The sequence below is a fragment of the Camellia sinensis genome, chromosome 1 (genome assembly GCF_055761805.1).
Source record: "Camellia sinensis isolate YWXY chromosome 1, ASM5576180v1, whole genome shotgun sequence".
NCBI classification, from domain to species: domain Eukaryota; kingdom Viridiplantae; phylum Streptophyta; class Magnoliopsida; order Ericales; family Theaceae; genus Camellia; species Camellia sinensis.
Window position 1 is genome coordinate 243,268,952 of NC_138961.1, and position 71,515 is coordinate 243,340,466.

The 71,515-nt window shown below is 39.2% G+C and overlaps 6 protein-coding genes across 8 annotated transcripts in view; 1 reads left to right on the forward strand and 5 right to left on the reverse strand.

Moving 5' to 3' along the window:
* LOC114261659 (uncharacterized) overlaps positions 1-757 on the reverse strand; it is a 1,955-nt gene extending 1,198 nt beyond the window's left edge. The window contains exon 1 of the mRNA XM_028201945.2: positions 455-757. Coding sequence (XP_028057746.2) covers positions 455-511 — 57 coding nt within the window. The 5' untranslated portion in view covers positions 512-757. The remainder of the gene's footprint in view (positions 1-454) is intronic.
* A 627-nt stretch (positions 758-1,384) lies between these two features.
* On the forward strand, positions 1,385-2,865 carry LOC145790735 (threonine synthase, chloroplastic-like). The gene has a single exon (XM_082869290.1). The coding sequence runs from the start codon at positions 1,641-1,643 to the stop codon at positions 2,565-2,567; it is 927 nt and encodes a 308-aa protein (XP_082725416.1). The 5' UTR covers positions 1,385-1,640; the 3' UTR covers positions 2,568-2,865.
* A 4,203-nt stretch (positions 2,866-7,068) lies between these two features.
* Positions 7,069-11,522, reverse strand: LOC114261660 (uncharacterized). The gene is made up of 3 exons (XM_028201947.2): positions 11,379-11,522; positions 9,752-9,974; positions 7,069-7,517 (listed from the first exon to the last, which is right to left on the reverse strand). Exons 1-3 carry the CDS (start codon positions 11,433-11,435, stop codon positions 7,333-7,335), a joined length of 465 nt encoding a protein of 154 aa, XP_028057748.2. The 5' UTR covers positions 11,436-11,522; the 3' UTR covers positions 7,069-7,332.
* A 19,564-nt stretch (positions 11,523-31,086) lies between these two features.
* Positions 31,087-32,890, reverse strand: LOC114261613 (uncharacterized). Its single transcript, XM_028201894.2, has 4 exons — positions 32,623-32,890; positions 32,173-32,205; positions 31,640-32,042; positions 31,087-31,536 (listed from the first exon to the last, which is right to left on the reverse strand). The coding sequence occupies exons 1-4, from the start codon at positions 32,677-32,679 to the stop codon at positions 31,373-31,375; spliced, it is 657 nt and encodes a 218-aa protein (XP_028057695.2). The 5' UTR covers positions 32,680-32,890; the 3' UTR covers positions 31,087-31,372.
* Positions 32,891-36,254: 3,364 nt separating this feature from the next.
* On the reverse strand, positions 36,255-41,607 carry LOC114261614 (Heavy metal transport/detoxification superfamily protein). 3 transcript variants are annotated; one of them, XM_028201897.2, is made up of 4 exons: positions 41,162-41,607; positions 40,262-40,315; positions 39,882-39,941; positions 36,255-36,609 (listed from the first exon to the last, which is right to left on the reverse strand). In XM_028201897.2, the coding sequence occupies exons 1-4, from the start codon at positions 41,540-41,542 to the stop codon at positions 36,595-36,597; spliced, it is 510 nt and encodes a 169-aa protein (XP_028057698.2). In that variant the 5' UTR covers positions 41,543-41,607; the 3' UTR covers positions 36,255-36,594. The 3 variants fall into 3 exon arrangements, with proteins under 3 accessions (XP_028057698.2, XP_082756212.1, XP_028057696.1); XM_082900086.1 differs by having other exon boundaries at positions 36,255-36,662; XM_028201895.2 differs by lacking the exon at positions 36,255-36,609 and adding an exon at positions 36,734-37,073 and having other exon boundaries at positions 41,162-41,604.
* A 1,796-nt stretch (positions 41,608-43,403) lies between these two features.
* Positions 43,404-45,062, reverse strand: LOC145823006 (uncharacterized). Its single transcript, XM_082921764.1, has 3 exons — positions 44,577-45,062; positions 44,122-44,304; positions 43,404-43,814 (listed from the first exon to the last, which is right to left on the reverse strand). Exons 1-3 carry the CDS (start codon positions 45,060-45,062, stop codon positions 43,404-43,406), a joined length of 1,080 nt encoding a protein of 359 aa, XP_082777890.1.
* Positions 45,063-71,515: the final 26,453 nt, after the last annotated feature.

Sequence of the window (71,515 nt, forward strand, 5' to 3'; positions counted from 1 at the left end):
AAAAAAAGTTATGGTATTCGAGTCACGGAAATAATCTCTTTAGAAATATAATAAGGTTTGCGTGTATCTTACCCTCCTCAGATCCCACTTTAACAGGAGTCTCGTGCATTGAGTTGCTTGATAAGGAAAAAGGAAAGAATAATTTATCTAACTTAATGTTTTATGCTTAAATTAGAGCATGATTGAAGAACCCAATGAAGAAATATGTCTACTTATCCTACTCTGTATGCGAGGAAAAAAAAAAGTTCTAGTATTCGATTCACTAAAATAATCTCTTTAGAAATGTAATAAGGTTGCGTGTATCTTATCCTCAGATCCCACTTTAACAGGAGTCTTGTGCATTGAGTTGCTCATATTTTTTACTCTGTATTACTCAAGAAAAATGATATACAATGAAGCTCGACAAACCACAATGCATACACCCTTTTAGAGGGTATGAGAGAGAGAGACATACCCTTGTAGTAAGTACAAGAAAAGAGGCTAGCAGAAAGAGCATAGTTTTCGAACCCATTGTAAAGTAGTATAACAAAAGAAGCCAAAGAGTACTCAAAAGCTACTTGGTGAAGTGATGATTCAAGCAGAGCATGAAGCTGTTGTTTATATAGAGAGAGCAAGAGTGATGAAGACAAAAGTACTCCCAAGCTGGTGTGGGTCATATGATCAAATTCCACTAAGATCAGAGAGACAGTAGTGAATGGTCCTGGATGGATAGATGTGGTAGCTAAATCTGACTGAAGGCTCTCAACCCACATGCCACAAGCTTTGTGTCTGGCTGCTAAATTTTAATATATCCATTCTCATCGGAGTGTGTGTATGTGCTGTTTGTTACAATAATTTATTAACCGGCACACGAGGTCTTTCTTAGGAACTTGGAGCTGGTTCAGTTGGTCGACTTCATCATTTAAGAAATTAAAAAAAAAATGACGTTATATATGGACTCTGGTTCATCTTGGTTCTTTCATACTTGAAAACGTGTCTACCCCCAGTACCTAGGGGAGCCATGACCAACACCATTGCCTCGTGGGGCATAGAGGTATCTTTGTAATTTTTCAATTTAGCACTTTCTTCTACTCCAAAAAATGTTACTGAAAAGTTATTTTTTTATATGTGCCAAAGGGTTTAATCTTCATTAAAATGGTGGGCAGGCTTCTGTTGTACAGGCTAATTATAACAATTGCTACCCCATCAAGGGCCAGCAGTGCAAAATGGTTGGCCTAAGCTAGAAATTTACCCTAAAATTGTAACTTGCCTAGAGTTTTCCAACACCTTATAATAATATATAGTTGTTAATGTAAATTGTGTAAATGTAAATTACCACTACCACCCACTCCACCTACCATCTCCACTACCACCCACTCCACCTACCACCTTCACTACACTACACTACACTACACCTACTACCACCTTTTCTTCTATATATAGGAGTTGTAATACATAACAACATACAATACAATCAATAATAATACATCAATTAACATGGTATCAGAGCAAGGTTGAGAATCTAATAATTCCGCTTCACTGGCGGGCGGCAGCCTCGCCTTGGCCGCCCGCCGGACCTCTACTGAATTCTACTCTCTTTCTCTGACTATCCGTCTCTACTCAACTCCCTCTCTCTCTCTCTCTCTCTCTAAAAGAGACTCATGGCTTCATTATTCCATCCCTCTCCACCCTCTCCCCTTCCCAAGCCCACCCCACACCACCACAGAACCACCACCAAAATCAACCACCGCCGAACACCCATCATCAAATGCACCACCTCTTCATCACCCCCTTTCGATTCCTCTTCCCTCACCAACAACGCCACCACCCCCACCAAACCAGTACCCAAATCACCCTCGCCGGAGTCTCCTGCGGCGGCGAAACACCGGCGTCCGGCCGAGGAAACCATCCGCGAGGAAGCCCGGCGCCACAGCTCCGCCCACAACTTCTCCGCCAAGAGCAACGAATCCTATTCTCTCGACGAGATCGTCTACCGGAGCCGCTCCGGTGGCCTCCTCGACGTCCAGCACGACATGGCTGCTCTGAAGCAATTCGACGGCAATTACTGGCGCTCACTCTTCGGCTCCCGCGTCGGCAAAACCACCTGGCCCTACGGCTCCGGCGTCTGGTCCAAGAAAGAATGGGTATTGCCTGAGATCGACAGCGATGACATCGTCAGCGCTTTCGAAGGCAATTCCAACCTTTTCTGGGCTGCGCGTTTCGGCAAACAGTTTCTAGGCATGGACGATTTGTGGGTCAAACACTGCGGGATTAGCCACACTGGTAGTTTCAAAGATCTCGGCATGACGGTTTTGGTCAGCCAAGTCAATCGCCTCCGCAAGATGAAACGTCCGGTGGTCGGAGTCGGTTGCGCTTCCACCGGCGACACCTCCGCCGCCCTCTCCGCCTACTGCGCCGCCGCCGGTATTCCCTCCATCGTTTTCTTACCCGCAAATCGACTCTCAATCGCCCATATGGGTCCCCACACTCAGCTCCACCCTGGACACCATGTGGTCCAGCATAGAGTCCAGCCTCGCCAAGTCCGGCTCAGCCAGCTACCTCGTCCCGATACAACCGTTCATCTTTAGCTTCTTCACTCGCACTCTCATCGGCGCTGACACGGCGGCTTCGCCTGAAATCGCCAGTTCCGGCTACGCCATGCTGGACATCTGGCTCGCTCTCCAGCTCCTACCCACCGTCAAGGACCGCCCAATCCTACCCACTGAGTTAAGACTTGGTCTACCAGGATCCCAATCCCCCGAACAAGATTCAGATCTTAGCCAGCTGAGCTCGGGAACTTTGAGGAGAAGCCCTTGTTTCCTTGGGTCCCTTCAAAAGATGGAATCTATTCATCATCACAAAAGACTGTTGTTTCAGGCAGTCTCTCTCCATGGACCCAACTTCTTAATATAATATCACCCCACTCAATTTTATTTTTCTTTTTTATTATTTTACTCCATCATTTGAACAGCACCCGAAACACAAATTGATTTGCCCGTGTCTCTCTTTTCTCTCTCTCTCCCTTTACACCCTCTCTTTCCTTTCTTTTTCTTTTAATATTTACCTCCACTACCTTTTGTCTTTCCAATGCAGCCACCATCTTAATCTATTCTTATTACCCCACTTTCTCTCTCTCATTTTTTTTTTCACTTTCCAATGCCCTTAATCTATTCTTATTATAATTTAAAAAAAAAAAAAAAAACACAAAACCATATACAAAACCAAATACCAACCCCATTGCAGGTTTTCACAAAACCGTGGGCCACGAAACTTTTTTTTTTTATTATTATTTCTTTGCAAAAAAAAAAAAAAAAAAAAAACAGCTGACGATGAAGACGAATTGCACACCAAACCTTATTTTATTCATCTCCGGGATCTACCCCGATCACAATTTTACACACAAACACCAAAAAAAAAAAAAAAAAAAAAAACCAACCCACATCCACAGGTGGGCTTTTTCTTCTCTACTCTGCCGCCGGTCTCTTCTTCTTGCCTCCATCCTGGGCGGCTCTTGACGGTGCTACCTCAGTACTTCCTTGGCCGCCGAGCACGTTCACTCCTCCCTGCTCCTCTCCTGCAGCATATGGCGGACCTCCAAATCGGAACATCACGGTGGCCTTCCGCTTCAGCTCCTTGTTTTCCGCCTTTAGCACACTTATCTCTGCTCGCGCATCCTTATACATGCGTTGGAGCAGAGCCAGTTGGGCGTTTAATTGCTGCACCTCATTTGTCCTACTCTGCAGCCGGTGCGACAAGTTTGTGACCGCCGTCATGGACTCCACACATGCCTTCAACGTATACTGATTCGCCTCCACATCCGTTTGCACTGCCATTTTTTGCTCCACCGACTGCATCGGAAAGTTCAACGGAGCTAACCCAGTGGTGTTTGGTTGAGGTTCACGGGACACCGCACCCGTTATCTCTCTTGTTGACTCGTTGAGGTCGGGAAAGAGAGTCAGCAGACCACGGGACGATGAAGCCATCTCTCGCAACAGAGTGTTACAGACTATCTCTCTCAGCACAACGAAGCGTTTTTCAGAAGTTTTTCTTCGCAAGTTGTTTGTCTTCTGCCTCGGCTTCAGGCTCCGTCTTGGTTAAATAGCCGAGGCAGCCACGCGCATCGCGCGCCTCTTGACGCTAGACAAACGGGCACGCCAGCCAAGGCACTCACGTGCCTCGCCATCATATCTGGCACGCCTTTTGATGCATCGGGCACGCCTTTTGTTGGCACGCCTTTTGACAAATTGGGCACACCTTTTGAGGGCACGACTTTTGAGGGCTCGATATCTACATCCATGTATATTTTTTGGGCAGCCTATATACACACTCATACAGTGTCTTCTACACCGGTCAGCTTTATCAATCCCTTTGTTTCAACCTCAAATAGGTTTCTATCTTCACACCTATTTGAGTTTGAGGGGGGGTTATACACAGTATCATGTATAAGTCGCTCATGGCGCACTCCCTAAGTCGCCCCCTTGGTGCACCACCACAACCTCTGCTACAACGGTCCGACATGACCCCATAAACTGTCTTCTACATCGGTCCGACATGACCCCGTAAACTGTCCTTCTACATCGGTCCGACATGACCCCGTAAACTGTCCTGACATTGATTCCGGTCAGCTTCTACATCGGTCCGACATGACCCCATAAACTGTCCCGACATTGATTCCGGTCAGCTTCTACATCGGTCCGACATGACCCCGTAAACTGTCCCGACATTGATTCCGGTCAGCTTCTACATCGGTCCGACATGACCCCATAAACTGTCCCGACATTGATTCCGGTCAGCTGCTACATCGGTCCGACATGACCCCGTAAACTGTGTTCTACAACGGTCCGACATGACCCCGTAAACTGTCCTGCTACACCGGTCCGACATGACCCCATAAACTGTCTTCTACAACGGTCTGACACGACCACACAGTGTCTGCTACAACGGTCCGACATGACTCCGTAAACTGTCTGCTACAACGGTCCGACATGACCATACCGTGTCTTCTACAACGGTCTGACACAACCATACAGTGTCTCCTATCCCATTTTTAATTTTATTTGTCAGCTTATTTTTCTGTTTTGTTACTCTCTCCAAACTCAAGTTGGCTAGTGCCTATCCTCCTTGAGTTTGAGGGGGGCTGTTAATGTAAATTGTGTAAATGTAAATTACCACTACCACCCACTCCACCTACCATCTCCACTACCACCCACTCCACCTACCACCTCCACTACACTACACCTACTACCACCTTTTCTTCTATATATAGGAGTTGTAATACATAATAATACATCAATTAACAATAGTCATATTTAAATACTCCAACTCTCTTCACATGTGGTGTTTCAGTAGTCGCATGGTGGGTGTCTATATCAAATACTACAAATCTTTGAATAAAACATGTTCCTAAAACTAATTTATGAAAGAAAGCATCAAAAAACTAGTACTCACTTGGATAAACTCATTATTAATTGATGTGAGATCAGAACAAATTGATGCAATTGCTGAAGTTCTTTTGGATGTGAGATTTAAATTAGAGAACCAAACCCAAAAAAAAAAATTTGAAATGAAAAAATGAAAGGTTTATTACTTTAACAAGCATGGTACTTCGGTTTTGTTGGGTTAGGGCACCAATCACTTAGTAGAGGCATTCATACACACTGAAGATAAGCCAACTACAGGCTGGCATTTGTGGTGCTAGATTGGTGATTACCAAGGTTTGACCAGTGGCACTATCTGTGGATTTGCTGCTAAATTAATCTCATCTTAATTTAATTAAAGAGTGTATTACTGCTAATAGTTTATGGGCCCTCGGACACAGTTTATTGGGCTTGAATTGAACAAACGTTTTCCAATGCAAGATTTCATGGATTTTCCTCATTACTTACATATTTTAGTTGTCAATTTGCTTATAAACAATTTTGTTAGTTTACTAGCAACCAGCTAGGATAGGACTATTGATCACTTGTTCTCAAGTTTCTCTGTCCTAATCTATTTGCAAGTTCTAAGTATTAGATCATGTAAAATATCAAAACACGTAAATTTGAGGCAGGGTCCAAGTAATTGGGATGCATTTAGAGAATCTCATGCCTACAGATTATTTGTCCTAAATCTATTTGTCCTCTTATTTCAAAACATTAATTCGAAATGAGTTGGTCGTGTTTTAGATTTTAAAGTTCATTTATTACATAACACATCAATTAGTAAGAAAATTTGCAAAATTTGTTAGTTTGTGTAACAAATTTTCCAATAAAAATAAAACTAAACAAGAAGTCAACAGTATAGGGTTTCCTCTCTCCCATGCTTTGCTTCTGAGATATCACAGGTCATCTTAATTAATCATGAACAGTGTTGTTAGCTAGGTTCATTGAGTTGAACCAGAAACAGAGTAATGGTTTATACCTAGTAAGCTGCACTGAACAAAAAATATCTACACTTCATCAGAATTGAACATTGTAGAACAACTTTTATACCATGTTTAGTAAGATAAGAACATGATTCTCAATGGACTAAGATCCTCTCCATTTCATGGTTGTAATGGAAGATGTCCATTGCATCATCTAAGGGTTGTGAAATAATCATGAGAATTTGTAACACCCCGTCCCACATTGAAAGTTTGCATTAGTGATTTTGGACATATAAAGCATCACTACCTTGTTACTAAATAACTTAGGCCTAAACTTTTAGAACATGTTGGTCAGGTTACTTGGGCCAACAAGCAGTAGTTGGGGCATACGAAATATGATATTAGATCAGAACCATGTGGGCTATTTATTTTGGGCTCTATCTCACCTAGGAAGGTAGTTACAACTTTAGAATGGAGAGGATCCAATGATTACAAATGGAGAGGATCCAAACTCTTGTAATCGTTGTGGTTGGCTTATAATTCTATATTCTTGTATTTCAAAATTTTCACATAATTCAATGATTACAAATGTTTTGAGACAAAATAACAAAGACATTTGTGAGTATGTGTGAGTGAGAGTTTAACCATTTAATTAGTAAACAAAAGTAGAATCACTGGTCATCCTAATACACACAAAAAAATAATAAAGATCCAACAAATAAAAATTGGGTGAGGAATCAATAATGTAAATAAATAAAGAAGTTAATAAAACAACCAATATTTCAACTAATAAGTTACATATATGAGGAGGTTCAGAAGAACCATGTTTATTGTCTTCCCATCATAGGGTTTATTAAATGATGATTAAACTAACAGAAACCAACTGAATCAACAAAACATGAAAAACATCATCATGATGATAAATTGCAACACAGAATTAATATTAATTAACATTTAACATTAGAGATTAGGGATGATTGATGATTTAATTGGGTAGGTGGGAATATTTTCTAAGGACACTTAATTGGAGTTCCATGGTAAACGATTTCATCCCAGCCAGTGCAAGTCTTTCCATCTGAAGGGAAACATTTGCATTTTTTGCAGCAGGCAGCACATATTCTCTGGCAGTACCTCTTCTTATGTTCTCCCATGGTATGATGTTTATCACAGTAGTGCCAACACCCATCTGAGCAACCTGCATTACCAAAGTCCCATGCAACATTGTTTTGTCAAAAACAAAACCTAAACAAACAAACAATCAGATTACTAAAGGGATAGCATAGTCTTATTTACACACAAAGATTGTATTTGGATCATGAATTTAAAAAATGAAAAAGAAAATGTGAATGAAATATAACTATATTTCATTTACATTTCACCTACTTTTTTCTTCTATTTTCAAATCCTTACCTAAATCCATAATACAAACACAACCTAGATGAGATCATAAACTGTTTCATTTTTAAAAAAATATCATGTGTTGTTAAATTCATAAACACTATATTTGCATCTTCAGTTTTTTTTTTTTTTTTGAAAAATCATATGCAAGTCTACTTTTTAGACCCACTTTATAAATCTAGTAATGTATCAAGAAGATGATTGGTTGATAATTATCAACCAATTATCAGCCAATTATCTTCTTGACATATTATTAAATCTTGAAAGTGAGTCAAATTTTTGAATTTAAATAACAATATTTTAATGATGTGGCCTGAAAATTTGTGGAGTTTGCATTTTTTGTAGTCCTAGTTATACTTTTGATCTCTTAAACTGTGTATTTTGTGTCATTTTAATCCCACTATTTCAATTGTGACAAGAAAAACTGACTTTTTATCAAGTTTTTTCAAAAAAGTCATCAAAAAAGTCAGTTTTTTTTTGCCAAAAAAGTCACTAAAAAAGTCAAAAAATTAATTTTTTACCAACTTTCCAAAACACCTTAATGCCCAAATAATTGATGTGTAAAGCAGGCTACATAAATGACTCAATCTATGTTCATCGAGAATATTTGGAAAATTCTAGAGGCTTCAAAATTTTCACTAAATATTTTATCAAATGTCTCGTATGTATACATGTAAACCTATATTTATATGGGATCCATTTCATATAAGATATTTGATAAAATATTTGATAGAAATTTTGATATATTGACACAATCAAAATACTGACACAAAACACATACTTATCACAAGTACAATTAACCCAACCCCCCCCCCCTCTTTTTTTTTGGGTAGAGGTGTAATTTTTTTATAAGAGATTTGGTCAAAATTTTCTCATAATAAAATTTTAATGCATCAAGAATAAGTATAAAAAAATCTTCTTTAAAAAGTCCAGCATATACTACTATTATTAAAATATTAAATTTTAAAATAATATAACTTTTGATATAGATGTCAGTTATTAATAATATTAGTATTTTTAGCATTATCTCATCAAGATATATCAAATAATATCTATGTTGACTATGAAATTCTTAAATAAAAAAAATTATTTCGAAATTAATATAAACAGTAACATATTATTCTAGTTCACAATATTATCCAAGAAAAAAATGAGATATTTTACTTTATTTTTACTCAATTACGTGTTTCTTCCTTAGGGGGTTTATAAAGCCAAATAAATTGGATTATTATTTTCACCAAATACAGATCGCTATATTTCCTTTTTTTTTATTTATTTAAAAAATGTCCTTTTTTACTTGTATGATGTCAGCTGGGAATGAAATTGATACAATTTAAATGATTAGAAATAAAATAACACAAAGTGCATAATATTTACATTTTTGGTTTATATTTACAAAAAAATTATAAATTGATTTTTGTTTATTTTTAAAAAAATATAAATTACAAACGCGTTTGGTTTGAACAAAATGTATGAAATTTTTTAAAAACATAAACTAAGGGGTTGTTTGGGAAGCGTTAGATTAGTATACTTTTTAATTTTTTACGAAAAAAAAGTGAAATATGAATTGAGTTTGAAGTGATATAGTAGAGAGATGATGTAAGCCAAATAAGATGATTGTGACCCAAATTGAATAATGTGCTAAAATAGCACATGCAAAACAAGCACTAAAAAATATGTTTGTTCAGACTTAAAATATTTATATTTATCTTTTATTATTTATGACAATGGGATCTCACACATTATAATTGGGGAAAAAAATTAATTAAAAAAATTAATTGAAAAAAATTTGTTAGTTAAATTTCTGTTTAAAAACGAACGTAAACTCATTTTTTGAGTTTATATTTTTTTCTCAAATTTACAAATTGAGACCACCATTTATAAATAAAAAAAATTATCAAATAAATTTTTATGATAATTTTTAAAATTTTTATAAATATAAATCACGAAACATGTTCTTAATAACCAAATATATAATTTTTTTATTTAATATTGTTTTAGGGCATTTTGATGTTTTAGGAGTAGCATTACCGTGAAACTTTGGTGGCTCGGGAGATTCGGATTTGACAGGAGGATAGACATGAGGCATGGGTGCATATGCTGGAGCCTTCTTTGGGGTTAAGACCGGTGGCTCGGGAGATTCGGATTTGACAGGAGGATACACAAGAGGCATGGGTGCATATGCTGGAGACTTCTTTGGGGTTAAGACCGGCGGGGTCTTAGCCGGTGCATAAGCTGGGGCGTGGGCCATTGCCTAAAAACAAAAACAAAAACAAAAACAAAAACAAATTGATTTCTTAAAGTGAAAGTAATGATTATTGATATAAAGGGTTTGAAATGAGAGTTGGGTTAAAATAATTTATTAAAAAATAAAATGAATTAAAATAATAAAATATTACATTTAATTCATAATTATTTTACTTTTTCCTTCACAACAATTAAATCAATTATAAAAAAAATTAATTATCTTTCCAAACATAATTATTTTAATCAGGTTAAAATAGTCACAAAAAAAATAAATATCAAATAGCTAACTAAAATAATCAAATTCCCAAACAAGGCCAAACTATAAAATACTTAATTGTTAAAAATATCTAGACATGATCCAACTATTGTAAATATTTTGAAATAAACGGGTAATAAGATTTAGAAATATAAAATCTTTAACATATGTAGCAGCAATTTAAGCAAAAAGCCAAATATTAAATCTTATAAAAACTCATTCAGCTAAATACATGCATCTATATATATATATCATCTTCAAAGGATCGAGCACAGGGCCGGCCCTGAGGGCAGGCAAGAGAGGCTTGCGCCTTGGACCTCCAAATTTAGACTGAAAATAGAGACCCCCAAATATAATTTTGTGTTTTAGATATAAAAAAAAGGCTCAAATACTATACACTCAATTGAACATAGGGTCCAAAAAAAGCAACAATACTAATTTTTTATTTTTTTTTAAGTATTTGTAATGATTGCTTCTTATCTTAATATATGAAAGTAAATTTTTGTTTTTAATTTTAATGATTATATATGCAAGTAAATTTTTTTGTAACTACAAACAAATAAAAAAGTTGTAACTTATCGTTTTATTCATGATTTTTTTTTTTGTAATTACAAACAAATAAAAAAGTTATAACCTATCGTTTTATTCATGAATTTTATTTATTTTTTTTAATATAAGAGGGTCTCATTTTCAAAGTTCATCTTGAGCCCCTTTAATCCCAGGGCCGGGCCGAGCACAGAATACACTCAGCTCAATTAGATTATTTGCAAAAAGATATAATTGGTGAGTTCAACAACATGAAAAATCAAGAGAAAGAAAAAAAAGAGAGAGAGCAAGAAATAGTTGAAAGCATGCACGTGACCCTTTACGTGGACGTGTGACTTCCCAATTCACGTAAAAATGTGAAAAAAATAATAAAAAAATCTCTGTGGTGATATATAGGTGTTGTTTGGTATATTTTATTGTAAATTAAAAGTTAATAATTCAAAAGAAGAAGTTCAAAACACTTCTCACTCAATTTTTAGAAATTAATTTTTTTTCAATTTATTTAAATTGTTTTAACTTAATAAACTATAAACAAAAATTATATCAAATAGTTTGACACAAATTTTTTAAATAAAAAAAATTATAAACAGCTTAAATATGGCACAGTACCTTTGTAGTGAGTACAAGCATGTAGGCCAAAACAAAAAGCATAGCTTTCATGGCCATTGCGGAAAGGAAAGAAGCCAAATAAGTTTTGGCAAACAAGAAGTGTGTGTGTGTTCAAGTGATGAAGTTGGAAGAGTAAGAAACTAAGGTATATATAGATATAAAAAGCAATGAGTAAGAAGGAGAGAAGGGAGGTGAGTTGCAGGCTGGCAAATGCGTAATAATAAGGGCAGTGGCATATTCCCCAGATAAAGACGATATCAGATAGAAGCAACTCTAGTTTAAATCTGATTTTTAGGATACAAAATTTACTAGGTTCTATGCTCTTGTCTGCCTTATGGGATAATTAATAATAGTTTATGGACCAGAGTACGAGGTTTACGTTCTATTTATTAACAACTTCAATCAATGCAAAGAGTCTACGATTCTCTCGCTCGTCTCGTTGACTTTCTCGATCCATACTACTCAACTTCTCCACTTGTTCATAAAGTCATACTGGTTAATCTTCCAACTAGCATATTATAGGTTTATTTGCAAAATAAAAATGTTTGATAACTCTAAAATAAGAGTTTTAAATGAGTTATAATTATGTGACATTAGTTCTTGTGTAATTATTATTACTTTTTATTGATATTTTTTATTTTTTTTTTAATTTGCCAACACACTATAACTCTATTTAAAATTTTTAAATTAAAATTATGTATCATACCTCTTTGCAAAAATATTAAATGTATCACCGGATTAGTTCATCCTTCGTGCATGTGCACACAATAAAGTCATGGGTATGCGTACAAATTATCATATTTAAAAATAAAATAAAATTATAAACTGAAAATTATACCCCCCAAAAAATCCAAAATCATTAGAAAAAAAAAGGGAAGTAAATGCCACATGAAAATAATGTATAGTAGCCCTCTTCCAAAAAATGAATTTACTCTCGCAAAATATGTAAGGACTTTTAATGAAATTGGCAAGGAAATTGGTTAATGAAATATTAAACAATTAAAAATTTCCCACCTAACACTACAAAAAATGAAGGTTTTATAAACTAAAATTTAGGGATAAAATTAGTTTTTAAGAATCAAATATTTTTGTGGCAAAAAATGTTATTGTGAGATATTTACTAATAAACCTCATCTCATAAACAAGTACTTCAATTAGTCTCAAGTTTTTTTTATTGATCTGTTATGCCCTATTAGTGAATAGTTTCTTTTCGTGTGTTCATATATATATATATATATTTTTATTTTGGTAGTGTTTTGCTGGACAGTTATACTTTTTTGTTAATATGACAAGTATGATGTGATATTCCAATGTAGCAGGTATAATGTAACATTTCAAAAAAGTTTAAAACTCCTTAGTGTACTTTTTCTCAATGTGACAATGTGGTGAGTATGATGTGACACTACAAAACTTTTACTCCCAAAAAAATAAAAATTCCTTAGTGTACTTTTCCCAAATGTAACCACGTGGTGAGTATGATGTGACACTTCAAAAAAAATAAAAACTCCTTAGTATACTTTTTTCAAACGTGACAATGCGATGAGTATAATGTAATACTCTAAAAAAATAAAAACTCCTTAATGTACTTTTTTCATATGTGACGTGTGACATTCCAACATAACAGGTATGATATGACATTCTAAAAAAATTAAAAATTATTTAGTATATTTTTTTCAAATGTGACACTAACGTGACGGGTATGATGTGACACTAAAAAACTCTTTAGTGTACTTTTTTCAAATGTGACACTATAATATGGCGGGCAAATGAGTCATGTTGTAGTGTAATAATTAATCACATTTGTGCAAAACCATGATCTAATTTAAAGAAAATTATTTAATATTTTTGGAGTAAATCCATGCCGTGCTTCAATTTGATAATTAAATATCTAAAAATTGTTATTTAAGGATTTTAGATTCTTTAACAAGAACACCCATAGCAATATGACAACTGTACGGGGAGGAAATAATTCTCCTCGTATAATCCTGTTGACCAAGTCCACGCTCCTCCGTACGACGTCGCTTTCTCACCTGAAAATACAAACGTGAGCTAGCCGGCGGGTGTGTGCCGGAAACCTCTCCGATGCCTAAGTCAGAAAACTTGACAATTAGACAAAGCCCTATGTTCTCAGAAAAAATTGTGTTCAATTACCTCCTCCAAGGTGGTGCTTGTGAGCTTTTATAGGTTTCGAGTGGCATAATCCTAGTAGGACTTTTATTTCTCCATGCAGAGTCCTCCTAGGATTCATACTCCTAAGGATAATGCTTATCCTTTTACACCCTCCCCCACTGCTTAAACCAAGTGGGATGGTTTCTACTTTGGCCGAACTACTATATGACCGAAATAAGCTTGGCTATGCAGAGCCACAGAGAAGGCCGAACTGTCCTTAGCTCGGTCTTCTCCTCCAACTCCTTATCTCGGCTTTCCTCTGTTCAACCATGGTGGGTTTAGATCAAACTTCCAAGTAGCAAGTTCTGATCGACCTAACCAAATTATGACACGACCGGACTAAATGCAAGGCCGGACTTACTTCAAATTGCCACTGGACCGGAGTTGCTTTACACATTCTTGAACCGGAGTAACCACACCTCTCCTGGGCCGGAATAACTATACTTCTCCTGGACCGGAGTATCTATGCCTCTACTGGGCCGAAACAACATTACGGCTTCTTACTGATTCCTTCACACTTTGGGCCGCAGGGCCCAACTCACAGCTCGGCCCAATTCTTTCCAAAAAATTACCCTCTCAATTGCCCCTTAATTTCATCTGCACAGCATGACTGAGATTACAAATCCTTCAACCGAGCTGAGGTTCTACAAGTCTTTCCAGCCGAGATAAAAGCCCTTCGGCGTATCCAGCCGAGCTAGTTCTACTCCGAGCGCTGCTTTATCCGGTCAAAACGTCTCTTCAATTACGACTGTACCGCTTCCCATTCCCTTGCCACGTGGCGGGCTCTGATAGGTTGTGAGCTGTTATCACGCCGCCTTCGTACTTCGAACTTTTTGAACAGTCCCGCCCATTTTTGCCGCTTTTTTCTCTCTCCTCTTTCACAAAATAGCCTTTCTTTTTCTTGAATCATTCACCTTCCATTCTTCATCTTCTCTCTTTGTGTTTTTACTGTTCTTCCGTTGCTTCTGAAGACTGCTTTTGTTTCCATTCTTCCATCTCCAGTCTCCTTTTCTTCAATCTGGTAAGTAAATCCATTCTTCTCTCTCTGTTTTGCTTTTCGCATCTTGCTTTCCATGTTTTTGCAAAACATACTTATATATTTTTGTTCTTGCTTCTGCACTTTTAATGAAAAAACCAGTAGAACTTCAAGTGTGTATGAACTATTATGTAGAAAACCAGTCTTAGATCCAAAATCACATAGCAACCGAACTAGGATCCTGTTTGCTTTAAACAGGTAGATCACTGCAGTCAATAACCGAACTAGAACTTGAAAGTCTCAAAGAGTCACCAACGCCTGACTCACTGTAGCCGAAATAAGATCACCGAGTTTTAAACATATCAAACTAGGAACCTCGGTTTTCAACCGAACTAAGCTTTTGGGGCCAAGCCAGCTTTCTTAGTTTCTAAACCGAACTCAGAAAGCTGCCCCTAGAGGCTTAACCGAAGTAACTTTATTCACACTATAACCGATTTAGGCCTTGGGGCTAAACCAGCTTTCTTAGTTTTTTTTAGACCGAACTCAGAAAGCTGCCCCTAGACGATAAACCGGTCTAACGAGCAAACTGCTCAAACCGAGCTACCAAACCTTCTGATGAACCGAGATAGAACCAGTATTTTGAGGCCGAAGTAGGGCTCTTATACCTTGCTTTTAAATTGTAGCACGGTCCAATGATCAGTGCTTTAACCCCCTCTGTTTTCTACTTTGCAGACTTAGGTTGCCCAGGCCCTCCTTCTTGTGCTTAACCGAGCTGAGCACGATTTTTGCACCGATATAAATTATAAGTAAATTATACATCAGATGGGTAAGTATAGGTATCTAGTTGAGACCCCTGGTGGCATGGCCGAATTTAGGAAAGACTACCAAATTCCTGATGACGTCCATCTGATGTTGGCCGAAAAAGATGTTATTCCCTGGGAAAAAGAAGGCTTCGTCCCTTTTACCCTTCAATCCATAATAGAAACCGGACTACGGTTTCCTGTCCAACCATTGATCTGTGAATTTCTTAGGCAGACTAGATTATGCCCCACCCAACTGTCCACCAATACATACCGCATTATTATGGGAATAGCCGCACTGAACCACCAAACCGGACTAAACCTTGGCCTGGCCGAAATTTTCCACCAATACTCCATCGGCTCAAAAGATGCTGGGTGGGTCTATTACCTTAGGATTCGCCGCCGCCGAGAGAAGATAGTTAAACACACACCGGACAAAGACCTTAATGACGATGATTTTTTCTGGGTCTCTGGGAACTTTGAGGATTTTCAAGCCCAAATTCCTGGCCGGCCCATAAATTGGAAAAAGGGAGAGCCTGGTAATTTGACTTCGGTCCTCTTCCATGTATTTTATTTCGGTTTTTTTTAGTCTATTAACCGAACTAACAGTTCTCTTTTTTGTAGATTTCGCCCACCTCCGTTCCCTATATAGCTATCCCAACCTTGCGATTTTGCGAGCCGCACTACGGTGTAAAGAAAGGAGTTGAGCTAAGCTTCTAAACTTTGAGCCGACCTACCGGTATAGCGGTCGCCGAAAAGCAAGGGTAACCGACTTTTTTCTCGAAGACGCTCCAGAGCCGGACCCAAACTTGCCACAAATAAGATTAATTTCTTTAACTGCTGAAGAGGAAATGGCCAAAAAGAACAGACTAAGGGCACTTCTGACCGAGACAAGCAGGCCCGAAGTACTGTCTCCCAGCCAAGCACAGCCTGCCGTTGTGGCCCTCCCCTCTCAACAGCCGTCTTCATCGCGCCGAACCAAGCGCGCACGAACCATCGAGTCTGAACCAAGTTTGGTTGACGAAGATGAGACTGTTGTTTCACCGGTCCTGCCGCCGAGCCCCCAACCGGAGCCCAACGACCGAACTACCACCAGTTGGGCACCAAGACTTACATTCAACAACCGAGATGTCTCAGATGCTGATTCGGTTGTCGCCGAAAAAGATCACCTGTTGGCCTTTAGTCTGGCCAAGAGTGTGTGCCTCCCCAAGGATATGGAGCACCACAAAAAGCAGCTAAACACCGAATTAAAGTCCATTCGGTCTGCAACGAAGTCCATGATCCTGGTAAGTATCTCCGTCCGTTTTTCTGTCTAGTTTTTTAAACTTTTACTTCGGCTCATTATAAGTCCTTGTTTTGTCAGGCGATTCAAAAAAACTACAACACTCACAAGAAAGTGCTGGAACTTAGACAAACTACGAGGGACGCAGTGGCCGAAGCCGAACTGAAGTCGGCCAAGGTAGAAGACATTAAGAAGCAAATGGCCGAGCTGCAGGCTGAGAATAGCAGGCTGACCGGACTAGTTAGCTCGGCAGAGGCAGAAAGGCAGAAGACTGCCATAGCTTTGAAGGACAAATACCTGCGCGAGCTGGTGAAGCTTGAAAGGAAGAAAGATGCCGAAATAAAGGAGAGGGCAAAGGAAGCTGACAAACAAGGCTTTAAGAGGGCAGAGGATGCTTATGCCCAACAATGCAATGCTGCCAAGGAGCTGTTCTTTAAGTGCGGCTGGAGGGGAGCCGTTGAGAAGCTCGGTCATGATCCTCAGACCGAGGTTTTCAACCCTCCAGCCTACTTTATACCGAACTCCCTGATAGAATACGCCAAGGCCATGCAGCAGCAATTCCTTGAGGACTCAGACTCAGAAGAAGACTCTGCCCCTGAGGATACTCCGGTTGTGAATGTAGATCAGGTAGTTCGGTCGGAGCCCATGGTGGAAGATCTAACTATTGATCAACCAAGTGAAATCGTGGTTTCGGCCGAAACCACTCTTCCAACTGAAAACGTCCTTGCGCCTGAAACCGGTCTTCCTGCTGATGCTGATGTCGCATTTGATGCCGAAATTGAAGATCTTTTCTCTTGACTTTGTACTTTTTTTTTATTTTTTTATTTTTTTATTTGTTGCATTTTTTCTTTGTAACCGAACTATGCCCCTTTGTAATGACTTTTCATTGAATGAAAATTTTACGCAATTCTTACTCCGGTTTTGATGTGTATGCTTGTATTTTGTAATGCCTTCAGTTACTCCAACTGTTATTTCGGTTTTGGCTGGTTAAACTATGCTTACTAGCCAACCACTCCTTAGCCGATATAATCACTTCGGCTGAGGAGTACAAAGTGTTTAATCTAGCCAATCCAGTTTCAGCCATACCCTTACTTAGGCTGAAGAGTAACAAGAGTTGGTTTATTCCAGCCAACCACTCTTCAGCCATGCACTTACTTCGGCTGAAGAGTAACAAGTGTTGGTTTATTCCAGCCAACCACTCTTCAGCCTTGCACTTACTTCGGCTGAAGAGTAACAAGTGTTGGTTTATTCCAGCCAACCACTCTTCAGCCATGCACTTACTTCGGCTGAAGAGTAACAAGTGTTGGTTTATTCCAGCCAACCACTCTTCAGCCTTGCACTTACTTCGGCTGAAGAGTAACAAGTGTTGGTTTATTCCAGCCAACCACTCTTCAGCCTTGCACTTACTTCGGCTGAAGAGTAACAAGTGTTGGTTTATTCCAGCCAACCACTCTTCAGCCTTGCACTTACTTCGGCTGAAGAGTAACAAGTGTTGGTTTATTCCAGCCAACCACTCTTCAGCCTTGCACTTACTTCGGCTGAAGAGTAACAAGTGTTGGTTTATTCCAACCAACCACTCTTCAGCCATGCACTTACTTCGGCTGAAGAGTAACAAGTGTTGGTTTATTCCAGCCAACCACTCTTCAGCCTTGCACTTACTTCGGCTGAAGAGTAACAAGAGTTGGTTTATTCCAGCCAACCACTCTTCAGCCTTGCACTTACTTCGGCTGAAGAGTAACAAGAGTTGGTTTATTCTAGCCAACCACTCTTCAGCCTTGCACTTACTTCGGCTGAAGAGTAACAAGTGTTGGTTTATTCCAGCCAACCACTCTTCAGCCATGCACTTACTTCGGCTGAAGAGTAACAAGTGTTGGTTTATTCCAGCCAACCACTCTTCAGCCATGCACTTACTTCGGCTGAAGAGTAACAAGAGTTGGTTTATTCCAGCCAACCTCTAAGTTAGTTTTTTCCAGCTAACTTAGAACAATGCGTGCAATATACCTGATCTTTACTAAGGCTAACTTTTATAAAGAACATCTTGTGCTGAAAAGAATTGCTTGTTTTATTGAAGGAAGAAAAAATTACACATGTTTGAAAAAAGAAAAGCTAAAAGTAAAATAACTTGAGATTGGTCATGTTCCATGGCCTAGGGATTGCTTTGCCATCCTTGTCTTCTAGGTGGTATGCCCCTTTGCCTGCTAACCCAACCACCTTATAAGGACCTTCCCAGTTTGGGCCTAACTTGCCATCTCCTGGGTTTGAGGTGTTTCCCATTACTTTGCGCAGTACCCAATCGCCTATCTTGAATTGTCTTGGATGCACCTTTTTGTTGTATTTTCTGATTAACTCTCGTTGGTATGTGGCAATGTGAACTAGTGCTCTTTCCCTTCTTTCTTCTGTAAGGTCAAGTTCCAATGTTATGGCTTCTCCATTCAAGTCAGGATCAAAATTCTCGCTTCGAATTGTGGGGAGGCCAACTTCTAGTGGGATTACTGCTTCCATTCCGTAGGCTAAGGAGAATGGTATTTCTCCTGTTGATCGCCGAGGTGTGGTGCGGTAAGCCCATAAAACATGAGGAAGTTCCTCCGCCCACTTGCCTTTTGCTTTCTCTAGCCTTTTCTTTAGTCCATCCAAGACGACTTTATTTGATGCTTCTGCTTGCCCATTTGCTTGAGGATATGCCGGTGTAGAATTGTAGAACTCTATCTTGTATTCTTCACAAAAGCTTCTGAAGATTCTGCCGTCGAACTGAGTACCATTGTCTGAGATCAATGCTTTTGGTATGCCAAACCGAGTGATGATACTCTACCAAACGAACTTCTTCACGTCTTTTTCTTTGATTGATGCCAATGCTTCTGCTTCCACCCACTTTGTGAAGTAGTCTGTTACTGCGAGAAAGAACTTCCTGCCGCCGGGCGTTGTTGGAAGTGGTCCTACTATGTCCAAGCCCCACATTGCGAAAGGCCATGGGCTTGTCAGTGGTAGGAGTTCTCTTGCTGGTTGATGTATTTGGTGCGCGAATTTTTGGCATTTCTCACACTTCTTCACATATTTCTCTGAGTCTGCTTGCATATATGGCCACCAATATCCTTGCGAAATAGCCCTGTAAGCGAGCGACCTTCCCCCTTGATGACTTCCACACACCCCTTCGTGTATTTCAAACAAGAATGCTTCTACTTTGCTGGGATGAACGCACTTGAGGTAAGGCCCAGAGAATGACTTCTTGTATAATGCCAAATATGGAGATAGCCAAAATCGCTGTGACTTTGCCCTTATTCTGTTGGCTTCTTTTTTCTCTTCCGGTAGGATGCCGTCTTTTAGGAACAGGATGATGGGATCCATCCAAGAAGGGCCTAATTCTGTGCAACATACTTCTTCTGCTTCGGGGTCTTCTATGCTTGGTCTTGGTAAGAAGTCGATGAGTAATGGATGAGGGATTGATGTATCTGCCATTGAGGCAAGGCCTGCTAGTTCGTCCGCTCGGCTGTTTTCCTCCCTGCCAATTTGTTCTATCCTTACTACATCAAATTTCTTGATCTCTGTTCTGACTAACTCTTGGTACTTGGCCATTCTGTCGTCCTTTGCTTCGTATTCGCCAGAAATTTGGTTTACCACCAGCAGAGAGTCACTGTATACCATTAGTTCGGTGGCCTTCATGTAGTATGCCGACTTGAGTCCTGCGAGAAGCGCCTCATACTCCGCTTCATTGTTGGATGCTGGGAAGCCAAGGTTGATTGCTTGCTCTACAACCAGGACGTCTGGAGAGATGAGGACTATGCCAAGCCCTGCACCATGTCGGTTGGATGCTCCATCGACAAAGAGCTTCCACATCTCTCCCACGAATAACTTCCAGCAAGTGGAAGGATCAGATGATGTCGTGGGGTCTAGAATGGTGTTTTCTTCAAGGTCCATGTTGGCTGTCTGTCCTTTATCCTCTGTTTGAACTGCTGGTGAGCCTTTGTTTGTCTCTTCCTTGTTGTCCCTAGTATGGTCTGCCCTGGTGCTTGATTGACTACCTTCTACTAGGGGTTGCGCTATTCCGGCGTCAACTTCTGACCCTAGTTCGGTTGTGTCAGTTAAGTCGACTGGGCAGATATGATGACTTCCAGGAGTAAACTCTGCGACGAAGTCTGCCAAAGATTGGGCTTTTATTGCCGTCTTGGGTTGGAACTTGATGTCGAATTGTCCCAACTCTACTGCCCACTTCAGAATTCGCCCACTAAAGTTCGCCCTTTCAAACAGAGCTTTTAATGGAAAGGCTGTGAGGACGACTATGGTGTGGGCGTGAAAGTAGTGCGCCAATTTTCTGGATGCCATCATTAATGCTAATGCTAGTTTCTCCAAGGGCAAGTACCTTGTTTCGGCTCCCAACAATGTCTTGCTGACATAAAAGATGGGCAAGTGTTGTATTCCTTCTGCACGAACCAACACCGCGCTGACTGCGTGCTGAGAGACTGCCAGGTACAAAAAGAGTTCTTCACCAGGTATTGGAGTAACAAGTAGTGGTGGGGAAGACATGTACTCCTTCAAGCTTTCCAGAGCTCGGTCGCATTCTTCATCCCACTCAAATTTGGCCTTTAAAGCTTGGAAGAATGGTCGTAGTCTGTCTGATGACCTGCTTATGAACCGGTTGAGCGCAGCTGCCATACCAGTGAGATGCTGTACTTCTTTGACTGAGTTTGGTCTCTCCAACTCCTGGATTGCTTTAATCTGAGAGGGGTCTGCTTCTATACCTCGGTTGGTCACCAGGAAGCCCAAGAATTTGCCAGATCCGACTCCGAATGCGCATTTGGACGCATTGATGCGCAACTTGTGTTTCTTCAGGATCTGGAACATCTCGCCTAGATCTTTAAGATGGTCATTCTCATCCTTGCTTTTGACCACCATGTCGTCGATGTAGGCCTCCATTGTTCTGCCTAACAATGGTTCAAACATCTTGGTGACCATCCGTTGGAATGTTGCCCCTGCGTTCTTTAGGCCAAAGGGCATGACCTTGTAGCAATATAATCCCCTTGGTGTCGTGAAGGATGTGACCTCCTGGTCTGGTTCATGCATGGCGATCTGGTGGTAGCCTCTGTATGCATCCAGAAAGCTAAGTCGGTTATGCCCTGCCGTTAGGTCCACCAGTTGATCTATCCTTGGTAGAGGAAAGCTATCTTTTGGGCACGCCTTGTTGACTGTTTTGTAGTCGACGCAGACACGCCATTTACCATTCTTTTTTGGCACTACGACTGTGTTGGAGATCCATCTTGGATAGTGCACTTCTCTTATTGCTCCTGCCTCCAGCAGGTTGCCTACCTCTTCTGCCACTATTTCGGCGTGGTGGAGTGCCGATCTGCGTGTGCGTTGGATGACTGGTCTGGCGGATGGGTGGACATTAAGTTGGTGACTGATGAAGCTTGGATCAATGCCTGGCATGTCGTAGGGTGTCCAGGAGAACACTTCGATGTTAGAGGTCAAGAATTCCAAGACCTCTAATCTCTCAGTGCTGGACAATGACGAACCGGGCAAAAAGAACTTATCCGGGTTCTTTTCATCTATCTTTACCTCTACCAAGTCCTCCACTGCTTTTTGGTCTGCTGCTTTGCCGACGTCTGCGAATAGTTCATTACTTTCTGGTTCTTCCACCGAATGAACGTATCCTTTGGCAGCTCGGCTTCCATTCGCTGTGGCGAAGCATTGTTTTGACATGATCTGATCGCCATAGACTTCTTCAATTATGCCGGTGTCGTTGGGGAACAGCATTACTTGGTGGTAGGAAGATGCCACCGATCGCATGGCATGCAGCCATGTTCTTCCTAAGATGATGTTGTAGGTGGAGGGGACCTTCAATACCCAGAACTCCACTTGTTTCGTTACGCTCCCAGCTCTGACTGGAAGAATTATTTTGCCGACAGGCCATTCTGGCATGGAGTTGAATCCAATTAGGGGAGAAACTGCAGGCGCCAAGTCTTTGTCTTGCAGCTTCAGCTGTTTGAATGTTTCGTAGTACATGATCTCACATGAACTACCTTGGTCGATCAGAATCCGCTTGACGTCAAAATCTTTGACTCGGAGAGTGACAACCAGAGCATCATTGTGAGGACAGTATATTCGATCCAGGTCTTTATCCGAAAAAGACATGACGTTTGTTGCCTCTGTCTTCCCTTTCTTGGTGGTAGGTTGGGCACCTAGCACTTCTCTAAAGTGCTCAGCCTTTTTGATTGACCCTCTGAGCTCGCATACGCGCTCAGGTTCAAAAACTCCATGTATGACATTGATAATACCTAGAGGCGGTGCATCAATTGGCATTCCGTTGGGATGGTTATTATGATCTTGGAGGGCTGGTTGCGTCCTTCCTTCAATATATTTGTCCAAGTGGCCTGCTGCCACCAACTCTTCCAAGTGTTGTCTTAACGGTGTGCAATTCTCAGTTCGGTGCCCCTTTTCTTTGTGAAAGGTGCACCGTGATCTGTCGTCATAATCTTTCTGAGCTTCCCCTAGCTTGGCTGGCCACTTGAAGAAAGGCTCATCTTTTATTTCGCTCAGAATCCGATATATTGGTTTTTTGAACATCGTTGTTATGGCAGTGCGGATTCTCAACCATCTTTTGTCTGGGTCTTCTCCGTTATCTCGTCTGCCACGCCCGTTTTTATTCTGCCGATCAACTGCATTGACCTTTGATGAGGTCTTCTTTTCTGGTACTGTGATTGCACTAGATTTTGCTTTGACACGTGCGCCATCCTCTTCTACCCTGATGTGCTGATGCACTCTCTCCATCAGGGCTTCCATGGTAAGGGGTGGTGTCATGGTGATCGAGTCCCTCAGTCTGTTTTCGACTGGAAGGCCTCTTTTATACTGCGCAATGGCTAGATTGGTGGGGCAGTCTCCAATCTAGTTGAATGTCTCCCAGTAGCGACTGTTGTAAGATCTGAGGGTCTCTTTTTCACCCATGTCGATGGAGAGCAACTGGTCTATTTCCACCGGCGTTTTTGTGTTTGTTCGAAACCTTGTTACGAACGCTTCTGCCAATTGGGCCCAGGAGGCTATGCTGCCCTCTGGGAGCTTTTCGAACCAGGTCAAGCCTAGGTCGCCAAGGCTTGACGGGAAGAGTATACACATCAAGGCCTCGTTTCGCCTGTACACAGCCATGACTTGGCGAAAGTGGCTCAAGTGTGAATACGGGTCCGTCTTCCCTTCATATGTAGTGAATTTCGGCTGAAGGAAGCCTGATGGTAGGGGCGCGTTTTCAATTGCGGGAACAAACGGCGAAGTCTGTAGTCTTGCTAAGGCTTTGTCCGTTGGTTCGTATGCTGGGCGCGGTATTGGCATTCCAACCTCGACGCTTCCATGCGTCCGAGGAGCCAACCGTTGTAAGGCAGAGACTCTGTGTGGATTGCGTGCCCTGGCATCCTCCTTGCATCGTGCTTTTTCTTCGAGCACGGTTCGTAAGTCGGATGACCGGGGCAGCTCTGTTTGTCTAGATCTGGTTTGGTGTGAGTGCGAAGGCCAATACGTGCTCCCTTCAGTGCATGATCTTTCGGATCTCGTCCTCTCAGACCTGAAGTGACGAGTTCTGGAAGATAAGGAATGCGTGTCGCATGTCCTGAGGCTTCTGCTCTCTCCTTGGGAGGGTGTAGTATTCCTACTACGATTCTCTGAGTGGCGAGGGGTGTCTTGTGCTTGCGCCCCTCTCCTGTCGCCACATCTTTAGTCTTCATCTGGCGTTTCAAAGCCTCCATGTCCGCCGCCATCTTCCGAATTAGTTCATCTTGCTCCTTTACGCGATCTTCCAGGGCTTGAGGATCAATCCTCCTCCTTTGCCTGTCAGGACTTTGAGAGTGACGAGGGCTGGTATTCCGCCTTCCCCTGCCACTCCTCCTGGAGTTATGTTGTTGGGACTCCAGATCTGCCATAGGAGGGACAGAGGGTAATCCTTCTCGCCTTGCGCCCCCGTCTGGAGTTAGCCCGTCGACGGCGAACTGCGGTAGTTCTTCAATGTGTGCCATTGATTGAGAAAAGGAGAAGCTTAGTCAAGAGGTTTATGTTCTTGTCTGTTTGTTCCCATAGACGGCGCCAATTGTACGGGGAGGAAATAATTCTCCTCGTATAATCCTGTTGACCAAGTCCACGCTCCTCCATACGACGTCGCTTTCTCACCTGAAAATACAAACGTGAGCTAGCCGGCGGGTGTGTGCCGGAAACCTCTCCGATGCCTAAGTCAGAAAACTTGACAATTAGACAAAGCCCTATGTTCTCAGAAAAAATTGTGTTCAATTACCTCCTCCAAGGTGGTGCTTGTGAGCTTTTATAGGTTTCGAGTGGCATAATCCTAGTAGGACTTTTATTTCTCCATGCAGAGTCCTCCTAGGACTCATACTCCTAAGGATAATGCTTATCCTTTTACACCCTCCCCCACTGCTTAAACCAAGTGGGATGGTTTCTACTTTGGCCGAACTACTATATGACCGAAATAAGCTTGGCTATGCAGAGCCACAGAGAAGGCCGAACTGTCCTTAGCTCGGTCTTCTCCTCCAACTCCTTATCTCGGCTTTCCCCTGTTCAACCATGGTGGGTTTAGATCAAACTTCCAAGTAGCAAGTTCTGACCGACCTAACCAAATTATGACACGACCGGACTAAATGCAAGGCCGGACTTACTTCAAATTGCTACTAGACCGGAGTTGCTTTACACATTCTTGAACCGGAGTAACCACACCTCTCCTGGGCCGGAATAACTACACTTCTCTTGGACCAGAGTATCTATGCCTCTACTGGGCCGAAACAACATTACGGCTTCTTACCGATTCCTTCACACTTTGGGCCGCAGGGCCCAACTCACAGCTCGGCCCAATTCTTTCCCAAAAATTACCCTCTCAACAACTATGTATTAATATTTTTAAATACATTATAATAACAAGAGTGTTACTAAAAACTCCGAAAACGTCACTCTGGAATTACTTGGCTGATTGCTAGACAAATCAAGACATGTAACTGTCCACATCATTGAAAGAAAATTTAGAAGTGATGTTTTTAAAAATCTTAGGCATTTTCGTAATAGATTAATAGATACATGCAGGCCCATGCTTTTGTGTCTAGTGTCACAAAATTAGGATAACAAATCTATAGATATGTGCGTCAATTTCCGACCACATTGCCAATTAAGCATTCAGCTGGAAAACACTGGCAGAATAGATTAAGCCCGAACGATCTGTCACAAAAATAAGAGATTCTGGCGGTGGTTCGTCCATCCAGGATAGATTAAGCCCGAACGATCTGTCACAAAAAGAAGAGATTCCGGCGGTAGTTCGTCCACCTGAGGGCACTCTGACGATCAAGTCAGTTATCTCTCAAAGATAGCAAAAGTCTTTAACTCACTATTCAGAGCATAAAAAACATACCTTAGACCCCATGAGGGTGTCTCTCTTTTATAGAGCATAAAAAACATACCTTAGACCCATGAGGGTGCCTCTCTTTTATAGAGCAAAAAAAACATACCTTAGACCCATGAGGGTGCCTCTCTTTTATAGCTAACACAAACCTAGTCCCAATAGAAGCCTAGCTGCAATGGACTTAGGATTACTGCTAATCTTGAACTCCTAGTAGGATTGGGAATTACTGCTAATCTTGGACTCCCAGTAGGATTGGAAATTACTGCTAATCTTAGACTCCCAGTAGGATTGAGATAAACTCTCTAAGAATCTTATCTTTATCCAAACTGAAGTGTTCTCCGATTCTAGGACTCTTGTCCCTTATCCGCTTATCTCGGATTCCGGCATTCTCGCAGATAACCTCGGCCTATCTGAGATCATCTCGGTGTCATGACCAAGACACGTGACACCTCGGCTGACACTTCGGTGTCACCTCAATCACGTGTTGTCATTCAAAAATTATGTCCCCACAATATATATAATATTTTACATTTAGAACTAAGCAAGACTTTATTACAAAAATACAATGCACACATGTAGAAGTCGTAGAAAAAATAACGAAAGAAAATATTCACATGAAGGTGATCAAGAGAATTAAATGTCTAATCTCCAAACGACATGCTTAGACTCTTGGTTAGCACGTTAAACCATTAATTGTTTAATTACTATGATGATGCAAAAAAAAAAAAAATAATAATAAAAATAAATAAATAAATAAAATTCTTGATTTAAGGATGGAATCACGGAAGCATTAGTTCTGGGCAGAAGGAGTGTGTGTTTCGTCGGCACCAAGTATGTATGTGCTTTACTGGCTTTCCCCGGATAACGTGGCAAAAGCTGTGCCTCCTAATTAAATTTTTGGACTGAAAAAATAATAAATAAAAGGACCAACATTATGGAAAGAATTTTTTTTTTTATCCATACGTATAATTTTTTTTATTTATCTTCACACATTATTTTTGTACTTATGGAGACAAGCTAGAGGGTTGACACTAATAAATGTATATGTATGACTTTCACGTTGTGTTTAGAACAGAGAGTGAAAAGAAATGGAAAATCATGGGTGTGCCATTAACAGATATGCATGTGGTGATAACATGCAGATAATTAAATGTATCATGTTCTATTCACAATAGCAAATTTCACTATTATTGTTATTACAATAACACAGCTAGCTAGCTAGTTTACACAAGTTCGGAGAACCATTTATTTTCTTTGAACTCAGATGCAATTAATTTATAATTCGTTTATGAATTTACGCGTGTTCATACCAGTAAGATTGAATCAGTTCACGATTTCAAGTTAAGTTTATAGCTGTAAATTGGTGCACTTGTCGTTTCCAAGGCCCAGCTGGTGCACGGCTGAACTTGGGTTGGCACAGCAAGCAGAGCACTCTCACAAGCACTTCCTCTTCGCTGTATTTTTTCAAAAATGATAGAGATTCTCTTTTTGGAGGACCTCACAACCCCTAAAGTGATCCATACCACTTATGATGTAAGCTCCACACATACATGCGTGAGCTCCACACATCATGAATGGTGTAGATCAATTTGGTGGTTGTAGGGGTCCTCCAAAAAGGGAGTCTCACTCATTTTTCGTATTTTTTATGATGGACCTCACTATATAATATGTATGATCGTACTTTTTTTTTGTAATTGATTCTGTATATGTAGTCTTTTGTTTTGTTGCTTTGCTTCACTACATGTTTTCCTGTATTCCATACACAGCTCGGCACAACTAGCATTGTATTGTGTGTAACCAAAAAATTGTATTTATTTATTTATTTTTATTTTTTTGTTTAGTTTTGATAACTACTACCACCATGGCACCATGTTTAGAAATCACTGGTGGGATATTGGAGGTTACAGGCTTGACTGGAGGAGAGAAAAAAGCCTCTTCTGGAGCATGAGGTTGAGGCTTTTCTGGGGGGTTAGATCACTGCAGGATACTACCCCCCCCCCCCCCCCCCAAAAAAAACAAAAAAAACCCAATTCTTTCTAATCAATATGATTTCTTTATAAGAACTCAATTCATAAATGGAATTAAATAGTGGTCACCTTGGACTTCTAGCATGCGAGACTGCTAGTCAAATTAGCCAATTTTACACACTAATCAAATTTTGATTGCTTCATAGAAACTGCTTACAATTGGCGCACATGACAGCACAGTTGTCCTTTGCTCTACTTGATTAACAATTTGTATATAAAAAATAAATAAAAAATTAAGAGAAATATTATTTATCACTCCATTTATTTTACCATTTTATTTCACTTCTTATGTGTATTCATTCAATAAATATCAGTGTTTACATGGGATCATCATATTTAAAAAACAATGAAAACTATTTTGCCAAATGAGAAGCCACATTGAAAGTGAAAAATTGTAAAATTTTAGGTGATGTTAATTTAAAAAAAGGTGAAGGAAATTTGGAAGGTAGTTCTATTAGCACTGATGTGGTCAGTGTGGAAACTCAGGAATGAATGTTTGTTTAAAGAGGCACAGCTAGATTTTGCAAAATTGGAAGAATTGGTAAAGGTTAGAGTGGCTTTGTGGGAAAAATCAAATTTGAATGACTTGAAGTACTCAGTTCACGATATAGTTTCTAATCTAAAGCAGGTCTGCTATTGTGTGTAGCAAGGTGTAGCACTGGAGTGTTTGTTGCTGCCGCAGAGCTGTCTTTTGGCCTTGGTTGTGTTAATGTAGCTTTGGGGATTATTCAGCCATGGTGCTGCTCTGTTTTGTTGTATGATTTTTTTTGCCGTCTTTGGCTGTTGTTGATCGGTCTCTCACCAATCTTAGGTTCAGTGTTAGCATATGATTGAGCTAGCTATCCGGTACTAATCTAGTTGAGATTGTAAAGTTTGGTTATGATACTCGGTGCACTTCCTTATTTTATTAATGTAAATTTTCGCATGTATTTGTTTTCTTTATCAATAAAGTTTTCTCTTTGCTAATAAAAAAAAAAAGAAGAAGATGAAAGTAAGTTATTCACGTTGAGGTAGATAGGTATGCCATGCAAACGTATTGCACTATAATAAGTTGACTAGTCCTTAATATTCTAAACTGCACAACATATAAAAATATCAAAATAAGTTCGTATAATTGGTAGTTGATTAGGGTTAGAGGATAGAAATTTTTAAGAAAAGATAATTCTGTGACATAGCAAATGTTTACATCGAGAACCCTGGCATTAGTGCCAATATATCTACATATATATTTTTTTTTATTGAGCTTCCCAAAATGAAATAATAAATCACGCAAATAAAATTTTTGTGCTTGGAAGTGCTCACCTGCCTCGATGGATTTGTCTGGCTAAGCTAATACATTATGAACATTGGACTATGCTCACTCTTAAACGATGTGAATAGTGGGTATAGATTCCTTGCTATTCTCACTTATCCTTTTGAGGCCTTCTCGATTTTACCCTTCCACTTGTTCATCATGATATTATATAATTAGTTTTACATTATTTAACAAGAATATACAATCATTTAATCGTCTTTGTTTTTTATGTTTTAACTAATACCATTATAAGATTCGAGCAATTTTCAAGTCGTCATAGAGATGACACTTACATGCTAAGGTGAGTGAGATTTCAAATTCTAATCTATAGAAAAACATTAGTTTGAATTATAATTTAATTTTTAACATACTAGGCGTCTTATCTATTATCAAGTTAATTAATTAGCAAATTCTTGATATATTTGGCAGGATCAATACCCTATTATTTACTTGAATACATAAGTTTTAATCACTAATAAATGGAAAATTTTATGATATAAAAGCCAATCTAAATTAGCTCTAATCCCAATACCAATATGAGACTACTTTGGATCTTCACACCCATCCCAAAATTGCCAGCCAAAGTGAGGATCATGCCATGCTTCCCTACCAAGGGAATCTGGAATTTTGATGTACACCGAATGTTATTCATATTTTTGACCTTTTCTTTTCTTTTCTTTTCCTTCATTTTCTTTTTTCATCCAAGTGTGATTTTGTTTTTATAATTAGGTTGTTTGAATGCGTTTTCTTATTGGCAGGAGAAAATAGAGAATGAAAATCTAACTAAAATAAGCTTTAATACTATGAAAAAACTAGTAACTAAAATAAGCTTTAATACCGATACCCCTCACGCACGTTAATTCACTATTATTATAGAAAGTAGAAGTGACAAAAAGTGAAATAAAAATAAATAAATAAATAATGAATGGAAAATATACTTTCTAGTAAGTATTTGGTTAAGATGAATTTTAGGTGAGACAGTTACAGTAGTAGACTATTTTTACAAAATTTAATTAATTTTTTTACAAGAAACTGAAAAACAAGTTGTACAAAATTTAGTTAATTAATTATTATTATTATTATTATTTCGCATTTTTTGCTACTCCTAAACAAAGCAAGAAAAAAATTCAATTTCTTTACTTCCGAACCATTTTTATTCTAATCAAATTCAGCCTTTTTAAGTGTTGTGCAAAGAGTAATACATGGTGGTTATATAAATATGTGGACTTGCAAAGTTAATAATAATCTGTGTAGATATTAAATATGACAAGAATAACATGTAGCAATAACACTTATCATGTAAATTATCACACGGTACCCATGTATCATTGATTAATGAATAATTTTGAATGATAATGAGGAATTGATTAGTTAAGTGAAAAATAAAATTTGTTTCACCAATTCATTTAGGTTATTTTTGGATCATGAATTTAATTAGATAGGAATAAACTTAATTGATACTATTATATCGATTAATCAGCAATGGTGCATAAAATATTGTCACCCCGTGAAACTTTTGATAAAATCTTCTTAATTGTTTTTATAACTTGTTGTCAACACTACCTAGTGGTCTTGTAGCGTTAATGGCAAGTAAAGTATAATACACCTCGATTTTAATTTTAAATTTTGAACCTTACCATATAAAGATAAGGTGGAGTATTAAAATTGATGATATATTAAATGGAGCTTGGGGAACCAAAAACATAAATTTATGTCAAACACGCAACAAGCCTCACGTGATACCATGTGCCAATGTAGCCTTTGTTTGACATTTCTAAATCGAAACTAAATAGTAAAATCATATTACTAGTTTTTCTCATTTATATTATGAATCCTATTAGGCAATTAATTAATACAGACTCCTGATCAGAACCCTCCACAACAACAAATTTAAGCAATATTAGCAATGAATTATTGCCAAAATACAGTCAGACACAGAGGCTCCTCAGGTAAAACACTTTATTACATGATCATCAAACTCTTAACACAACCTCTCAAAGAACTGACATAGAAATAACAAGTAGTAGTAGTAGTAGTACTATAACATCGAAAATTTAAGATTTTGAGTCCTTCAATTTAAGGGCATTTGATCATTTTGCCGTCGATCTTCACATGGTACCAGTCGCATTTCTTCTTGTGTTCAGGGACACATTTGGACTTTTCACAGCACGCTACACAATCCTTCACACATGGCCTTTTCTTGTCTTTCTTGCAGTACTTCTCACACATTGGATAGCAACCTGTACACAAGCATACATTGTATACCACATTCTCAATTCCATGAAGATACATTAATGGTGTAACGTTTTTATTTTATTTTAATTTTTTAAATAGGATTTTTACCTTCTTTAGCCTTTGATGGGACTGGTGCACCGGCCTTGACTGGAGGGTGATGGATAGGACCGGTTTTGGGGGGATAAGCATGATGATGATGTTCAGGAGCCTCTTTTGGAGCATGAGCATGATGATGATGATGATGCTTCTCTGGGTGATGGACCGGAGCCTTTGCTGGAGCATGATGGTAAGGCTCTTTCGGTGGTGGATGGATTGGAGCCTTTTCTGGGGCATGAGCAGGAGGAGCCTTTACTGGGGAATGGACCGGAGCCTTTGCTGGAGCATGATGATAAGGCTCTTTTGGTGGTGGATGGATTGGAGCCTTTTCTGGGGCATGAACAGGGGGAGCCTTTACTGGGGAATGGACCGGAGCCTTTACAGGAGCATGGGCCGGAGGTTTAACATGATCAGGCTAAAAAAAAAAAAAAAAAAAAAACAGTACCGATAAATTAATTAGTCAATTTGACATTATTTCACTGGTCTAATGGAACTTTGGCATGAGACTAATATACTAAACATTGATGGCATTGCTTGAGAATTACCTCTGTTTTATTGGCCTCAACAGAAGGCGAAACCTGTGAAAGCAAAGAAAAATGGTGAGTTTGAAAAGAACCTACGCAAATCAAGGAAGAAAATTAAGATGCAATTAAAAACTAAATATGTAGGCAGTTGTGTGTGTTTAGTGGGAGGGAGGAGGAAATAGATATGTGAGCGAGATGTCCTTAGACTCATGACATGCTACGTATTTGACAAAAAACTTTAATACCATAACCCATGAAAAAACCAGTAATTGGAAGCAAAATGCAACATGTCATTGGTTTGTTTTTCACCCATTCCATGTTTTGAAAAACAAAAAGATAGGAAGGAAAATTGAGGAAAACCACATGATGTCATTTAAATTGTTGACAAAGAAACATTGGAAATTAAAAATATAGGAAACAACTTTGATTGACAGTATTGTCACTTTAGTGTGTAACATAGCATAAACATACCCAAGTGGTGACCAAAAGCACATATGCTAAGAGAAAGAGCGTAGCTTTCATTGCCATTGTAAGCAAAGAAAGGAGCCAATTAGGAAAAAAAAAAAATAGATGAGTGAAGAACTGTGTCCAGTGATGAATTAGTCAGTACGAAACGGAGGTATATATAGAATCAAATTAGTCTCTAAAAAATGCAAAACAATATTAGAAAAATTGGCAGCTTCAGCTTCCCCAGATAAAGACGATATCATATACAAACAGCTTTTCTAATTCTGGTTTTAAGGCTCAAATTTCTCATTTTTAATTAGATAATGCGTTCCCAGTTGTCGATGCATGATAGGACACGTTTACGCCTTGAATAACGCAAATTGCTGCAAGATTTTAAGCTTTTCTCACTAGCCTTTTAGACCACCTCGTTTCAATGATTTTTTTTCTTTTTTAATTCATAAATAAATTTGCTAGTTCACAACAAATTAGGGTAGGGTTTATCTGCAAAGATTGGAATGTCAAACCACAAATGATTAATTTTATATATCCTCATGTCCATTAAATATTATTTACCTGAGCATGTGCCCTTATGAGAATCTCTCAAAATGCAAGAGTTTCATATTCATCCCCCCAAAAAAAAGAAGAAGAAAAAGAGAGTAAATTCCTTCATATTCTATTGAGAATTTTAAAGTGGTCAGGCCAAACTTATTTTTCTGAATTCAGAGAAGAAGATGAATAAGCTGAGGATAAAAACTGACACCCAAGTTTGTAGATTCACCAGGTGACAAAGCATCCTCGGTTTTTGTTTCTTAAAACACAGGCAATGTGTCAAGTTTTGAGGCAAAACCAAAATTAAAAACCAATCGGTATGAGAAAATAATTTTTTATTATTTTTATTTTTTGGCTCACATAAGAGATAATAACATTAATGTGACATTTTTTTCGTTAGTTGAGTCATAGTTTGAAGAGAAACCGCCCATGGCTCCAAATTCTTACACTTAAAAGTTGCCAGCCAAACTCATACTGCATATATGTCAATTTGAAATTTACAGAATATTCACTCTCTATGTCGATTTAAGCATTCATTTTTTTTTTCAGCTTTTAATTTGTTATTGGAATTAACTTGATATTGAATGCATATGTTGCATTGAGCCAGGGATCAAAAAAGGATTAAAATTCGATTAAAATACAACTAATTTGGGTTACAACCAGCCGACAGTCCCCTTTATGGGCATAATTAATTACGTTTTAAGCTCTGCTAGTGGAAATTTTCTAGCATTTCTAGTTGCATGTACCTCTGATATCACCTCAATGAAATTTTAGTCAAAAAAATAAAGTTCAGTTGTCAACTTACCAAGTAAATGTCTGGTTTGGAGCAGAGAGGTCCATCTACAATCCATGTTCTCTTCTTCGAAATTTTTGAGGAATTCTTGAATTTGATTATACAACTTACATCCTATGTAGGGATGTAAGAAAAACCGAAAAAACCGACCAAACCAATTGAACCGAATCAAACCGGTTATATTTAGTTTGTTTTTTTAACAAGAATCGGTCTGTGCGGTTTTTTAATTTGATTTTTTTCAGTTTTCGGTTCGGTATCGGTTTAAGCACCTTATGCACCGATCTAAACCGAAACCAACCGTTTCAACATATATTATATTTATAATATATATATATATATAATCTAATAATATAATGATATTAATTAGTATAATAAACCTTAATTAATTAACCTTATCATCTTTATAACCTAAGTTTGTAAACTCTAATTATATTAATTTTAACTCTAACTCATTATTCTTGAAACCTTAATATTTTTAAACTTTTTTTTTTGTTTTTATTTTTGTTAATTTAGAAATTGAAATGTATTAAATGGATGGATTGGATATGTTTGGATGGTAGACAAATAACTAATTTAATATTTTTATATAAATTAATGATTATATTTAAAAGTGACTCAAGTTTGAAAAATTCTAAACCAATTAAATCGCACCAAACCAAACAGTTTCAATCGGTTCGGTTTGGTGCGATTTGATGGGAGAAGCAGTCTGTATCGGTGTTCAAAATAATAAAACCGACATTATCGCTTCGGTGTAATTTTTTACCTATATACCGACCATACCGAACCGAACCGATTACATCCCTAATCCTATGGACTAGTTAGCTTCAGAACCCAAAAGACAATTTAATAGTAAATATGACTCCCTGTTTTGGGGCCTCTGATGGGTTTTTTAGTTGCAATAGAAAATATTTATTTTTATTTAGAAAAGTGTTGGGTTTTTGTTATTGGCAATCCCGTTGGATAAAATTCTTTTCGGTTGTAATTTTATTTGCTCTTTTGTTTAAGTGAGGATGTGAGTGTTTAGATGGGAATCCAACCCAAATTGTACTTATGTAGAGGAGTTTGTGATCTTGAGCCTTTCATGTTTGTTACTTCACTGACTATGTACGGGATCTGCGGTGGTCCAGGGGATAGCGCCCAGGCTGTGTCAAGGGGCTACGCCCACGAAGCCAAAGTTGTTTGACCACTCAAGCGGTCATTTGTGTGCTCTAGCAATGAATAGGAGCATCCAGTATCTGTGCCTGCAAACTGAAATTTTGAGAAAGATGTTTCACCGCTCGAGCGGTTGGCCTATATATTTTGCACCGCCTTTACTCACACCTTCACAATCCTATCTACTATAAAATGCTCTGTTTGCTGTTTTTAGAGTTTAAGCCATCCAAATTCTTGGAAAGCAGAGCTACCAAGGTTTTCTATATTGGAGGCTATTTTTATAATTTGAGAGTGATTGGCGGATTTACGAGTTTCATATTTATATTATCAAGGGGTTTGTCTTTGTTCTTTTATTCACAAAGAGAAGGGTGTTCTTCGGTGGATTTCGAAAAACTTGGGCCTGAAACTTTTGTGGATTCCGGATTGGCTCATCGTTGTAGATTCAACTTTGGACAAAATAAATCCGAGGTGAAGACGGCGGTAGAAGTGGCACATCGGGGTTGGTTCTATTCGGCATGAATTCATTACGTAATTGAGGGTACACTTGTGTTTTGTCTTTTTAGTGAATTATTTTATAGCTTTGGCCTGTGATTTTTTATCACAATTGGAGGCGCTCCAATTGTGATTTTTTTTCCACGTTAAATCGTTGTGTCGATTTGTTATTCACTAATTAAAATTAAAACATAATCATGAATCAATATCTCGTAAATTTTAGATTTTTCAAAAAGAATGCAAATTTATCCCTAAAAGTTAGTTGTTGAGGTGAAGGTGTCCCGCTTTTACATACAGCTCATTACTTTTGTACTCAAGCGATATGGGACTTCACTTCACAAAAAACAAATGACAATTGGTATTTTTTTAATACATGCATGTGCATGATTGATTTCAAATCAAAGTTTGAAAATAGAATATATATATATATATATATAGCTGAGGATAAAATTGAGGAAAGTTCTAACAAAAAATTACAAGTCAATAAACCTGAAATTAGCGTAGTTTCGTAAGGATATGAATTATAAATGTTCCTGTCAAGCATATGACTTCCAACGTAAATGGATCTGCAACAATTCTCCACGAGTCATGAATTGACAACTAGATACATGTCATAGGTGTTGATTTCCAGCTCAAACAACGAATAGTAGCAACAAGAACATGGAGCACATAATTTTAATCATGATCTCTACCCGATTTTAGTGGCTTGTCTTCACAAAACCATGTTCCAACACTTTCTTTATTATTAAAAAAAAAAGAAAAAAAAGAAAAAGGTTTTACAAGTTTCTCGTGACAAACCACTTCGTTATTGCAAAATTGGTTGTACCTATACCCCACGGAACATAATCCAAGCAACAGCAGTATCCAAAAGTACATAACCTAAGACAGAATCTCAAGCACATAACAATTCTATACAATCCACAAGTAAACACTTGCCTCAGTGAGGCAGCCAAAACTTGCCATCAAGTTAATGATTGTGTTTCCCCCTTCACTTGAACAACGAACTCTAATTAATTTGGCCAACGCTGCACAAAACCCTATATGCAATCGGAATTTCTCTGTCTGTCTATTTCCTCGACTGTCACCAAAAAAAAATGCAAAATGTACCACAGTTATTTTAGGGAAAAAAAGAAGCAGGGGGTCACAGTCTGATAACAAATAAATTTTCAGGAACAATTTCCATTAAGAATATGAACTTGAAGTGCTTTCAGAGACGCAAGTTCACAACCACCATCCGAGGGAGGATTCCTATGGAACTAAGTACAGTAATTCTCCAGAATCAGCCTAGACTCTAGGACTCTGATAAACAGCTCCAATATGCCCTTTCTTTGTGAGTTCGGACAGGTAAATCAGAATATGAGGTCTAGATGATGTCCTCTTCATCCTCAAAGCTCAAGTTTAACGTCTGTAGCTTGAAGCCTGAACCTTGTATGATCTCAACCAAGTTGGAGGCCACCCCCGTAGCTTGTACTGTTGTTTGTTTTGTTAGCTGGCACCCCAAAAAAAAAAAAAAATAGCATACCATCAATTTCAGAAGGTATCCTAAATTATTTAACTCCATAAAGCAACAATGGCACACCTTATTATTATAAATGCACTTGTAGAAGGGTTTCACATAAAAGAGCTGATATATTTGGCAGTGATTGTATGGCAAGTACAGTGGGTGGACCAGGAACTACGAAAGATTTAGGATTCCAAACTTATAAAATACTTTCTGTTAACTGCCAGTGCAAATCGAAGGGCTAGGAATATTTTTTGGGAGCAACTTCAATTTAAAGTAATTGTCTACACAAGTAACGCTAACGTTACTTAAAACACAGACAATGTGTCAAGTTTTCGCGGCAAAACCAAAATTAAAACCAATCTGTGTGAGCTTTACCCAAGGTTCTGAAAAGCGGTTGCAGTCGCCGTAACGGTAGCGGTGACGCGGTTGCGAGGTTGTGGTAACCGGAACCGTGAATTTTTTTATTTTTCGCACAATTTGAAAAAAACTTAACGATACACATATTTTTTTTCCATGATCATATTTATTGAATTAAAAATAAATATTGATCAATTTTTATAAATTTTTAAATATGATCCAATATATTTCATATTTTTAAATCACTATAAATTGAGTTTTTTACATTTTATTTTAATAATTAATGACTTTATATTATACAAAAAATCAATCACTAACTATATATATAAGATAAACAATGACAAAAGTAAGAGAATAAATAAGAGCTTAAATATATATATATATATATATATATACATATTTTAACCAAGCCAAATAGATAATGACCACGCTTATTATTATTATTATTATTTTCAAACAATATATAGATAGACACGCACAAACAAAATGGTTTAGTGATAGCAGCTGAATAGAATAGTATAGGTCTTACAGTTTCAACAAATCAATAACATATTCTTCATCTTCCCTCCTCTCTCTCTATCTCTTGCTCCTCTATTTTCTCTTTTTATCTTCCCTCTACTCTCTATCCCTCTTTCCCCATTTTCAGCTTTTTTTTGTGTGTTTTTTCGAAAGAAACAGTTTGGAACCGTTACGTAACGGTGCGTAACAGGCCGTTACAGTTGTTACAGTACCGTTACGACCGCTACGGCAGCCGCTACGACCGACACACCTGTGAATTTTAATCACACTGCAAAAGCGGCCGTACGGGTGGCGGTAACCGCCAAAACCGTTAGGTAACGGCGTTACGTAACGGTTGCGGCCGCTTTTTAAAACATTTTACCTGATATTGGTATGAGATAATATTTTTTTATTTTTTTGCTCACATAAGAGATAATAATAGTAGTGTGACATTATTTTCATTAGTTGAGTCAATAATGGATGCATAGTTTGAAGAGAAACCGCCCATGGCTCCAAATTCTTACACTCATCCCAAAGTTGCCAGCCAAACTCATACTGTATACATGCCAATTTGAAATTTATAGAATATTCACTCTCTATGTCAATTTAAGCATTCATTTTATTTTTTTGATCAGCTTTTAATTTTTTATTGGAATTAACTTGATATTGATGCATATGCTGCATCGAGTGAAGGACCAAAAAGGAAAATTCGATTAAAATACAACTAATTTGGATTACAACCGACCGACAGTCCCCTTATGGTCATAATTAATTAAGTTTTAAGCTCTGCTAGTGGAATTTTTCTGGCATTTCTAGTTGCATTTACCTCTGATATCACCTCAATGAAATTTTAGTCAAAAACATAAAGTTTAGTTGTCGACTTACCAAGTAAATGTCTGCTTTGGAGCAGAGAGGTCCATCTACAATCAATGTTCTCTTCTTCGAAATTTTTAAGGAATTCTTGAATTTGGTTATACAACTTGTTTGGCTCAGAACCAAAAAAGCTTCATGACAATGTAACAGTAAATATGGCTCCCTGTTTTGGGGCCTCCGATGGGTTTTTTAGTTGCAATAGAATATATTTATTTTTATTTAGAAAAGAATTTAAATTTAACCCCAAAAGTCAGTTGTTGAGGTGAAGGTGCCCCGCTCTTTTATACTCTGCATTACTTTTGTACACAGGCGATGTGAGACTTCGCTTCACAAAAAAAAAGGCGACAATTGATTTTTTTTAATATATGCATGTGCATGATTGATTTCAAAGCAAAGTTTGAAAAAAGAATATATATATATAGCTGAAGATAAAATTGAGGAAAAGTTCTAAGAAACAATTATAAGTGGGTGAGGCAAATAAAAAAGCATACCATCAATTTCAGAAGGTATTCTAAATTATTTAACTCCATAAAGCACAATAGCACACCTTATTTAACTTTTCCAAAGCTAGAAGCTATAAATTGGCTCAAAAAACCCCAAACAAACACCCCCATTGTATTATAAATGCACTTGTAGAAGGGTTTCACATAAAAAAAGCTGATATATGTGGCAGTGATTGTGAGGCAAATACAGTGGGTGGACCGGGAACTATGAAAGATTTACGCTGTGTTTGGTTGGAGGATTTGGGGAGGGATTTGGAAAGGGAAAGGGAAAAGGTGTGTGAAACTAGGTGAAATATAGGTATCTTTTATTCACATTTCACCTATCATTTCCATTTCCCTTTCCAAATCCCTCCTCAAATCTCCTAACCAAACACAGCATTAAGGATTCCAAACTTATAAAATACTTTCTGTTAACTGCCAGTGCAAATCAAAGGGCTAGTAACATTTTTGTTTTACATTTTTGGGAGCAAGTTCACCTTAAAGTAATTGTCTACACAAGTAACGCTAGCATAATACAGTTCCATTTAGGATATGTAAGATGCAACAAGTTGCTTATACTCACTTCAACGGTTGCAATACCCTCGACAACTTGAACTTTTAAATTGGTAATGCCCTCTGTTTCCTACAAAATAAGAAATGAAAAGGCAATTGGAAAAGTTAGTAGGCAAATGTTCCACACGTGATGGAATTGTAACTCAACTATTTGGCAAACACGGGTTTAGCAGAACATGCCCAAGATAGATTTCCTTCATTTTACCATGAAGGTAAAAAACCATTGTCAATGTAGAATGTTGTTGCTAGCCAATAGTCTTAAATCCAGATACCAGGGCAAGAAGTTGTATAGCATTCTCTTTCAAACAAAAATACAATAAAAGGAATAAATATCATCATACACGAGCCTATTCACTTATAAAATAATTCAATGAGGATTTATGGATTTACCTCTAAAGCGTTGGTCACGGTAGGAATAGCTGTTTCATTCATTGCTCCTTCTGCCTACATATTATTTATAAAAAATAAAAAATAAAAGTTTGTTATGGCATAGAAGCACATCTGTATATAACAGACAAATGCAAATAAATATAACATTGAACAAGATCATCATGTTCAAATAGTTGCTTACTTCCACAAATTTCCAAAATCAGGCCATAAAAGTAGGATTTTGTTAACAAGACTCGTTAAAAAGTTTGAAATATTTGAACCTTCATAAAAGTACGTATCATAAAAAAATGTACAATTATTTTAAACTTTGTTAATCAATACCTTAAAGGCAACCCTTAACAAGTTACAAGACCCATAAAAGTAAGATTAATGCTGTGTTTGGTTAAGGGATTTGGTGAGGGATTTGGAAAGGAAAAAAGAAAAGGTGTGTAAAATTAGGTGAAATATAAACATATTTTATTCACATTTCACATAACTTTTCCATTTCCCTTTCCAAATCTCTCCCCAAATCCTCCAACCAAACACGGCATAAAGGTCTTCAAACAAAAGCTGAAGCCATTTTATATACAGAAGAATATAACCTTGCACTCTTAGTTCCAATTGGTTCTATTAAAAGGTTTTTTTTTTTTTTTCCCCTGTAATTTTTATAAGCAAACATCATGCCAACTTCACAAAGAAATTAAAACACACAGCCACTAAATCCAACTACAAAACATCCCAAAATTTGCCAAAATTTAACAATGTCACTGCATTAGAATCATGAGAAACCGTGTAATGATGCCCCTACAATTGCAGAGTTGTTATGGAAGTTTCATAAAAATGTCTACTACAGAAGATACACAAAAAATTTGAATCATGAATATAGTCACAATCAAAGAAACACAAAAAGGGCTCGAGTACCTGAAAGAACATGGTGAGGATGTCGGAAGGCGAGACCGGAACAGAAACTGGCTGATCAGTCATAGTCGTCGATGCATCTTCTGGTGCTTTGATTTCTTCTGTGTTGTTGTTGTCAATGTTATCAATTTCTTCTGCTGCTTCTTCAGGAATTAGGGTATCTTCTTCGGCGACTGACGTCACAACAATCGCTCTCCGTCTTTGCAAGTACTTGTTGTTGCTCATTACTAGTGCCGAAGCAGGGTTACCATTGACATTGTTGCCATGGACTTGAATTTGAAGCATTCGAAGCGAAATGCTCGACGAAGAAGAAGAAGCAAGAGTACGAGATTTGGGTCTGTAAATCGAACAGAGAGTGGAAAATCCAGAGTTGATTGTGGCCATTGTTTCTTCTTCAATTCATCATCCGAAAGATAGAAGGGTAAATTGGCCTTTTTATAGTTGCCTTATCTACAAAAACATTCTCTCAATTTTATTATTATTTTTGGTAGATTTTTTATTTTTTATTTATTTATTTATTTTAGAGGGAAAACCCAAAGAAAACTACATAGCTTCAGAAAAGATTAATGAAGATAATTCAAAAGGGACCTCTTCCATCCAGATGGATGGTCCAGAACTCACAACTGCCATCTAAGATAGGCCATGAGCAACTCGATTGCCCAGCCGGGGAGTATGAGAAATATTCTAATTTTAAAAACAACGACTCCTTGCAATAGCTTCTTGAAGAACGTGACCGTAGGAGCATAACAATGGGTCTGCAGCTTGAAGAGCTCGAATGATGTTGAGCGAACCCCCTTCTAAATGAACATCAAGAATGCCCAGGTCTATAGCAAAAGGCACTGCTCGTTGAGCTGCAAAAGCCTCAGCACAATTTGCATCTCCCCAACAATCAATCCTCTTTGACAAAGCCGCAATAATCGCACCAGCGTGGTCCCGAATAATAACACCAACTCCAACTGCCTTAAGGTGATTGAACACAGCACCATCAAAATTAACTTTGTAAAACCCATCAATTGGAGTGACCCAACGGACAGGCTCCCCAAAGACTGGTGTACTAATGGTTCGATGATTCGCAAGGGAGAAGTCAAGTAGAAGTTCACACACCCATTGAACTATATCCTCCGTTGAACGAAAGACTTCATTGAAAACAGCTTGATTGCGAGCACTCCACAAACCCCAACAAAGCGAAAAAAATAGGCCAAGTCCATATTCATCAACTCTATTGTCAATCACCGAAACCCATTGACAAAAATCTGTACAATTCCAAGATTGAACCTCAAAACGCAGCGGACTTAATTCCCATACCTGTTTTGCAACAGGACAATCACGAACACAGTGCAACAAATTCTCTGGACAGTTGGGACAGAGTACACAATTTCCAGCCACAAAGACATGCCTACGACGCAACAAATCAGAAGTGGGGATGATATTCAAAGAAGCTCTCCATGCAAAGAATTTAATTTTGTTTGGAATGCGAAGATGCCAAAGTTTCTTCCAAAAGTGTTGTTGCTCAAGTCCTTCATCCAAAGAGCCTGGTTGATTATTTGAACACATGAGAGCAACTTGTAAATGATAGGCTGATTTTATCGAAAAAAGAACATTCTGAGTGTAATGCCACACTAATGTGTCATGAGGTAGAGCCTGTCATGAGGGAATTTGTTGAATAGCCTTAACATCAATCGGAAGTAACAACTCTTTGCAAAGGTGTAGATTCCAGCATCGCCGAACCGGATCAATAACAGAATAGACCATTTGGTGGTCTTCACCTACTGGAGAAGATATTAATTGAAAGGATTGTGGCCTAGGAACCCATTTAACACCCCAGAGATGAACACTTTGCCCATCCCCTATACGCCATCGAAGACCATCCCGAAGCAATGGTTTAACATCAAAAATGCTGCACCAAGTGAAAAGATGGATTAGACCCAATCGAAGACGACAAAAAGTCTGCATGAGGGTAATACTTAGCACGTAGAAGACTGGCCAATAACGAATCAAGAAACTTCATCAAGCGCCAGCCTTGCTTTGCAAGCATGGCTTTGTTAAAAGCCGCCAACTTCCAAAAACCCAACCCACCAACCCACTTTGGTGTACACAAATCCTCCCAGCTCTTCCAATGTATTTTCTTGGTATTGTCAGAATGTCCCCACCAATAGCGACTCACCATGGAATCTCTCTCGGCACATAGAGTTTCCGGGATTCGAAAACACAACATAACATAGGTTGGTATGGCCTAAGCAACTGCCTAGATCACAACATGACGACCTGTTGCTGATATAAACTTCTCTTTCCATCCGTTGGGCCGCGTCCACAATCGATCTTTGATAAACTGAAACACCTCACGCTTGGTGCGCCCAACAAAATACGGAAGACCCAAATATTTTCCGTTCACCACCGTAGTGCCAACATGCAAAAACTGACGAAGTTCCTCTCTTAATTCTGCTCCCACATTAGCAGTGAAACTAATAGATGTCTTGCTAAAATTGATCTTCTGACCTGAAGCTAATTCATATGTTTTGAGAATGCGCTCAACCATCAACACTTCCGCCACAGTCGCATTACCAAATAAGAGGCTGTAATCTGCAAACAGGAGATGCGAAATCTTCGGGCTGCCACGACATATGCCTATTCCAGTAAATCTATTATCAAGCTCTGCCTGCCGAATCAACGAAGAAAGACCTTCCGCACAGAGGACAAATAGATAAGGGGACAAAGGACAACCTTGACGTAGGCCACATAAAGGGCGAAAAGATCTTGTGGGTTTACCATTCAAAAGGATCGAATACAAGACTGTCGAAACACACCGCATAATAGCTTGGACAAACCGGCCATCGATTCCCATTTTTAACATAATCTGGCGAAGAAAATCCCATTCGATATAGTCATAGGCTTTGCTCAATGTCCAATTTTAATGCAAAGTGCCCCGTACGACCATGCTTATGATTTTTCATGTAATGAAATACTTCAAATGCAGACAAAACATTATCGGTAATAAGACGCCCAGATACAAAGCCGCTTTGATTGATGGAGATCAAAGAGGGCAACACAAGCTTGAGCCGATTTGCCAGAACCTTACTAATCAGCTTGTAGACAACATTGCACAAACTGATTGGACGAAAGTCAAACATTCTTTTCAGATTCGGAACCTTCAGAATTAACATGATAAATGTGTCATTAATAATGTTCATAGGCTCTTGTCGGTTAAGAATTCCCAAAACAGCCGCAGTTACCTGTGACCCAATGTTCGGCCAAAAGTGTTGATAGAACAACGCATGTTTACCATCCATGCCCGGTGCCTTTGTGGGGTGCATCTGAGCTAAAGCCTTGTCCACCTCTGCAGATGTGAATTCACCACCCAACATTCTATTTAAATCGTTGGACACCCGCGAGGTAGTAGTGTCAAGAACATCCCGAATACCCCGAGGGGTTTTCGAAGTGAAGAAGCTTTTGAAATAGTGCACAACAATATCCTCCATTCGACGTAATCAGTACACCATAGTGATTGCTCATTTTCCAAACCCAGAATCAATTTCTTTTTATGCCATTGGTTTGCTTTGGCATGAAAAAAAGAAGTATTGAGATCGCCATCTTTTAACCAATTGGCACGAGAGCGTTGACACCAAAATATTTCCTCTCTATGTAGAAGTTCATCAATATGCTGACGAAGAGCAGAAAAGGAATCCCGTTCCGAATCCGACATGGAGGTCAGGCCCTTTAGTCTTTGAAGCTCCTTGATCTTGTCTCGAATGGTATTCTGAAAGGCGCCAAATTTTCGTTGGCCCCATGTCGATAAACGAGCTCCAATGACGTCAAGATTTGATCGAATACCTTCCATTGTAGGCGTTTGTTGCCGTAACCAATTTTGAAGGACAATAGATTCACACTCATCATCCCGCAACCACATTGCCTTAAAACGATAAGGCCGTCGCCCTCCACAATAAGCCACCGAGATACTTTTTGAGCCTACTAAATCAAGCAATAAGGGGTTATGATCTGAGGTCGTGCATACCAGATTATGTACCGTTGCCAAGGAAAATAATTACAACCATGCCAAGGTAGCCACACCACGGTCCAACTTCTCCCGAATGAGTCCTTGCTGGCAGTTATTGGCCTATGTGAATTTGGGTCCGCGATAGCCAAGATCCGCTAGAGAACAATCTTCGAGAACATGTTGAAAAACACTTATCTGGACACCACTACGTTCACCCATACCAACCTTTTCATGCGAGAATAGAATTTCATTGAAATCACCAATAACAAGCCATGGCAGACCAGACAAACTCGATAGTCTTCGCAATAATTCCCACGAATTTCGTTGGTGAGACGCCACTGGATGACCATGAAAGCCCGTAAACCGCCACGGTGCTGAACCCAAACTGGAGTCTACAATAGCATCAATATGTCCATTAGAATAGCTTTTAATCGAGACTTGAATATCACTCCTCCAAAGAAGAGCTAAACCTCCCGCAAAGCTTACTCAGTCCACCGTAAAGCACTAGAAAATCCAATCCTACAACGTAAGCTTTCAATCTTACGCCCAATACTTTTAGTCTCCATGAGGAAAACTAGAGCGAGATTTTCAGATTTCAACATGTGTTGAAGGTCGCGAACTGTCTGTGGGTTCCCAAGCCCACGACAGTTCCAACTTAAGCAATTCATAATGATTGGCAGTGATGCCCCACAACATCCGCCATGACAAATTCTGTAGGGACCTGACGTGGTGCCAGAGAATCATGGCAGAAACGTTTTGCCCCTTGAGAGACACCCTCTATAAGGTCTATATGTATCTTCCGTTTGCGCCCATCAGTCGACAAAGTAGGCAGGAGAGAAAGAGGGGTGTCGCGCGCCCGTAGTTTCCAGCCTTTTTTTAGTTTTGGACAGACCAAACCTTTGCCTTTTCCCAACTGAACGGGATTAGGCAGGCCCAAAGAAAAGGAAGTGGACAAAGAACTAGTAGGCCTTGAAAAAGGCACATCAAACTCTGTAACTTTGACATCCACTAAAGGGCCACTAACAAACTCCATATTCTGGGCCTCAGATGCTAGGCCCTTATCATTAATAATTGACAAAGTCAAATTTGAATTTGAAATTGAGCGGATAGGAGCCTGCCCATCTTTTTCGCCAAGAGTATCCCCACCAACGACAACCGCCTCCTTATTCGGAAGAAGGGGAGCGCAAAATGGGGTAACCATCTGCGGAGTGGGAGCGTGGTCCATTCCTCGGCAACCGGTGAACCACTAGGGATCAATTGCGATGGTTAAGATTGGCATGGTTATAGAGCACTACCACCTCCAAGCACAGAAACCATTAGAGAGTCAAGTCCAACAAGTTCTTCCTTGATAGGTTCAGAAGGGCGTGAAGGCCCCTTGCCCTTGCCTAACTTCGTGTCTGTCCGCAACCAAGGGCCATACTGAAACTGAGCACTATTATCCACCGTTGAACCCAACAATCGTGTGGCATAATCACACATCCCATGGCCAAGAATACCACAAGCAAAACAAAAATTGGGTAATCATTCATAACGAAACGACACCCATACAGGCTAAGAAGAGCCTAACGCAATATGCATACCACGTCTCAATGGTTTGGCAATATCAATTGATACACGAATATGAAGGTATTTACCCCAGGCCACTCCTTCCTCTGAAAGTTCCATATCAACAAAACGCCCAAGACAGTTTCCAATGAGGACACCAACTGCTCGAGTCATGCTAATGAGGGGTAAATTGATAACTTGGACCCAGAAAAGGGCCCTAGTAAACTTGATGTTAGAAGGCCGCAAATGTCACGACCCAAACCCGGCCCTATGGGTCTAGCACCGTAACCGGCCAGTAATCCGAGATTACCGAAGGCCTGCAGAACAGTAATACAGTAAAACAGAGTACAGGGCCTGGCGGAAGCCAATACAGTAAATAAATAGTGTCCATTGAGCTGTGACAGTCTGTATGCAAAAAGGCTTTTCATATATTCACACATAAACAGTACAGAACAGTATGTACAATATTCACATCCATTCAAACTAGGGACTCAACCCTATAGAACAGTACCGAAAACATTCCGTCTGTACAAAACAGTACGGTCTATACAAAATTTACAGTCACACAGTACAGGGACCTACTCCCTGTATAACAGTACAGTAAACAGTCAGTCTATACAGAACAGTTAGACAGTACAGAAGACAGGCGGGGGAAACAACCAAAACACCCCCAAGCCATAGCATGGCAACTCGGAACCTCGCAGTGAGGCACAAAGGCTGGCTTGACAAAACTGGAGTAACCCTGACGCCTCTAGCTGCGGTCTGGTGCCTGTACACCTACATATATATATGAGCAGTGAGCTAAAGCCCAGTGAATAACACAATATGTAAAGAGGTTAAGAATGAATGTCCTTACAGTATGAAAACAGTTCATTTCAATCAGTCATTCAGTTGTTCAGTACAGTAAACAGTCATATGTGGTACATCCATTAGCATAACAGTAACAGTAGGTCTTAAAAGACCGAACAGTAATGATGGCCATCAGTCAGTAAACAGTAGTGGTTCCACGAGGGAACCGACAGAGATCTCTGTAACAGTAACAGTAACAGTAAACCGTAGATACTAAGGATGCCACAGTACAGTTCAGAAATAAAGGACATACATTCATTCAGTAAATAATACCAGTTCAGTAAACAGTTCAGTTCAGTATTCAAAGATAATCAGTTGAACATATCTTTACACAATTGTTACTCACAGAGTTCTGGGCTACAGTATGCTAGAGCGTGTCTCCCTAGTCGCCAACCCTACACAGTTAACAGATTGAACACACACTAAGCTACACAGTTGGGAAATCTCATAACTTAATCCCTAATTTGCCTTGGTGTGTTCTACAATGATATCCTCATCAAGATGCCTTAAACTAGGCCTAAGAATGCCTAGGATGGGATGAGGATGCAAAAATACACTTAGAAAACATTTCGTAAAGTTTGCTGAAAATAGGAGCCTCGCTCGAGCGAGACTTTCTACGCTCGAGCGTAAGTCCAAAATCAAAGGCTTCGCTCGAGCGAGTAATCCTTCGCTCGAGCGGTCTGCAAAACAGTAAAAGTACTGGATGCTGAAATTTTACGCGCGATGGTCGCTCGATGGTCGCTCGAGCGGAGCCCTGGACAAAGGTGCTCGCTCGAGCGGGGAATCCTTCGCTCGAGCGAGGAAGCCAAATCTGGAATTTCCAGATTTGCCTCCCAAGCTCAAACCAAGCATTCAACCACTCCAAACTCGACCTCTTGGGCCCAAATTCTGGAAAACATCATTAAATTCAATGTATAACAAGTTTCAAAGCTCAATTTATGAATTCAAGCCCCAAAGGTGAGTCAATTAAAACCACATTCAAACCCATTATCAAGAACAACATTCAAACATGTCATGCATGAGTTTTAAACCAAATTGAAGCTCCAAAGCTTGCTCAAATGAGCTCATTTCTTTCCAAAACCAGATGAAAACATGGTCTATAACAACAATATGAGCATGCATGTACTAATGTCCATGTAATTAACCTCAAAATGCAATAATACTAACATGCATGCAAGAGATGAGCTTCAATCCACCATTAATGAACCAAATCATGGCTTAGCTCTACAAATGAGGCATGAATCATGCAAGGATGAACTCAAGAACAGCAACAAGAAGATGAATGTCCTACCTTAGTCTTGTATTCAAGGTCTAGGAGCTCAAAGTAGCAATCACACCTCAATTCTCAAACAATGCCAAGCAAGATCAAGCAAATCTCTCAAGAACAACTCAACTCTCTCTCACTCTCTAGCTTGGGTCGGTTGAGGCAAGAAGAGGAGAAGAAAATGTTTGGTTTGATCACATACGTGGAGTGTTCAAAGGCTCAAGTGTGTGTATATGAGATAGTGGCAAAATGGTAAATATGGCAAACTCTTTAATTGGCTTATTTTAATCTAATTTAATCATACCTAATCAATTTTCAGATACTTATACCATAAAATCACGTTAAATATGAGGGTCACGTAACATCAATCGGTTTCAGATTCGGCCGCCGATAAGGCCTTCAAATAGCAGTTTAAACATATAAACATGAACAGATAATCAGACAATCAAACAGATAGAATGCAATTAACTAACATATACTCGGTCAATTCAGTTTCCAATTTCAGTCAGTCAGTTCAGTACTTTAATCAGTTCAATTATCAGTCAGTTATCAGTCATCATCAGTTCCGTTTAGCAGTAATCGGTGATTATCGGTAATCAATCAGTCCCTAATCAGTAAACAGTATGAGGGTTGTTACAGTCTCCCCTCCTTATAAAGAGTTTAGTCCCCTAAACTCGAGTTACCTTCATTCTGGAAGAAAACAGGATTCAGTGGAAACAGTTCAGGATATCGTTTGGCCATGTCATCTTCCCTTTCCCAAGTGGCATTCACGCCACCGTGGTTTTGCCAGTCAACTTTCACTAACGGGATCTCTTTGTTCCTCAGTTTCTTGATTCGTCTGTTTACAATCTGTATAGGCCGTTCCTCGTAAGTGTAGTCATCACTCAACACCACGTGGGTAGGCTCTATTACATGGAAAGGATCCCGAAGGTAATCTCTCAACATCGAAATGTGGAAGACGTTATGCATATGCTCCATTTCAGGAGGAAGCGCAACTTGATACGCCACCGGATTGATTTTCTCAATGATCTCATATGGTCCGACGTATCTCGGTGCTAACTTGCCTTTGACTCCAAAACGAGTCTGGCCTTTCATTGGTGTCACTTTCACAAAAACGTGATCACCCACTTCGTACTCTCTGTCCCGCCTTCGGACATCGGCATAACTCTTCTGTCTGCTCTGTGCAGTTTTCAGTCTTTGCTGTATCAGTTTCACTTTCTCAGTTGTTTCATACACAATCTCGGGCCCAAGCAAAGGCCCATCTCCAACTTCTGCCCAGCAAATTGGAGATCTACATTTTCTGCCATACAATGCCTCAAAAGGCGCCATACCAATACTCGAATGGTAGCTGTTGTTGTAGGCGAATTCAGCTAAGGGCAAGTGACTTTCCCAGTTTCCCTGAAAATCAAGGACACACATTCTCAGTAAATCCTCCAGAGTTTGGATGGTCCTTTCTGATTGGCCATCTGTCTGAGGATGATAGGCACTACTCAGTCTCAGTTCAGTACCCAGTGCAGTTTGTAGGCTTTGCCAAAACCTCGATGTAAACTTCGAATCCCTGTCAGAAACAATAGACACAGGCACTCCATGCAGTCTTACAATTTCATCAATATAGATAACAGCCAATTTGTCCGCATTATAGATTGTCTTGACAGGTAAGAAGTGAGCAGATTTGGTTAGTCTATCAATAATAACCCAAATTGAATCCATACCTTTTCTGGAGCGAGGTAATCCAACGACAAAATCCATCGTGATATGCTCCCATTTCCACTCTGGTATGGGTAGAGGTTGCAATAATCCGGCAGGTCGCTGATGTTCAGCTTTGACCTGTTGGCAATGAAGACATTTGGATACAAAATCAGCAATTTCTTTCTTCATTCCCGGCCACCAGAAATTCTGTTTCAGATCTTGGTACATTTTCGTATTCCCCGGATGGATAGACAATTTCGAATTGTGGCCTTCTCGCAGAACTCTTCTTTTCAGTTTAGTATCATTTGGTACACACCGTCTTTCTTGAAATTTCAGTACATTATTCTCAAATTTGAATCCCGGTCTCGGTTTAGATTCTCTTTCTTCGATGATCTTCTTCAAGAAGTCATCCAGTTGCTGTTTCTCTTTAATCTCTTCAATCAGCGCCGGTTGGGCAGAAATAGCAGCTAAGGTTCCACCTTGTTCTCTCAAAACAATTTCTATTTCAGATTTTTCAAGGTCACAAAGCAACTCTTTCTGTCCGGTAAGCAAACAGGCTAAGTTTCCAATCGATTTCTGGCTCAATGCATCGGCAACGGTATTGGCTTTTCCCGGATGGTACAATATCTGTAGGTCATAGTCTTTAATCAGTTCCAGCCATCTCCGCTGTCTCATATTCAGTTCTTTCTGTGTGTAGAAATACTTTAAACTCTTATGGTCGGTGTATACTTCACACGTCACCCCGTACAGATAGTGACGCCAGATTTTCAGTGCAAATACTACTGCAGCAAGTTCCAGATCATGGGTTGGGTAGTTCTTTTCGTGCGGTCTCAGTTGTCGGGAAGCATAAGCAATAACTCTCCCATTCTGCATTAAAACACACCCCAGACCCTTATGAGAAGCATCACTAAATACAGTATAACCATCCGTACCTGATGGTAAAGTTAAAACTGGTGCAGTCACAAGTCGAGTTTTCAACTCCTGGAAAGCAGATTCTCTTTGGTCGGTCCAGTCAAATGATGTCCCTTTTTGAGTTAACTGAGTCAATGGTAGGGCAATTTTGGAGAAATCTTTGACAAATCTTCTGTAATATCCAGCCAATCCCAAAAAGCTTCGGACTTCAGTCACATTTGTTGGTCTAGGCCAGTTCACTACGGCTTCAATTTTCTGCGGATCAACAGAAATTCCATTTTTGCTAACAACATGCCCCAAAAACATAACATGGTCAAGCCAAAATTCACATTTAGACAGTTTAGCATACAGTTTCTGTTCTCTTAAGGTTTGTAGGGCAAGTCTCAGATGCTGTTCATGCTGTTCTATACTTTTGGAGTAAATCAATATGTCATCGATAAATACAACAATAAAGTCATCAAGGTATGGTTTAAAAATTCTGTTCATGAGGTCCATAAAAGCAGCTGGTGCATTCGTGACTCCAAAAGGCATAACCAAAAATTCATAATGTCCATACCTCGTTCTAAAAGCAGTTTTATCGATGTCTTCCGGTTTAACCTTCAGTTGATGATACCCCGATCTGAGATCAATCTTAGAAAACACTTGTGCACCCTGTAACTGATCAAATAAATCATCAATGCGTGGCAAAGGGTATTTGTTCTTTACAGTTACCTTATTCAGTTCACGGTAGTCAATGCACAGTCTCAGTGAGCCATCTTTCTTCTTGACAAACAAAACAGGAGCACCCCATGGCGAAGTGCTAGGTCTGATGAACTTTTTATCTAACAGTTCTTGGAATTGCACTTTCAGTTCCTTCAGTTCAGTTGGAGCCATTCTGTAAGGAGCTTTAGAAACTGGTTGTGTTCCGGGAATCACGTCAACGGTAAATTCAATCTCCCTGTCAGTCAAATCTCCTGGAAGATTATCTGGAAAAACATCTGGAAATTCTCCGACTATAGGAATACAATTCACATCAGTTTTAATACTATCATCAGTAGGCACAGTCAGTACAGAACACAGATATCCTTTACACCCCTTTCTAATTAATTTAACAGCTTTTACTGACGAAATCAAATACGGAGGAGGTACTACTCCGCTCCCATTAAACACAAATTCAGGTAGACCAGGTGGACGGAAAACAACTTGCTTGGTCACACAGTCAATAGTGGCATGATATTTTTGTAACCAATCCATCCCCAATATTACGTCAAAATGATCAATGTTCAATGGCAGTAAATCAATAAACAGATGCATATCCCCAACAATAATTTCACATGCGGGGTACATATAAGCACATGTCATGGATCCCCCTACGGGTGATGATACGGCTAGCAGGTAGTTCATAGGTTCTAAGGGTCTATTCAATTTCCGTGAGAAAGCATGCGATACATAAGAATGTGTAGACCCCGAATCAATTAATACATATGCATTTTGTGCACAAATAGAGAGAATACCTGACACAACGGTCTCGGTATTCTGCACATCTCCCGGTACTAGTGCGAACACTCGGCCTTGCCTCACAGGCTCTTTCCCGGTAGCTCTGGGGTTAGGCTTTGGTGAAGCATTTGATGCTGCTGCGCTTGGTGCAGCTTTACTACTGACTTGTGGAGCAGAGGGGCAGTCCTTAACCATGTGGCCCACCTTGCCACACCTGTAACAGGCTCCAGATATTCTGTAGCAAACCCCTTTGTGCTTCTTGCCACATTCAGAACAGGGTGGTATGAAACCACTCCCTTGGCTGGGGCTAGTTGTCAACCCCGTATTCTGTTTCTTGTTGGCTGGGTTGTGCTTGCCTTTCTTAAATTTGAAACTCTGCCTTTTTCCATGCCATTCAGTTGTTGGTGTTTCAGATTGTTTCACTGCTGCAATGTTCGACTCGGCCATCAATGCCCGGTCGAGGACACCCACAAAAGTCGGTAATTTCAAAACATTTATCCGGTCAAGTATTGCCACATTAAGGCCACCTTCGAATTTTCTGGCCTTCTTATATTCAGTATCCACCATGTGCGGTGCATAACGGGCAAGTTCAGTAAATTTGGTTTCATATTCTGCAACGGACATTGTGCCCTGCTTCAGCTGTTCAAATTCAGTCACTTTTCTATCCCTGACACACTGAGGGAAGTACTTTTCAAAGAAGGACTCCTTGAACTGAGCCCAAGTCATAACAGTGTTTGTTTCACGGATTAACATCCACCACCTTCTAGCCTCTTCTTGTAGGGTGAAGGTAGCTAACAATACTTTGTTTGCTTCTGAGCACGGAAACACTTCGAACAATTTTTCTGTTTCCAGAACCCAAGCTTCAGCTTTTAACGGTTCAAGGCCTCCCTGAAAGGATGGCGGTTTCATCTTGCTGAATTTATGGGTGAGAGCAATAATATCCCCATCATCCACATTCGCATTAAGTTCCGGCTGTACCGGAGGAGGAGGAGGTGGGGGCTGTTGGTTCTGTTGTTGTTCCAGTCTAGCAGTTATCAGTTCTATCATTCTTTCCATTCTTTCCATTCTTGCCTCAGTAGATGAGGACTCAGGTTCATTTGCATTGTCCATTTCACTATAAGCAGTTATAACAGTTTTAAACATAAGCAGTCATTTGTTTACCAGTTTAACACATTAACAGATATTCAGTCATAACATAACCACACACTTATCATGCTCATGAGATGCCCTAATCACTTTTCTAGGACACCCTATAGCTCATTTGGACACGTGTGTGCGGTATAACTCGTGGTAACCTGGCTCTGATACCACTCTGTCACGACCCAAACCCGGCCCTATGGGTCTAGCACCGTAACCGGCCAGTAATCCGAGATTACCGAAGGCCTGCAGAACAGTAATACAGTAAAACAGAGTACAGGGCCTGGCGGAAGCCAATACAGTAAATAAATAGTGTCCATTGAACTGTGACAGTCTGTATGCAAAAAGGCTTTTCATATATTCACACATAAACAGTACAGAACAGTATGTACAATATTCACATCCATTCAAACTAGGGACTCAACCCTATAGAACAGTACCGAAAACATTCCGTCTGTACAAAACAGTACAGTCTATACAAAATTTACAGTCACACAGTACAGGGACCTACTCCCTGTATAACAGTACAGTAAACAGTCAGTCTATACAGAACAGTTAGACAGTACAGAAGACAGGCGGGGGAAACAACCAAAACACCCCCAAGCCATAGCATGGCAACTCGGAACCTCGCAGTGAGGCACAAAGGCTGGCTTGACAAAACTGGAGTAACCCTGACGCCTCTAGCTGCGGTCTGGTGCCTGTACACCTACATATATATATGAGCAGTGAGCTAAAGCCCAGTGAATAACACAATATGTAAAGAGGTTAAGAATGAATGTCCTTACAGTATGAAAACAGTTCATTTCAATCAGTCATTCAGTTGTTCAGTACAGTAAACAGTCATATGTGGTACATCCATTAGCATAACAGTAACAGTAGGTCTTAAAAGACCGAACAGTAATGATGGCCATCAGTCAGTAAACAGTAGTGGTTCCACGAGGGAACCGACAGAGATCTCTGTAACAGTAACAGTAACAGTAAACCGTAGATACTAAGGATGCCACAGTACAGTTCAGAAATAAAGGACATACATTCATTCAGTAAATAATACCAGTTCAGTAAACAGTTCAGTTCAGTATTCAAAGATAATCAGTTGAACATATCTTTACACAATTGTTACTCACAGAGTTCTGGGCTACAGTATGCTAGAGCGTGTCTCCCTAGTCGCCAACCCTACACAGTTAACAGATTGAACACACACTAAGCTACACAGTTGGGAAATCTCATAACTTAATCCCTAATTTGCCTTGGTGTGTTCTACAATGATATCCTCATCAAGATGCCTTAAACTAGGCCTAAGAATGCCTAGGATGGGATGAGGATGCAAAAATACACTTAGAAAACATTTCGTAAAGTTTGCTGAAAATAGGAGCCTCGCTCGAGCGAGACTTTCTACGCTCGAGCGTAAGTCCAAAATCAAAGGCTTCGCTCGAGCGAGTAATCCTTCGCTCGAGCGGTCTGCAAAACAGTAAAAGTACTGGATGCTGAAATTTTACGCGCGATGGTCGCTCGATGGTCGCTCGAGCGGAGCCCTGGACAAAGGTGCTCGCTCGAGCGGGGAATCCTTCGCTCGAGCGAGGAAGCCAAATCTGGAATTTCCAGATTTGCCTCCCAAGCTCAAACCAAGCATTCAACCACTCCAAACTCGACCTCTTGGGCCCAAATTCTGGAAAACATCATTAAATTCAATGTATAACAAGTTTCAAAGCTCAATTTATGAATTCAAGCCCCAAAGGTGAGTCAATTAAAACCACATTCAAACCCATTATCAAGAACAACATTCAAACATGTCATGCATGAGTTTTAAACCAAATTGAAGCTCCAAAGCTTGCTCAAATGAGCTCATTTCTTTCCAAAACCAGATGAAAACATGGTCTATAACAACAATATGAGCATGCATGTACTAATGTCCATGTAATTAACCTCAAAATGCAATAATACTAACATGCATGCAAGAGATGAGCTTCAATCCACCATTAATGAACCAAATCATGGCTTAGCTCTACAAATGAGGCATGAATCATGCAAGGATGAACTCAAGAACAGCAACAAGAAGATGAATGTCCTACCTTAGTCTTGTATTCAAGGTCTAGGAGCTCAAAGTAGCAATCACACCTCAATTCTCAAACAATGCCAAGCAAGATCAAGCAAATCTCTCAAGAACAACTCAACTCTCTCTCACTCTCTAGCTTGGGTCGGTTGAGGCAAGAAGAGGAGAAGAAAATGTTTGGTTTGATCACATACGTGGAGTGTTCAAAGGCTCAAGTGTGTGTATATGAGATAGTGGCAAAATGGTAAATATGGCAAACTCTTTAATTGGCTTATTTTAATCTAATTTAATCATACCTAATCAATTTTCAGATACTTATACCATAAAATCACGTTAAATATGAGGGTCACGTAACATCAATCGGTTTCAGATTCGGCCGCCGATAAGGCCTTCAAATAGCAGTTTAAACATATAAACATGAACAGATAATCAGACAATCAAACAGATAGAATGCAATTAACTAACATATACTCGGTCAATTCAGTTTCCAATTTCAGTCAGTCAGTTCAGTACTTTAATCAGTTCAATTATCAGTCAGTTATCAGTCATCATCAGTTCCGTTTAGCAGTAATCGGTGATTATCGGTAATCAATCAGTCCCTAATCAGTAAACAGTATGAGGGTTGTTACAGCAAAGAACCCTCAAATTCCTCAAGAAGAAGTAACTGCTTATCAAAACGCCATGGACCGCGGAAAAGAACTCTCTTCTTATCGACAAAATGATTAAATTGGAAGAGGAACAAATTGTCCCCCAGAACTTTGAACTGCATCCCTTGAGAGGGCTTCCACACACTTACTAACATAGTGCGCAACGCCTCAATATTGAATGGCTAGTGAGTAAGCAACCGGCCCACCAAACATAACCAAGAACGATCCACAACAGGGCGAGTATGAACCTCTTCCACAACCACGACAGCCTCCTCATCCTCCGTAAGGATAAGTTGAGCAGTAAGCTCATCAATAGAAGGTTCCATGGTAAAAGACAAGAAAACAAACACCCCAACTTCTACCAGAGAAGAGAGACGTCTTGCACAAGGCAAGAGAGAAAACTCCTACGAAAAGAAAAAAAAAATGTTTAACCCTGTGATTTAGATTTTTTTCGCAAAATTGAAATTTTAAATGAACGCTATAAAAATCAAAATTTTCTTACTTACATAAATTGGTCTAATAACATTATTTTAATAGATCATATTTTAAATTTCAAAATTTTTAGATATGATTCAAGTAACATTATTTTAGTAGATTATATTTTAAATTTTAAAATTTTATCAGTGCATGTCACATATGTTGGCAAATAAAGTTGGCAACATGCATTCTAAACTTGCAAATTGTATAATTAGGGTATTTTATGATTTTAGTATAGGTAAACTACCAATAGTTTCTAAATCTTATTGAAAGTTAGTCCTAGTAAAAGTGTCACTAAAAATATTTTTTTGTGGTTGTTTTGTTTTTTGCATATATGGCTAAAAATTAAAAATTAATGACTTTTTTTGTCACGATTTTTATAAATTGTCACTAAAATTTATAATTAGTGACATTTTTTCGTGATGAATTTTTTAAATTGTCGTTAAAAGCTGGAAAATTGATAACTTTTTTTTGACAATTTTTTCAAACAGTTGTTGAAAATTAACAATTATTGACGTTTTTTAATAGTATTCAATGAAAAATATCATTAATTATGATAGAAATTATTGGACAATAGATTTACCTATTAAGACCTACACGTAAGTCTTCCTTTCAATATTATGTGAATTTTTTTAATGATTTTTATGATAAAAAAAATTATGAATTCCATGATTTATTTATTTATTTATTTTAGATAGAATGAAGTCCATGATTTATATTATCGAAATTCTATGAACAACATTAACCAATTTATGTTAGCATCACCCTATTAGGCATGAGAAAACTATCTATAAATTTCAATAGTTTGACTTAATTCTCATTAAATCTTATTGAAAATAAGTCTTAACAAAATCGTCGATAAAAATTAACAATTATTGGCTTTATTTTGTCACGATTTTTATAAATTGTCGCCAAAACTTATAATTAATAACATTTTTCTGTAATAAAATTTTCAAACTGTTGCTGAAAATTGAAAATTAGTGACATTTTTTTAGACGATTTTTTTTAAAATGTCGCTAAAACTTATAATTAGTGACATTTTTTGTGACAAAATTTTCAAATTATTACTGACAATTAACAATTAGTGACTTTTTTAATAATGTTTGATAAAAAAAATCATTAATTCTCACAAGACCTATTGAACAATAAATCCACCTAATAAGACCTACATGTAAATCCCCTTAATAAAATTGTTCCAAATTATCAAATGAAGTAATAAGTGCATCTCTAACTCTTTATTAATTTTTTTTATCTAATTTAATTTTAAATTTAAATATAAAATTTAATTTGATATAAACTTGTTGGCTGTATAAATTGTATAAGCCAATCACAATTCAATACGTGGCATAAGAAAGGCAATTTGGGAAGGTAATATAAATCACTAACCATAGTTAGACACGTGTCAACCCATACTAGTAATAATGGGTCTGCATAGCACTGGAATGATCGAGGGATATAAGGTAATGTGGCCTAACGGTTACTCATAAAGTTCAAATTCAAAATCAGGAGGGAAGCCTAACTGCAAACATGGCGTAGTAGAGCTAACTGTGAGAGAGCATGATTAGCGATCATGAAGGGATGTTTCGACGGTTAGAAGCCCATTTCGAAGATTATCATTAAGAAGTATAAATAGCAGAGAAGGTCCCAGAAAGAAAGGACCCAGACTCAGATCCAGAAACTAGTTTTTATCTATTTTATTTTCCTTCTAGTTTTTACATTTCTTGTTCTTTACATTTCTGCACTTCAAATTCTTGTATTGCACTTTATTCATAGGAGTAGTTTCGAATAGCTTGATGCTGTAAACCTCTACGAGGCTGGATCAGATCATTGTAAGTTTTTCATTTTTACTTAATGAAATGTTGCAATTGTTCTTCATTTAATTGTTGTTTACTAAATTCTCATAAACAAGCCATCAGTAAAAGTCCTCTTCATTGAGGCTGAAAGAACTGAAACACAATCGTCTGATAATTGGTTAGCAATTAATCTTCTGTAAGGACTGATTGATCCTTGCTAACACGCTTAAAATTACAATACTAACCTTCGAAAGCCAAAAAAGCCAACATATATTTTTGGCACGCCCAGTGGGACAAATTGAAATGGCTAGATGTAGGAGACAAAGAGAAAATGAACGCCTGGAAGAAGGTGTGGAAGGAGAGGTAGAGGTACCTGATCCAGAGGATAATATGATAACACATCTTATGGAAGCACCTATCTTATCAGAACCTATGGTCGAATAGACCAGTAATGCAGAACATGCACCACGTGTCTAGAATAGTGGACGAGACCATGGAATTGGACCATCCACTATTCCATCTACTCAGCCAATGAATCTGTGGGGAGGCCTAGTAGATGCCATGGGACAGCAGTTAATGAACACAATGGAAAGATGGGCAATATCCTTTATGGATCGGATGAATACCTATCAACCAACTAACACAAGGCATATAGAGGAAATTTCAAATGTCCCTTAGCAAAGATTGGCTAGAGATAAACAGCCTATGCAAGGTAATGGACATACTAATAGCCAAACTAGTAATTAAAATTATGAAAAACCATCACCTTAGTCTTAGTATGAGCCTCCTTCGAGGCCTATGATAAATCAAAATGGCTCATTACTTAACAGTGAAGCCATGCAAATTGGTGGATCTGGACCAACACAAGAAAATGGCATAAGGATGTTTCCAAATCCCATGTTTGAAGCCATACCTAGCACTAGGGGGTTCACTAATCCTTCGTTAGAATTTGTATCCAGGGGGTTGGAAGGGTTTCTTGCGGCTGGAAGAGACACAACTGTGACAACCCTCACCTCTGATTACTGCTAAACTGTGACTGAATATGATAAGTAACTGATTATGAGGAAATCCTAAACTGATTGCATGAGTGTATTGTTTGTAAATGCATTTTTATCTGTTTGACTACTAAATGATCTGTTTGTGTTTTAACTTCGAATTGCGAATTGAAGGCCATATCGGCGGCCGAATCTGAAATTGATTGGTGTTTTATGTTAATTAGAATTTATGTGATATTATGGTAGATTTAATTTAAATTTGATTTAGTGTGATTAAATTAGATTAAATAAAGCTAAATCGTAATAGTTCAAGTTATTTACGAAATTGCCATTGAGTGGATCGACTCAAAAACCCACCCTTATTATGCCTTATACATTTTTGATGCATCATCTTCATTTCCTCTAGAGACCAAAAACGTGAGAGAGAGCTAGAGAGTTGGAAGAAATTGAGTTCACCTAGATTGGCTTGGAATATTAGAAAACTTGAAGAGCATTTGCAAAATTGAGCTTCTATACCTTGAATTCAAGACCTAAGGTAGAGATTTCATCCTCTCATTTGTACATTTGAGTTGTATATTGCATGGTTCATGGTAATTTAGAGTTTAAAGTCAAGGATTAATTTGAAGAGTTGAATTATGAGCTAATTCATGCATGCATGTTCATATTCTTGCATTTTGAGGTTGTTTTGCATGAATTCCTTCCATACATGTGTATATTTTGAATGTAGTCCATGAATTCATCATGTTCTTGAGCTTAATCTTGCATTTGGTCAAGTTTTAGAGCACTTAATTCATAAGAGTTCTTGCATGTTATGTTTTTACATAGATCATGAGAGTTTCTTTGAAATTGTGTTCAACTGACTTACCTTTGGGCTTGATTTTGCAAAATTGATCTTCGAAACATGTTGTTTTATGGGTTCCCAAGTGTGTAACTTAGTGTGTGTTCATTTTGTAACTGTGTAGGGTTGGCATCCGAGGACGCTCATTAGCTGCTTATAGCCCAGTGCTCTGTGAGTAATAATGTTGTAAAGATATGTTCAATTATGAATATTTTCTGAATGATCAACTGTTCTGTTTACTGAAACGTTACTGTTTAATAAACGAATGTTTGTCCTATTTGTAAACTGTATTCGTGGCATCCTTAGTAACTTACTGTTACTGTACTGTTACTGCTACTGTCACAGAGATCTCTGTCGGTTCCCAAGCTTGGAACCACTACTGTTACTATTATGATGGCCATTAACTAACTGTTCAGTCTGTTAAGACCTACTGTACTGTTTTGCTATTGGATGTACCACATATAACTGCTATGGTTTCTAAATGACTAATATGACTGCTTAATTATTGAAAGGACATTCATTCTTAACCTCTTTACACAGTTGTTATTCACTGGGCTTTAGCTCACTGTTTATATTTATATGTAGGTGTTCAGGCGCCGGATCGATGCTAGGAGCGCCGGATCGATGCTAGGAGCATCGGGTTAACTCCTTTTTTGCCAAGCCAACCATTGTGCCTTACCTCGAGGTTCCAAGTCTGACCGAGCTAAGGCTGTTTTAGGGTGTCTCAGTTTCACCCTTCCATCTCTGTTTTGTAATACTGTTTAAGACTTGTACTGTACTCTAAGTGTTTGTACATATGGTGTATATATGTTTTGCTTATGAATGTGAATATGTTCGAAAAATTCTTTTTGCATACAGACTGTCACAGCTCATTGGACATCTTTTATTACTGTTTTGGCTTCCGTCAGCCCCTGTGCTCTGTATTACTGCCTTTACTGTCAAGCAGGCCTTCGATAATCACGAATTACTGGCCGGTTACGGTGCTAAACCCATAGGGGCGGGTTTGGGTCGTGACAACAACACTTGTTCCAGCACCTTTTGCAAGTCCTTTCGCAGGACAGGCTCAGAGAGGTCAACTATACCCTCAATAGCAGCTAGCACCACAGGGACAGCCAGTCCCAAATATACCTCTGTAAACACCCAATTTTTGACCGTCCTCAAGACTTGCTTGCAAGTACATCTAGCAACAAGTTTGATTGCTCGTCGAGTGTTCGACTTTCGCGGCGGAATGCTCCAAGTTTGATCCTTCCAAACCCTATTTCCATTATGTCTCATTTTTGGACCATGTGTTGGTCTTTTCTTTGTGATGTCCTTGATGGCATGCCGGCCATCAGAGAGGGCTGCCGGCCATGGGCTTTGCCCTGACGGCCATCAATAGGCCCTGACGGCCATTAATGAGGCACTGCCGGCCATCACTGATGGCCGACCGACCACCATTGTTTCAACATATATTTTTCAGATATTTTTGAGCCAGCTGTTTGCAGGATTGACCATCTGCACCCACGTGGAGGGCTGGATTTCTTTGAAGGCTTCTTGAATCTTCTATATATAGAGGCTATCTATATGCATGCAAAGGGTTGGAAGTTTTGAGCTGAGATATTTTCCTCCATCTCTCTCTCTAGAATCCTCTCTCTCTCTACATTTTAGCCTTGAAAGTGTGTTTTCTCTTCACTTTTGCACTAAAACACCTAGCCAAACACCTTCACCTTAGGCTTGAGGTTCTTGGAGACCTTGTTGGAGCTCTTTGGAGTTGATTTTGGCTCAGAAGTTGGTAGTTTGCTTGCTGTTTTCTTGTTGTGCGACAAGGGTAAGAAACTACCTCTTTTAAGCTTTGTTCTAGTTCATTGTTTTGCCATCTTTGTATGCAACTTTGAAGCTGGTTTTAGTCTCAAAAAAGTTCTATTTTTAAGGCTTTAAAATGTTGGTTTGAGCCTTGTGTGGTTAGGGGGGTGGTCCCCATTTTTTGCTCTTTGGCTTGTTAAGCCTTTTGAGCCAACACTCTAAGCTTTTGAATCACCCCTTGCTTGGCCTTTTAACCACTAAAATTCAAGCCTCTTGAGCCAACACTCTAAGCTTTTGAATCACCCCTTGCTTGGCCTTTTAACCACTAAAATTCAGAGAAATTTCAGTGGTAAAAAGTTGGTTTTGAGGGTCAAAATAGGAGGGGGTGGTCCCCCCTCCTTTTGTCTTGCTTGCATGCCTTGTTGGATTCATACTTGAGCATGCTTTTCTACTCTTTTGTGACTTAGCTCAAGCATGATTTTGTGACTTTTTGGACCTGCCATAACTCTATTTTTGGTTGGTTTGGTCATTGGTTGCTTGCATCTTATACTTGTAGTGTAATCCTACTTATTGGCCTAACATGCTTCATGCTTTATGCCTATCATCCTAGCTTGTGTTAGCTCTATCTCAGCATGTTTGTGCCATTATTTTAGCATGCCTTAGCTCTATTTTGAGTGGTCTTGGTCATGTGAGACTTGCAGTGCATGGTTGTAGTGTGAATGCCTTGACTAGCTTTGAGTTTCAAAGCCTCTTGCATGCTTTACTTGTGGTGTTTGCACGTCTTAACCTTATTCCATACATGACTTCAGTGTGTATAGTGTAGTCACACTCTCACATGTTCTACTCTTTCAATGTATTTTGAGAGAGGTGCCTTATGCCTTGCTCATAAGCCAACTTGTATGCATGTTCGTCTAAGCTTTTGGGCTATCATTTCAACATGTTTTGGCCTTTGATTTGGCATGGTTGAGATTTGTCCAGAGCTGGTTTGATTGTTTAGGCTATGTATTGCATGCCTCTTGTGTAAAGCCCTTGACTAGCTTTGAGTTCTAAGGACCCTAACATGCTATACTTGTGTTGTTTGCATGATATATCATCATTTGGCATATGATTTCAGTGCTTGTACCTCTATCATGCTCTCATATATATCACTTTTTCAATGTGTTTGAAAGTTAAGCTTTGTGCCTTGTTTGCGAGCCATCATATGAGCATGCATTTCTTGCTTTTTGTGCCTAAGTTTTCGTGTGTTTTGGCCACTGTTTTGGAGTATCTTAGGTCTGTCCATAGCTGGTTTGACCATGTGAGATTGATAGTGCATGCCTCATGTGTAGTGTTCTTCACTTGCTTTAGTGCTCTTGGCCCCTTAACATGTCTTGCATGCATTGCTTACATGATAGAGTCTTGTGCATGCCACCTTAACATGTCAAGATTAGCATGTTGTTTGCATAGCATGTTGTTTGCATTGCATGGTGTTCAACTGGACGTTATGTTGAACACAAGGTGGATTAGTCTACTTCATACTCAAAGTGATGAAACTGAACCAATCCCCTTTGTCTCTATTGCCTTTGATTATCCATGATGAGGTAGTGGATTTAGAGTCTTGTTTGCATGGCATTTATTGAAATATGTGCAGGTTGGATCTTTGGCCATCATGCATTGCATGTTTGATTGATGGTTTTGGATCCAATGGTGCCTCTCCCTTGATGTTTTGAGGTGATATGGAGTGGCATAGTACATACATGTTCTTGGGAGACCCTTCATTTTTCTCTATTTTGTGTTCTGTTGTAGCTTGGTGTCACAGCACACCAGTGGCCGGCAGTGCCACATTGATGGCCGACATCCTTGCATTGTTGGCCAGCAGCAGCTTTTCATGGCCGGCAGGCCACTGGTGTAGTCCCCAGCAGTCCTTTGGTAAGTTTCAGCAGAGAGTTTTTGAAGACACCCTGCAAACAGAGCCTCTAAAGAGCAAACATGAGAGCTTTTCGGGGCGAGAAATCGAATGCGTGCACGCATGTTCAACATCTTCAAACAGAGCTGAAGTAGTTTAATTTAGTGCTTTACTTGTTAGTTAGCATTGAATTTGTAATTAATTAATTAATGTGTTAATTAGTTAAAGTATTGTAATAATTAAGTAGCTCAGCTTAGCTATTTCTTTATTTCGGTTTGTAATAATTAGTCTAATTAGATTAGTTTGTTTAGTTTAGCTTAGTATAGCTTAGCTTATTTATTTGGACCCTCCGTCGCGAGGGCGCAATGTTGTAATAAGGGTGCGTGTGTGAGTGCATGTCTTCCAACCTCATTTCTTTCTCCGTTTTATTTAGCTGCTTTCGATGGTTAGATTTAGGGAATATTTCAATTAGCATACCTTATGCTTTGCATGCATGCATCATTCATTTGTCTTGCATGCACCGAACTCGGCGCATCATCCAAACTGCATCATATTTCAATACGTGTATCAATTGTCGCATTCACATGCCATCTTAGACAACCAAGCCTATTTAGTTACATTATTGCATGTGTTGCATTATGCATTCTGCATAGTTAGGATCATGCATGATTTCTAACTAGTTTTCTGTTTTGGCTCGGAGTACACTGTAAGTGCTTACGCTTTAGCATCCTTGCATGAGTGTGAGCATGATAGCATGCTTGCCATGAGGCTATTTGCTTATATGCTTAACTGCTTGAATGCCTGTGGGTGAAGGCTTGATTGCCAGAATTTGGACAATTCATCAAATACTAGCTTTAAGCCCACTTTGCGGCCCACTTTGCAGCCCACTTTGCGAAGTGGCAAATCATCATGTTTTAAGCCCACTTGAGGGTGGCAAATCCGCGCTTTAGCCTACTTGCGAGTAGCACTTTCAAACTATTTTAAAAAACAAACATGATTTGTTTTGTTCCAATTCGCGTGATTGAGTCTACACTTGTATGCTGTGCGTATTACATAGTAAGTTAGATAATAACCGGAATAAGAACACATGGTTTATAAACAACATATCATGCATAGTAGAGGTCGATCCTTTGATCGAGCGAGCAAGGGTGCTCATTGCATGACCTTGCCCTCTCGTACCCAAATTCCCGAGCCGAGGCAACTTTGGTGATGACGGACAGGTGGCCTTCGACACGAGTCAGGGTTTCCTAAATTTCCTAAAACAAAATATTTAGGTGGCAACTCTGTAATCTGGCAAAGCAGTCCATGTTTGACACTTCTTGATTAAAATCGATTTTCCAAAACGACTTGCCGGATTTGGACTCTTTGGTGATTTATTAGTCTTACGTTACACTTTGTGAGATTAGATTCAGAACCGTGATAGGAGTCCGAACTGTAGTAGCTATGAACCCAAATCTGCGCCCTCTCCAAAAGGGGGGCACGTGGAGGAAGTTTGGGCAGTCTACAGTTTCTGGCGACTCCGCTGGGGATTTAGAAAACTTGACTCGAACATCATGACTCGAACATCATGACTCGAACAAGACGTATTATAGAGATCCTAATTATGAGATTGATGCAGTAGAGATCGTAGGAAAAGAGCCTGTGATCTGTGAGGCGTTAATTCATAAAGACACTACAATAGATCAATAGTTTAAAAAGAAAGACCTTCATAGGAAATATTCTTTCGATTTAACAAATGTAGATGGCATTTTTTATCATTTGCTTACAGCAAATTTTCTAAAGTTCCCAAAAGGTGTCAAAATTTCTTCTCCAGAAAAACTTAAAAGAAAAATGTATTGTAAATAGCACAATTTTTGGTCTCACTCAACTAAAAACTGTATTATTTTTCGGGACAGGATCGAAGAACAGATTCGAAAAGGGAGTTTAAAATTCCCAAGCAGAGAAAGCTATGGGGATTGACACTGATCCATTCCCAGAAATTGGAGAAATTACAGCCAATATTATTGTGCTAGACTTCCAGAACTTATCCTTGAAGGAATTGGAAGAGGTTAATATGCAGATGCATGTTGGTAGTCAAACTACTGTCAAGAAAGATGCTAGAAGTTCACCAGCGAATGGGCAGGGCTTTGCAGACCAAAGGGAAGACTCTGATGAGGAGGCACTGAATGATGACTCTTTAGAAGCAGTTGTCATGCAAATATTGTGTCTCAGATGTAGGTTAAGCTACAAATGGTTGAAAGGACTTCCAATTGTTGGAAATCAGTATTACAAGGATGTGTAGAGACGCCCTAAACCAACCAGTGCCCACAACAAATGGCCATACCCAACTGGTCTTAGACAGCAGCCATTATTGGCTGGACCAACAGCCACTAAAGTGCATTCCAAGGGCAAGAGACCTCTACATGAGTTTAGACCACCCAACTATTACAGAATGGAGGGCAATCATCCTGAGAAGAGACTTGAAGTGGGCTCAAGTTATGGGGTCAGAGCTTGGCCTCCTATACCAGCCTCACGCAAGATGGAAAGTAGCCACCCTCATGGAAAGCCTGAATTAGGCCCAAGACAGGGAGTTAGGGCCAAGAAGTGGCCTCCACAGGCAGTTTCGAAACTGGCTTCGAAGGTAGAAAGAGACAGTTCAACAACTGAGCTAGTGGATTCATGGGTACCTGGGGTTCCAGATTGGTTTGTCATGCAGAACAAGCCTAAGGAAATACTTACCTAGAGTAGTGTTGTTGGAGACCAGGATAGGATGGTTAAACCTCCATTGGTCGCTCTAAATAATAAGGTGTTGCTAAAGCATTTAAAAATAAATGAACCAAATATGGTCCCAGTAATTTCTAAGTCCCAAAGGAGGAAGATCCAACGAAGGTACACTCAGTACCAAAAGGATCTGAAAGACAGTGGGGAGAATTCTTCGTTGGCTCAGCCAAAAGGCCAGACAGAGGAAAGAGAAAATCCAAAGTTGGATCATAGTCCAAAATCAACTCCTCAGGACAAAAGGAGTTTCAGCAAAGAGCGGTTGGCAAAAATTCACTTTGAACTAAAAGCCAAAAAAAGATCCAGTTTAGCGGGTCTTGAAAAGGCTTTGATGGAAAGCGACAGTGAGACAAAGGGAGAAGTTGACCTAGGCTAGAGGAAAGAGATGGTTGAGGAAGAGATGTTTGAAGCCTTCATGGCTGAACAGACATTTTTGGCTGAAAAACCAGCATGAACAGACCATTCGAAGGAAGTCACTAGTACTGAAGTACCAGAATGCAGCATTTTTCTGAAGTAATTGAACAAGTTGGCCTGGAAAAGAAACAAGTACAACCAGTGGTTCAATTTGGCTCATTTCCTCCAGTGTCAGTGAATGTGGTGCATATACTACCACAAGAGTTCCAGGCTAAAGATGGAAACCAAAAAGGTCAGGAGATTGACCCTATTCCAGTTTCTAGTGAAGAATATAGTTCAAGATGAATCCGAAGTGACCATACCAATGGAAACTGAGGATGAGAGTGAGGAAGAGGTGAGTATTAATCTCTCATATCCTTTTGAGTATCCTATAACATCCATGACACAGCATGTCAGGCCCTTGTATATCAAGGCTTTTTTCAATGGGATATAGATGAATAGGGTATTGGTGGATAATAGAGTAGCGGTGAACCTACTTCCGAAATCTTCTTTGAAGAAACTAGAGAAAAGGAACCCAGATTAATCCCTACTAGCACAACGATTACTGGTTTTGCTGGAGATAAACAGATGGCTCAGGGTATTTTTCCCATCAACCTGAGTGTAAGAACCAGAGATTGCATGATGACATTCTTTGTTATTGACAGCAATGCTAAGTATAATGCTCTACTTGGTAGGGATTGGATTCACACCAACAAATGCGTGCCTTCCTCTCTACATCAGAAGATAATGATGGCCTTGTGCAATGGAGAGACAGAGGAGATCAATGCAGACCCTCAACCCTTTGTGCTGATTTTGTGAAGGCCAAGTTGTATACTGAAGGAGTAACACCACTCAGTATATTGAGAAAACTTGATGGTTCAGCCAAAGTGACGGCTGATGAGGAAGTAGCACACCTGAAGCACTTGGTACAAGAGAGTGCTGATGAACAATTCGTCGTCAAAGATGATAACGATGCCTGGTTGTAGGCAAGAAGGTGAAACGTAAGAAGCCAGACCTTTGGCTTTAGTTAAGTTCACAACATTAGACTTAAAAGCAACAGTCCAAAAGGTTCAGGAACAAGAGAAGGAAGCCATGATAGTTGGTTGTAAGCATAAACAACAACAGGTCAAACCTTTGACCTTTGATAAATACTGTGCATTGGACATCGAAACAAATGTCCAGAAAATACAGGAAGAAGAAGCTTTATGGACAGACTTTGTCTATGAGGAAGAGGGCAAAGATGTTGGATCAGAGAAAATGGGAGCAGAACAAAGCAAAGAAATTGCCTTGAAGACAGAAAAAATAAAAAAAGAAGCATTAGTGAGTTCTTAGATACAAGATCCCTTGGAAGAGGTTAATTTAGGGGAAGGTTCTACACAGCAACCCACCTACATCAGTTCTTGGTTAAGTGCTCTTGACAGGGACCAGTTGTTGATGGTCTTAAAGAGATATAAAAGTTGTTTTGTATGGTCTTATAATGAACTTTCAGGATTGGATACATCATTAGTGGAACAAAGGCTCCCTGTGAAGCCTAATTCAAGCCATACAAGCAAAAACCAAGAAGGATGAGTCCTGAAGTGATCCAGAAGGTCAAGGAGGAAATTCTTAGGCTCCTTAAGGCAGGCTTTATTAGAACAACCAGATATGTTGAATGGCTATCCAATATTGTGCATGTAGTTAAGAAGAATGGTAAAATAAAGGTATGCATTGATTTTAGAAACCTGAATTTAGCAACTCCAAAAGATGAGTACCCCATGCCCATAGTAGATTTATTTGTGGATGGTTTAGCAGGGCACAAGATTTTATCAATGATGGATGAACACTCTGGTTATAACCAAATCTGCATTGCAGGAGAAGATATCCATAAGACAACATTCAGATGTTCTAGGAACATTGGCACCTTCAAATGGGTTAAGATGCCATTTGGCCTGAAGAATGCTGGGGCTACATATCAAAGGGCTATGAACACTATCTTTCATGATCTCGTTGAAAGATATTTAGAGTGTTACATTGATGATATTGTAGTGAAGTCCCAATCTATGGAGGAACATTTGTTTCACTTGGAAGCAGCTTTCGAAAGAATGTGAAAGTTTAAGTTGAAACTTAATCCTCTCAAATGTGCTTTCGGCGTATCAGCTGAAAAATTCTTGGGCTATGGAGTACACAAGAAAGGAATACAGATTGATCAAAATAAAGTCAAAGCCATCATTGAAGCCAAGCCTCCATCAACTAACAAAGAAGTACAAAAATTCCTTGGAAAGGTTAATTTTCTTCGAAGATTTATTTCTAATACTGCAGGGAAAACTAAAGTATTTTCTTCCTTATTAAGGTTGAAAGATGAAGAGGAGTTTATGTGGACAACAGAGCATCAAACTGCTTTTGAAGGAATCAAAGCGTACATGGCCAACCCTCTAGTGCTAATGCCACCAAAGAGTGATAAGCCCTTGAAGCTGTACATTGCTGCATCAAAAGATTCACTGGGAGTTTTCCTAGCCCAGAACAATGAAGAAGGCAAAGAGCAAGCAATTTATTACCTCAGTAGGTTCTTAAATTCTTGTGAATGTAAATATTCAGCTGTAGAAAAGTTGTGCTTTGCATTGTATTTCGCTGCAATGAAACTAAGATACTATCTTTTACCTACAACTGTCTTGATAATTGTAACCACAGATTTGGTTAAGTATATGTTGTCTAGACCTATGTTGAGAGGAAGAATTGGCAAATGGATACTAACTTTATCAGAATTTCATCTAGAATATATCTCCTAAAAAGCAGTAAAAGGACAAGTTTTAGCTAATTTCTTGGCAGATCATCCATGTCAGACAGAAAGCCAACAGATAATGGATCTTGGTATGGTTAATATTGAACCATGGCAAATGTGGTTTGATGGATCAAAAGCCAACGGTCTAACTGGAATTGGTGTGGTGATTAAGTCACCACAGGGGGTAGAGACCACACATGGTTTCAGAGTAGATGAAATTACTTGTTCCAATAATCAAGCTGAATATGAAGCTTTAATAATGGGACTGGAAATACTTATTGGGTTACAAGGTCATGCATTTGATATATTTAGAAATTCTTAATTGGTGGTTAACCAAGTAAAAGGAATTTTCAAATGTCAAAGTGCAAGCATGTTGCCATACTATGTCGTTGCATTACATTTGTTTTCTCAATTCCCGATAGTAAATGTGACTTATGTCCCAAGATTCATGAATAACAAAGTCAATGATGTGGTTCAGAAAGTTTCGAACTTCAGGAGAATGGATAACACTCAAATGAACATAAGCCAAACGACATATCAAAAAGTAATACCACCCTTAACTAAAAGGAATGTAGTGTTAGAAATCAATCATAATTTAACCAGAAACATTTTGGGTCGCCATTTCGTACTACTGCTAGTGCTTCGTCCTTGGTGCCGGCTGCAAGTGCATCCCGATATATATTGTCTTTGTTATTCTGGTTAGCGCAACGGCTCCTGTCACGGAATTCACCCCATTCCGTGTAATCCCCGTGTTTGGAGATGTATTCCAGCACATTCTGTTGGTTGTATGCCCCTTGTACATTCGGATGGAAATGGCGACTGGTTCGATCGTGAGTAACGTCGAAGAACCGTTCATTCTATGTTTGAAAACGGTATGGAAATTGAACAAGGGCATGGAGGTGTGGTTGTCCGTCCTCGTGTAATTCATGTGCAACCCTCACATAATTTGGTGGCCTGGTTGTGAATAGCTCTCTAATTTTCCCTAACAATCTCTCTTTAGGTATAGAATATCGGGCATATGTGAGGAAGATGTTCTTGTTTTGGACTCTAAAACGACGTCGCATTGATGCCATAACTCACTCTTGATGACGTCACTTACTCTCTCGGATGACGCAAGTC

Bases quoted from the DNA above. Each gene is read 5' to 3' on its own strand.
- LOC145790735 (XM_082869290.1), top strand. From the start codon at position 1,641: ATGGCTTCATTATTCCATCCCTCTCCACCCTCTCCCCTTCCCAAGCCC.
- LOC114261613 (XM_028201894.2), bottom strand. From the start codon at position 32,679: ATGGCAATGAAAGCTACGCTCTTTCTCTTAGCATATGTGCTTTTGGTC. The intron at 32,206-32,622 runs GTATGTTTATGC...TTGCTTTCACAG, and splicing joins TGCTTTTGGTCACCACTTGG to GTTTCGCCTTCTGTTGAGGC. The intron at 31,537-31,639 runs GTAAAAATCCTA...GCTTGTGTACAG, and splicing joins CCCATCAAAGGCTAAAGAAG to GTTGCTATCCAATGTGTGAG.
- LOC114261614 (XM_028201895.2), bottom strand. From the start codon at position 41,542: ATGGCCACAATCAACTCTGGATTTTCCACTCTCTGTTCGATTTACAGA. The intron at 40,316-41,161 runs GTACTCGAGCCC...AATAATATGTAG, and splicing joins TCCTCACCATGTTCTTTCAG to GCAGAAGGAGCAATGAATGA. The intron at 37,074-39,881 runs GTGAGTATAAGC...TTGGGGTGCCAG, and splicing joins AGGGTATTGCAACCGTTGAA to CTAACAAAACAAACAACAGT.
- LOC114261660 (XM_028201947.2), bottom strand. From the start codon at position 11,435: ATGGCCATGAAAGCTATGCTTTTTGTTTTGGCCTACATGCTTGTACTC. The intron at 9,975-11,378 runs GTACTGTGCCAT...TTTTGTTTTTAG, and splicing joins TGCTTGTACTCACTACAAAG to GCAATGGCCCACGCCCCAGC. The intron at 7,518-9,751 runs GTAATGCTACTC...TTGGTAATGCAG, and splicing joins CGAGCCACCAAAGTTTCACG to GTTGCTCAGATGGGTGTTGG.
- LOC145823006 (XM_082921764.1), bottom strand. From the start codon at position 45,062: ATGTGGTTGCGGGATGATGAGTGTGAATCTATTGTCCTTCAAAATTGG. The intron at 44,305-44,576 runs GTATTCGGGATG...TTAATTCTGAAG, and splicing joins CACTTCGAAAACCCCTCGGG to GTTCCGAATCTGAAAAGAAT. The intron at 43,815-44,121 runs GTATTTCATTAC...TTGATTCGGCAG, and splicing joins ATGTTTTGTCTGCATTTGAA to GCAGAGCTTGATAATAGATT.